Source organism: Theropithecus gelada, chromosome 13 (assembly GCF_003255815.1).
Source record: "Theropithecus gelada isolate Dixy chromosome 13, Tgel_1.0, whole genome shotgun sequence".
Taxonomy (NCBI): Eukaryota; Metazoa; Chordata; class Mammalia; order Primates; family Cercopithecidae; genus Theropithecus; species Theropithecus gelada.
The window spans coordinates 88458426-88530514 of record NC_037681.1 but is presented as its reverse complement, the minus strand read 5'-3'; the positions used below and the strand labels follow the sequence as shown (position 1 = coordinate 88530514).

Sequence of the window (72089 nt, the reverse complement as noted above, 5' to 3'; positions counted from 1 at the left end):
TGGGGTCCTTCCTTTTACTCCTATGCTCCCTCTGTTCCTATATGCTCCCTCTCTTCCCTCTTCCTTGAGCATGCACAGACTGGAGCAAATAAAAATGTACTTTTCAAATTTTACTGGCCCAGTCATTCTCTTTTAAATGAAGCTATGCCAGCAATCACACTGATTCTGAAACCCAGGCAATGTGAGGACAGAATAAAAGTAGCAGCTCTATTCTTTCTTTGATAGGATTTTTATCTCAATATTATGGATTAAATCATGTTGTATGTTTCATTAACATTTTCTCAACTATGAAAAGGGTAAATAACTTATATGTACATATGTGTGTGTGTATGTATGTGTGTGTGTATATACATGTAAGAGTGTGTGTGTGTGTGTGTATATATATATATATATATATGAAGTTTTGTGGAGACAGCCTCCTTATGTTACTCAAGCTGGTTTTGAACTCCTGGGCTCAGGCAATCCTCCTGCCTCCGTCTCCCAAAATGCTGGGATTACAGATGTGAGCCATTATGCCTGACCAATAACTATTATTTTTGAATGAGTTAGTACTAGTTATCCACTGTGTGCCTAGAATTATGCTGATCAGCCACACCTTGTGACTGGTGTGTTTTCCAAAATGTTAATGTCCCGTAAGTCATTTACTGGGAATAAGAAAAAGAATGAAAGTATTATGCAAGCATTAAATCATAAAATTGTCACATGGCTTATCTTTAATATAATAGCTTAGCTTGATCCTCATCATCTCCATGAAGATTTTCCTCAGTCATCATTGCCAGAAGATCCATACTTGAATTAATCTACTCCTTTATCCATCCATCTAGCCACCCACTCTTCCATCCATTCATTCATGCCTCCATCCATCCATCACCCCACTCACACACCCACCTGGTGCTCACTTTGCATGGTACTGTGCAAATGCTGGTCACACAAAGAATGGTAGAGTCATGTCCTAAGGGTCTCACAGTTTGGTAGGCGAAAACTTACAATAATAATAGCTGACATTTACTGAGTGCTAACTATATGCCAGGTATTGCAATAAGCATATTAAATACATTATTGCATTTAATCCTCAGAGAAATACCTGAAGTGCCATTTTACAGATTAACAAAATGATTGCTAGTCTGGAAATACCAGACAAGATGTCGTTTGACTTTAGGAAGTGCTTATCTGGACTCCATAAACCTTAAATCTGATATACTCAGCCTCATAAAATCCTAAGTACTTATGTATTTAATTCTTACACATTTGTACTCTTCTTTCTCTGCTAAGATATAGGAGAGGCCTTGGGGGACACCACTGGATGCCCAAACATGGGCAGCCTCTCTGCAGGGGCGCCTTCCGAAACCAAGGATTAACCAAAATAATTTTGCTACTCAGAGACACTCAGGGAATGAATTTAAGAATGGAAGAGAACCTGACTCCTGAATCTGGGTTTGGGAAGGAGGGACTTCTATGTTGATCTCCTTTTGTTTTGACCTCTGTGGTATTTTAATAATGTGAACTTTTTTTCCTTTTTTTTTTTTTTAATTAACATCCCGGCTTGAAGATTTTTCTTGATTATCTGCGAATGACAATGACGGTAGTTGTAAGGCGCAGCAGTTTTGGAAACCACAGAAATAGCTTGCTCAAGTTTACAGAGTTAGGAAGCACCAGAGTGATATTTAAACCCAGGTCTCCTACACTTAATCTGTTCCACTGGGTGCTTATTGGAGATATAAGCTTGTAGTACAAAAAGCAGATGCTTGGAGTCAGATTGACCTGGGTGTGAATGTGTCCTCTGGCATTTGCCAATGCTACCCTCTTGGTCAAGTTGAAATTCTATAGCTTCAGTGGCCTCATCTGCAGAGTGGATGGCAGTATCTACCTGGACAGGCTGCTTTGGGGACCAAATGAGATGATGGCTGGAAGCACCCCTGTGGTGTCTGGCACACTACCCTTGTGGTGAGCCCCTATTTATCTCAATAGGGAAGGCACGTGGTTCAAGAGGCTGGAGAAGACACCCAGAGCCAGAAAACAAGACATGGGGTTTTATTAGGGGCTCACATACAGGGGAGAGAGTCCGGTGGTGGCAGGCTGGACAAGATATCTGCCTTACCTACAGAAATGGTCCAGTGGCAGTGGGCTGGACAATGTATCCACTGTATCTACAGTCCAGTGGCTGTGGATTGGCAGGAAAAATGCAACCAACTTGCAAACAGCACATAGTTTATAAAGCTTTTTAACTTAACACCCTCCCCTTAAGGACTTCTATCTGGCAATCTTCATCCAACTCAAAACTCTCAATCCCCTGTATGGTGTGTGCTCCACAGGCCAGGCTGGGGACTCAAATGTTACTCAAAGACAAGGAATCAATCTCTGGTCACTCCCAGATTCCCTAGCTCGGAACACACATTTCAGGTGCATCTGCCATACAGGGTCATTCTAAGGGTATGCTTAAGTTATTGCTGTCAGGTGCATTTACCCTACAACCCTCCATAAATGTCTGTCCTCCTTTAAATTCCATTCTCAGCTCTCTATTCGATTTTGGGCCCCACAAGGGCAGGGGTCAAGCATATCACTGCCCATGGTGGGAGCTCAGGAACTATCTGATGAATGAATAAGGGCTTTGCTGAACCTTGTGAGACCAACCTTTGTCAGCTCTTAGTTCACCAATCAACTTTCTACTTTCCTTTTAATTTTAGGGGTCACATGGACATATTGTAGAACTCTGGACCCCTCATACCAGCTCATCATTATCACTGTCATGATTATCTTCAAAGCCTTCAATCAGCTTTCAACAAAGTCCCTGGTCACCGTCTTCAAGGGGTAGAATTTGGTCATCTGTATTCTCTTTCAGGTGATTCATAAGCTCCATTAAAAATGGATCTACTTGGGGAACTGCTATCCCCAGAGTGTTTCCTTTTCTCCAATAGCCAAATGTCCTATAGAGAGTTGGTAGATAAAATATGGAATGCCCAGTTAAATTTGATTTTCAGATAAACAGTGAATAATTTTTTTTAGCATATCTCAAATATCACACAGAATATACTTATGCTAAAAAGTAATCACCTGAATTATCAATTGAACCAGGCATCCTGTGCTTTTATGAGCTAGTGCTGACAACCCAGTCCCATGATGATCCAGGCATGTGGGGAAAAGAGACCAACATTTTCACGTACTTTCTAGCACTCTCTGAGATGCACTTTCCCCTTCATAAAAAACAGGAATTCTTAACTGGGGTTAGCTGAGGCTCCTGGGATTTAATTTCTCCTGCCACAGACATTATTTTGCATAATCCACCAATGAAGGTGGATTTAGGTGTTATGGTAGAAAAGAGTCTTTCTTTGAGAATTCCTGGCCTTTTCACATTCCAGGTGGCTGCTCTTTCGATGATGATCCTGGGGCAGCCAGCAACAAATAATACTCCCCATGACTCCTCTCCATGACTCAACACCAGTCCCCAGTTCCCTAAGTTTGTGTCACTGTGAATTCTCCATCCTGTCTTCTCTTATTTCCTTTTTTTATCTGCAAAAGGCTGAAAAGATGAAAAAATGTTCTCAGCTTAATCGAAAGTCTATCTATTAATAATGAGTCCTGCAGCAGGCTTGTAAAGAACGCAGAACAGACCCACTTAACCATAATGGTCCTACAAAGTAATGAAGACTCAAGTGGTCTTTATTAGGTATCAAGCTGTGAATCAGAACTCATCTAACATTCTGATTGCTGAAGGAAATAGGTAATTGATGCAGCAGAATGGCCATGATGATGATTATTAGTACTTATTTTTTTTTATCCAGACATAGCAGCTAGAAGAAACCTGCTCTCAGCCTCCTTGGGATATACCAGGTGTGCAAGGTGAGGGTTGCCTTTCCATTAAATCTTCAGATGGGGGCTCTAATAAATTTTTCATTGAAATAAGTAATGACCACATTTAACGACCAGTGTGTCTGAGTGTTAACAGCTTGTGAGCCAACAAACGAGTCATTAACAGGTGTTAACTTCTGCTTTCTGGTTTAAACAATTCATTCTCATCTCTCTCCTGTTTGGACTGGGGACTTATGCAAATTCCTGGCTGAGTTTTCATTTTTCTTCTGATAGGCAGGTCTTATTAATTGGTTAGATACCTCTCTGCTAATGCCCCCTCCTTTCCAGGAGTGTTTCTTATGGAGTCCATGGATGAATGACTTTTATTTTTAATCCATTTTTTTTTAATCCCTGAAGGTTGAGCGTATGCTGGAATAGTTTGGTCCTGGAATGAATTAGGTAAAAAGTCCTGGAGAAAAATCCACTTTAAATATGAAGTCTCCTCCTATGGAAAAGGAATGCAAATAGGTTGAAGATAACACACGGTTTGAGGCAGCATTTATGTCTGCAGAGGAGACATGACAAAGATGATTGTCTGTGTACTAGAAATGTATAGACCTACTATGGGTCCAACATGTGCCTGTGATGGGGCTGAACCCTCTGAGAAGTCCTCTTCTCATAGTTGCCCCCTTTGTCTTCTTCTTGCTTTTTGAAAGACTATTAGCCAGTGGAAAGGACATACTTTCCTTTCTCAACTTACCCTTGGGAGGATGGGTTTGGGATGATGGTATGAAGAGTGGGTTTGGGTCTTTGGTCCTAGAGCACCCCATTTCATTGCATGAGCTTCCTATAGACAGAAGCAAAGTCAGGAAACAAGAAGTCCAAGTTCTGTCCAGTGGGGACCATCTTGTGGGTGTGGAGGGTGCACTGGATCATATATACTTGTCTGTCTAATGCAGTGCTTCTCAAACCCTGTGTGGCAAAGGGCCGTTTAAGAAAATTCAAATCAGTTGTAGATTGATAATCAGTAAAATACAAAATCATTCAACTTGGATGTCCTGGGGATGTTGAATTGCTGTAAAGTTTCTAAATGCTTTCTGTCACTTTCATACTTATCCTATCCTGGTAACAAAACTGTGTAAATCACTATCAGTCCAGATTCAGGGCAACGCTTCTCTCACGAGCTTGGGTCCTGCCTTTTTACAGCTATGAAGGCTGATGAGCGAAAACTGCCCTCGGCTGCTTCTCACAATGGTCATTCCCCTGTGATGCCTTGGTGAGCAATGACTGGATGGGGTTTTGAACAAGGAACATGTGTCTCAGCTCCCAGTATATTTTAGCAGAATCTTCTATAATCTTTGGCTGACATGAAAGAAGCAGCTTAGTTATCAAAGCAATTTTCCCTCCTGGGTGTTCTGCAGACGAGGGTGGCCAGAGTCCTTGTTTTCATTAATCAAAGCCAGTCACAGAGATGAAGGCACCTTGCCTGGCAATGGTGTGAGTATCTGGAGAAGAAAGGTAAGACTAGGCTGGGTCCTTTTACACATGGAAGTGATTCAGAAAATGGGGTCTTTATGAAGTTCTGTATACTTTATAAATGTTAGAATTAAAAAAAATGTAGCTTGTAGTGATGATGGAAACAATCTGTAAAATAGCATTTAAAAGCAAATGAAGTTTTTTTTTTTTTTCAAATGCTGTGAAGTTAATTGTATTAGCTATAAGAAACCATTCACCGTCTTGTTTATGGTTATTTCCAGTTTGCCACAGGATCTGAAATAAAAGAGCACTGTTTAAAACTGTGAGTGGGGTCTGACACTTTAATTCATGGCTTTTAAAGGTCATTTACATATTGTTCAAATCATATTGGAAAGCAAAACTATTCAAGTTAAAAGCAAGCATATATTTTATGAAGACTTGGTGTTACTTAATGTCCTGCAATCATTATATGAACATCAACTATAATTTATATAACAGGGTTTGCTCAGTTTGAAATACAAAGTCCCCTGTGTTCGAATTCTAGCACTGTAATTCGTAGAGTTCTTTTTCTTGTCTGTTCTTTTCTCATTAATACATTGTAGGTCTCAGGAGTTGTCTGTGTTTTCTTCTAGCGTCCACTGAATACTTACTATTAATGTTATGAGCCAAGATGCTGGACACTGAGAACCCAAAGGAAACAGGAAACATGCCCTGCCATCCCTGGTGCTTAGAGTGGAGTAGGGAAGGTAACAGGGGATCTCACCGGTAGACTGACATCCAGGAGACATACAGCTAGGCACTGCGGGAATGCAGACAAAGGGAGAATCACTTCTGAGCAGCGGCCTGTGGGGAAGGTGGAAGCTTGGGGACAGCAGAGATGATATTCTAGACAGAGGTCAGTAAACTTTTTTTTTTTTTTTACATCAATATCTAGATAGTAAAGATTTTACGGACTAGGTGGTCTCAGCTGTGGCTTCTCAACCCTGGTTGCGGCATGGCTGTGTTTCAATAAAATTTTTCTTTGCAAAACAGGTGGAGGGCTGGATGCCTTCCAATCTATGGGCTGTGATCCGTCGATCCTTGTTGTAGACCTTTAAGGGAGGCTAGACAGTGGACAGGATGAATGTTGGAGTGGAGCTGTGTGTGTGCACATGGAGGGTGGGGACGGGTAGGTAATGGAGACAAGTAAGTGTCAAGAAGAATTGTGAAAGGCTAATGGCCAAGGTATGATAGGGCAGAGTATTTCTAGGGAAATAAAAGAGAGAAGAACCTGGAAAGAAATGAGGGTCAGTTCTACAGAACTTTGGATACAAAACTAAATAATCTTGACTTGAGGGTAGTAGGAAAAAATTACTATATTTGCCAGGACAGGTCAGGCTATTTGGCGGTAAAAACAGATAAAAACAAAAAAGTGAAAGTATTTTCAAATATTTTCATACTATAGCTTACTTCTAGCACACACACAGTCTAACATCAGTGAGACTACTCTCCAGGATGACAGCAGGCCATCCTCCATATGGTGATTCAGGGATCCAGGTGCTTCTATCTTTGGCTCTGCCATCTCAACACTTGGCTACTCATCACAGCAGAGAAAAGAGAGCCTGGAGAACTCATGCTTGCTTCTAAATGCCTTGGTCCAGAAGTGATATTGTTCCTTTCACTCACAGCCCAATCTGAAACTCGTTGCATGGTTCTATGCAACTGCGAGAGAGCTGGAGAATGAAGTCAGAATAGGTGAGTACTAGAAGCCTCTACCATAACAAAACCAATGAAAGCTTGACAAGTAAGGTGGCAGAAGTTATAAGATCATAGTGTTACTTTTGGAAGATTAATTTAACAGTAGGTGGAGGATGACTTGGAGCAGGGAGAAACAGGGAAACTAGTACAAAAGTTGCTTAGAAAATATGCTCAAGAGTCAATAAAGGCCTGAACTAAGATGGTGACACAGGAAATGCGAAGGAAATGAAAGATGTGAGGAAATTCAGGTCTGCTTGGGCATGAGGACAAGGAAAAGACAGGAGTGAAAGTTGTTTTCTTGGGTTATAGCTCAGGAATGTGCTCAGACAAGGAAGTTAAATTGAGGGTTAAGTCACAAAAGAAGAAATACAATTCCATTTTTGGGGCATATTGGTTTTGGAGTGCTGGGTGGACATCCAAGTAGAGAAAGTTCATTCAGAGTTGGAATTTGGGAGTGAGTGATTTTAGATGTGGTAATTAAAGCTGTAAAGCTAGATGAGTCAGTACATGACAAAAATAGAGATATGGGGGCAGCTGGGAGGGAAATGGGGACAAAGCAAAAAGAAACAGAGTTAAGAGAGGAACAGCAAGACAGGGGTGTCCTCTTTTCACAAAACCAAGGTGAAGAAATTTCAAAAGGGAGCATGTTTAACACTGTCAAACACTGCAGAAAGACGGAAAGCATGTGGTAATGGACACTGCTGGTGTACCGTGAATTTTCCTTGGATCTCCTTTAGCATATCTGGGTGTCCCTTGCCCAGCCTTGTTGTGCTTTTGGCTCCAATTGACTACACCTGCGACTCTTCTTGTGAAGCCTGCCTCCAGGCGACTGGAGTGATTTGGCTGGTGAGTACAGAGAGGAGGAAGTGCCTGGAGTTCACTTCCCCACCTCCTATCTGAGCCCTTAGCCCACGACTGCCACTGGAGGAGTGTGAAAGTCCAGCTCCCTTGCCTCAGGTTGGGACAACTCTGAGGTGTAATTTACACACTAGAGCTCCCTGGCAGGACTTTGCTTTGCTTCTTCCCCTGCACTGCCCTGCTCCCCGGCTCCCAGGGGCACTGCCTTCATAGACCACTTGCTTATGAATCCTCATCTCAGGCTCTGCTTCTGGAGAATTGGATCTATGATAGTGTGCTATTCAAAGAACAGTCCTGATGATGAAGCCACCACTGGTAAATCTTGAGAGGGTAGAGTAGTGAGAAGCAGATGTCAGTTTGCAAAGGGATGAGGAGTGAGTGGATGGTAAGGAACTGGTGGGGGATGTCAGCAGAGGATGTTCAATAAAGAAATCTGATGGTGAGAAGCTCAAGAGAATGACTGGGTAGTATGGTCAAATGAAGTCGCTTGTTTGGTTTTGGATGAGAAGAAATCTGAGCATGTGGATAGTCAGAGGGGATGAAATAAATGAGAGGGAGATACTGAAGATGGGGGTAGAGGTAACTGTGGAGGAGGCAGTTGAGAAAGACCCCAGGATGTAGGTAGGAGATGAGGGTTACAAAGGAGCAGGCACGGTGTTTCCCTTGATATAGATAGGGGGACAGAGCAAGATAATTGGCGGTGGCAAGTAACAAAATGAGTAGTGAGGATGGTCGAAGCCAGGGCTGGGAAGGACTTAGAGATGATATAGTGTAGCTCTTTCTTTTTACAGATCATAAAAAGGTCCAGACCCCAGGACTGATTTTTCTGCGAGGTTGTTCTCGTATTTGCATTATAAGAAGATGAAGAAGCAGAGAGGCAGAGTCCCTCCTCTGGGCCATAAGTGTGCCGTGTGGCCCGCAATATTGCCTCTCTGCATGGGATGATGAGAGAATGCGTAGGGAGGGGCAGACTGATGCCCTTTCTAGCTGGCCATGCATTTTAACTGGAAGTTCAGAGAGACTTTCTTAGGGGCTGCCATCCTGACAGCTGGGAAAAAGGAGATGTCCCGTTTCCAGCTCTTCATGTGTACTTGTTTGATTTGTCAGGTTACACTGGAAACTATTCAAGGGAGGGGACCATTGCTTTGTTGAATCTCTTGCACAGAGTAGGTGTGTAATATACATTGAGTGATTAATTAATTGGTTATTGGTCATTTTTTGTGATGTGTTATGTTTTTCTAGAAGCTTGTCTAGTAAATCTGTAGCCTAGGTGCAGTGAAGAAAATGTAAAGGCAGACTTTAGGACTGAGAGCGATCCCCTCAGTTCACCCTTCAGTCTTCAGAAAAAGTTTTACTATAATTAGCTGAACAATAAAAAAATTTCCTAGTGAAAAAAAAAAAAAAAATGGTCCAGAAAGCCAAAGTCACTCAGCTAGCAAGGAGTTGAACTGAAAGGCTGAAAGCAGAAGCAGCTCTCCTCATGACTTCTGCTACCATATTTTCCTTCTTGTCCTCAGCAGCCAGGTCACCTGCAGAGACAAAGACATACGAGAAGGAGGATTTCGGACAGTAGAGGGGATGCCATGAATAGCCTGTGCTAGCGACAGAACAGGGTAGAGTCTCAGCCTCTCTTAGAAGGGGACCTCCAGAGTGCCACAGGACACGGGCAGTATGAAAACATGTTGTATGGGCAAAAATGTTTCTGTGCAAACAACTGTGGACTTGGGAGAAAATACTCTAGAGAGAGGAAACTGGATTCTGGATCCCAGGATAGTTTTCAAAATGATCTGAAAATGTGTGTTTGTTTAATGCCATTAATACGGACATAAGCACCCCGTAAAGATGTTCACCAACCACCCAGAGAAAGCCTAGCAACCTTCCTGCCTCTGGAAGGGGTGGGAGTCTAGGCAGCAAAGAGGTGGAAGGGGTCTTACAAAATTTTTTGCAAAGGTCTGGAATTTAACTTAAGCCATTAACTATTGGGCATTAAAAAGGAGCCTTTATTTTTGCAATGGGATTTATGGCCTTTTATATGTTTGTTTTTCCTTCACCATTGGACATCCAAGGAAGAAAGAACATAAGGGTCAGAGACTCCTCCCGTCCAGCAGTTGGCCACATCTCCCCTGGTTCCTGAGCTTAAGGTGTTCCATGGGGATTGATGGGGGAAGGGTGTGCTTCCACTGGTCTGGGTGAAGAGTTCGCCTCACTTCATATCTGGGAGTCAATTTTCCAACCTCATTCTCACTCCGTTCAACTTGGTCCCACCTTGTCCACCCACGCCTCGTGTTGCTCATTGACTCTCTTGCTCATATTTTCATGACACTCACTGTGTTCCAGGCCTGCTGCTTGTTTGGAGCTAGAGATCCTTAAGCTGGTGTTCTGTGAAGGCTTCTTAGTGGAAGTTAGGGGACAGCTCAGCCTTGTAGGGTGGGCAGAATTTGGATAGGGAAGCCGAGAAGAGGCTAGAGGGCCTCTGCCTGGTGCAGGAGCATTTATTTTCATGCACACCATATGTATGTATCATCTGCAATGTATGCTTAAGCAAATTCAGTGCATAAAGGGGGCATCGATTTGTTTTCATTCCCAAAGCAAATGAGTTTGTGTGGACAGCACGGGAGCTCATTAACTGCTTGGTGAATTTAGTACAGGCAGTCCCTGAGAGATTGGAATGCTGAGCCTGGCACACTGAAAGATCACTCCATCAATATTTAGTGAAGGACTCTGGGTTGCAAGAATTCTATTAAGGAGATGCTATAAGAGGCACAGGGAAAAAGATGTCCCTGCCCTTGAGAAACATACAGTCAATGATGGGAGATGGACACAAGCAGAAATTTAACAGTTCAAGGCTCTAAAAGGATCAATATAAATATACGGAATTGCTAGAGGATTTTGGAGTAGCTTTGGATGGAGGAGTGTTGATTATACTGAGCATGACTTTGTTGTTGTTTGAGACAGCATCTTGTTCTGTTGCCCAGGCTGGAGTGCAGTGGCATGATCGTGGCTCACTGCAGCCTCGAACTCCTGGGCTCAAGCAATACTTCTGCTTCAGCCTTCCAATTAGCTGGGACGGGTCATCACTCCTGGCTTTTCTTTCTTTCTTTCTTTCTTTCTTTCTTTCTTTCTTTCTTTTCTTTCTTTTCTTTCTTTTCTTTCTTTTCTTTCTTTTCTTTCTTTTCTTTCTTTTCTTTCTTTTCTTTTCTTTTCTTTTTTGAGTTTTAGTAGAGGTGAGGTCTCACTATGTTACCCAGGCTGGTCTTGAACTCCTGAGCTGAAGCAATTTTCCTGCCTCAGCCTCTGAAAGTGCTGGGATTACAGGCATGAGCCACCATTCCCAGCCTACTTTTTTTTTTTTTAATCAAACTTTTGGGTCTTTTGGGGAAAAGTTAAAATAAAAAGCAATGATCGTAAAAATATCTGAAGGGAACAATGATTGCACTCAGATTCAACTGCCCTTTTGAATTTGAACATCATCTTAGTTTTTTTATTTTTTATCAACATTTTGCTTTCATCTAGTGTCATGCTAGAGTAGATGAACATGGAGCAGTAATTCCTATAGTTACCTCCTAAACCTGTGTTGAGTCAGTAATTTTCTCTTATTTCTCAGTATTCTTATGTCAGAGCCAAAACTGGTAATGTGCTCTCATAAACCGCCTGTTTGAGTTTTACCTCCTTCCTCAGCATGTGGTCATCCACCTGTGGAGGCGCTAATGAGCAATAGAGTGGTGCCAGGGTACAGCTTGCAGGGCTGGGGAGGTGGTGAAAAGAGGTAGAGGGTTTGAGGTAAATTGGAAAGATTAAATCTGTATTTCTGAAATTAACAAATGTCCATCAATGGGCAGGAAGACATTTCATTAACTGATGGATGGATCTTCTATCTCCCATGCTAGGGATCATCACTTCTTGGCCTCAGACTTAGCTCTTTGTTTCTTGACCCTAACCTGGGTATGGATAAAACTCGTTCTATGGTCGGAAAGAGAAATTTCACAGATAACCCAGATGTAACCCAGCCAGACAGCAAAGAGTTGACTGTGCCATACCTAATTGACAGTGGAAGGGTAACCTCAAATTACGTGCCTTTTGACTCAAGTTCTGTATTAGCTGTTTGCTTGGAAGGAGCAGATGTTTTGGCTCTGGTGGTCACTGCTCACCTCTGTCTGGGCGGTACATCAATCACTTTAATTATAATGGAACGTGGGGCCAGGAACTGAAGGAGAAAAATCAACCCAATCCCAAGAACAATCTTTCTTGATGAATTCTCCCCTAAATCGAAACAATTCACTGGGTATCCCAGCTGGGGTTCATATGCTTTTGATTACTCTGGGCTATTTAGCTCTACAAAATGACAGGCTGCTTAATGGACTTTTAATGGTTATAGGTTTCTCTCTCTTTTTTTAATGAGCTTCACCAGTTTGTTACTAATGCCCTGTAGAAACTTGGCGAGGGGCCAGACTTGATGTTACACATTTCTGGTTTCCAGGCGGCATACATGCAACCATCATAGCCAGTGGGGAAGAATGTTGCCAGTTGTAGGGTAATGCCATCAGGATAGGGAGAGGAGGAGAGCTAATTGAGTGCCCTGTAGTCCTAATAATTATGTCATCTTAAAGAAGATGGTTTCACTTTGTACCTAAAGTTACCCTGAGGCTTCTTGCTTCCAAGGCCTTGGGATGCCAGGTGGCAGAAGGGTTTGTGCCGTTGGGAACAGCTTTTGCCTTCCTTTGATTTCCACATTGTTGGTAAAAGTTACCCTTCACAGACTTAGTTGTATCCTGTCCATCAAAGGGTTTGTGAACTTCTCAAATCCAGGGCCAAGTTTTATTCAATCGTGTTTGTATCTGCAGTGCCTGGTGCCAGATTTGGTGGAGAGTAGGTATTCAATTCATATTTGCTGAATGAGAGACCACAAGCAAATAAGAGTTGGGTAGAAGAGCCTTTTACTGCAGGGCGTGCTCTCTGGATCTCCAGAAAGTAGCATAAGATCTGGCTTAAGAGAAGAGTGGTAAAAGTAGCAAGAAATGAAAAGACAGAGGGCATTTCTGAGTCACTAATAGCTACAATAATAATAGCTCCCATTTCTTGTCATGCACCAAATATTGTGTTAAATACTTTGTGTACATCACTTCACTTCATCCTTAACACCAGTGCTGAGAGGTAGGCAGTGGTGTGATGGTAAACGTTTAACACCCAGATCTGGAGGAGTAGCAGGGGAGATGCCTGGATTTGTAGCATTGGTTGACTTCTGTGGCAAATACTCCCAGCACAGCTTATTTCAAACCACCAATGTGGTGTCAACCAGCTGGTAAAATGCCACAGAATTTTATCATTTGCTTTTGCGAGCCAGTGTGAGTATACGACCAGAAGTCAATATCATTGTCCCATTGTACAGATGCCCAGGTGAAGGTGTAAGAAATAACAGGCCACGGTCATGGAGGATGTAAGGGACAGAACCCAGGTCTAGAACCACTCCAAAGACTTGGTTCCTAACTATTGCACTGTTCTACTTTCCTAAGCTCACTTCTCACACCACTACTGGAGTAGCCACAAAACCAGGAACCATGCAACATGGCTTGTGCTTATGTAAAGCTCACTCTGATATTCTGGGTTTCTTCTTTAGGTTCCATATTCATGAAGAACTATAAATTCCTTGGAGGGCCATCCCCTCCTCATTCACCCTGCAGCCGCCACACTCACTCTGTGCAGGTTTTGCTTCTTAACTTGCATCAATACAAGCTCTAGTCTTAGTGTGATGTATTTATTACAGTGCCACCTCCTCGTTTTATAAATGACCAACCCAGGGGCCAGAGACATTAAATGATTTATTAAATCCACACAGCTTGTCAGTGGCAGAGCTGGAAGTAAAATTGAGGTCTCCTGATTCTGAATCCAAGGCTCTTCTCTCTAAACTACATTGCCTTCCATCTCTTAAGAATAACAAACAGGACTTAGAGTTTTACAAAAAGTAGATGGGGGTGGATTTTCCTGCCCTGCCACTGATGTGCTTACCCACTGCTGGCTCCCATTTTGAAAGATTCAACTTGACTTCCCTTGATTCAGGAGCAATGAGCCGAGAATTCAAGGACAGGCACCAGGAGCACGTTGTGAAGTGAATGCAACAAACATGAAAGACATTCTTTGGAAGCTTTAGTGGATGGTTGGTGGGGGGGATAGAAAAGGTGGGGGCTCCTTGCTGAAATACCCTCATGTTTCTGAGTCCCGAGATACTACTAAATCAGACCCAGGTCATATGGTGCCTATACTTGTCTCTTGGTCCAGGGTGAAAACAGTTCATGTTGTAAAATTAACTTTCCACATTTGGCTGGCCCACGCAGGCCAGCTTTCTTTCAAAGTGAGTTTGCGAATGAATGAATGAATGTGTTGACTGGGTTACTGTTCTTAGGGGAGCCTTCTTTGCATCGGACTTGGAGAAAGATTAAAGCTGGTTTTGAAAAGTGTTGGTGCTCTCCCAAACACAGCATGCTGATAGAATTCTGGTCGCACTTTTATTTGCTATGGAACAAAATGCTCTAGTTTCATGGAAGAAATAGCCCAGCAGATGGTGTTTGGTAGATGGCATGAATGTAGCCTTGTAAATAAACATTCAAAATAGACTAGCTTCCCCCCAAATTTACCATCTGCCCCTTACCCCTTAAGGTCCACAGGTGGTAAAAGAAAGGGAATTGGTGTTTTTAGTTGTGAATGTTACTATTTCACTATCTGCAAATTATGGAATTTCCCCAAATGATGGCATTCTTAAATTTGGTTATAAAAAAGTGAGAGTGATGCTTCCAATTTAATGGATTTTCAGGGTTTAATCTGGTTTAAGAATAATTGTCTAAATGGCATTCCTGTGCTTATCCTCTCCTTTTTAGGGGTAGCTTCTGATGCGATCCTGTTTCTGCAGCTCTCATGCCTGAGAGTCGTTTTCAACATCCTCTCCTGGCTCTGGACAAGCCTCTCAGTTTCACTGTTGCCTCCCATCTGTCAGAAGGAGGAAAGTCAAATGTTTGGAGGATTTAGAATCAAACACATCTGGGTCTGAACTCTGTCTTTCAGCTCCAGAGCAATGGACAAGTTACTTCTCTAATTCTCAGTTGCCTTATCTGTGAAATGAGAAAACTAATAGGTTTAATAATACTACTGGAGAAAGTTGTCAAGATTAAATGGAAAAAATAAATCTGTAGCACTTAGGACAGTGTAGATAATGTTCAAGAATGTTCATTGTTATTGCTCATATCATCATCATTGTCATCAAGGTCATTATCATCATCTGCCACTACAATACATAGTTATCTAAAACTAGAGAAAAAGAGGGAATTCTGGGCATTGGTGATTTATTTCAAGGGTAGTGTGAGAGTGGCGGACTACTCTCATATTTTTAGTTTTCTTCTCTTTTTCCTTAAAAAGGGATTTCTGTGGGCCATCAGCCAAAACATGACTTGAAGGATGGAATGCTATGTGAAGTTTTCCTGGGTGGGGTTGATTACCAAGGCAGGAAAGACCTATCTCAAAATTTTCTCACATTTTAAATGATGGATGATTCAGTGGGATGGACTGAGAATTGGGATTTGAAATCTGAGGTCAGAATCTTTTGAAGACATGACTATTTTTAACACGGAGGCCATGAGAATTCTTGAGTTTTGATTCTTTGATTCTCCTGCATTTCTGGAGAGATAGAAAGGTTGGGTTTAACCTAAAGAATTAGTTTGCTCAGATCTGGGGCAAGGATTTACAGAGGGCTGGATTTGGAAGATCCTACCTCAAAAACATGTTCTTTCAGCATCAGTGATGGCAGAGACTTAGAGATAAAGGGTGTAGGTGGAGGTAGGAGCCTGACAGGGAGACCTCCGGAGAGTGTATTTGTAGAGCTTCTCACTAGGGTGTAGTTACCTCTCTTTTTTGGTGATTGTGCTTACATTGAGAGAATAGGGATTTGCATTGGCACAACTTATTGAGAAAAGGCAGAGCAGAGGTTTTAAGGCTTAAAGCTTTTCATAAAGAACCAGAGAAGATTTGAACCGTAGTACCTTATCTCTCTGCCATTTACATGGTTCTTTTCTCAGGAGCTTTCAAGTGGCAATTAGAATCATGGCGTTCTAATAATGAAGGGTCTCACAGAAAATTTTCCAGTCCTATCTCCTTATGTTACAAGTAAGATAACTCTGGAACACTGAGATCAAATTTTGATCACCTTCTCCCACCCAAGATCCAGACACCAAAGGTAGAGACAGTGCCCTTGGGTTCTTGGTAGACCGAGGTTAGGCTCACTTTCATTTTTTCCAGCCCCTTCTTATGCTAATAAATGTTACTGATCTCACTGCATGCTGAGTCCATACATCATTATCTTTAATAAACATTAATTGAGAGTTTCTCCTATTGTATACAAGGTTCTGTTCTGCACACAGGCAAATTCAGTGACAAAAAAGACATAACCCATTCATTTAAAGACCTTAAAATCTTCAAGAAATAACATTAGGGTTCAAATACATAAAGTAGTTTAAAAGTTATGTGTTCTGCTCGAGAGGTATAATTCAGAGTGCCAGCCTACAGGCTAGGATGGGGTTTTAGTGCTGGCTTTCTGCCTTTATCCACCGTGACAACTTGAATTAGTCACTTGCTGCTTTTGAGCTTCTATCCCATCAGTTTGAAAACACTACTATTAATAATGTCCGTCCTTCCTTCTGAGTTTTGAGGCATAGATGAGATAAAATTGCCTGAAAACTGTGAAGTGTAGTAGAAATTAAAGGGATCCATATAAATTGAAGATCCCACTCTGTGGGCATGTGCCCACGGAGTGAAGAGTTAATGTCATTTATCATCCACTTATCATCATCATGATTTGTATCTTCATTATTATCACTCAATTCCTTTTATTGAATACCTCCTTATATGTGGTACTTTATTATTCTCCAGTACCCTACAACCAAACTCCTACTTTCACTTGACATATCCAGGTGGTTGTGAAAAGTCAGGGTCGACATGATCTATTTAGATGTGGCAGTTGCCATATCACTTTTTGTATTTGTACATTGGTCACTTGTGTAGCAGTTTGTTTGATTTTAGTCACACTATGTTCAACAGAGTGAGACAGTTGAATCTTAATAATGGGACCTAATTTTTCTTTATCACTTTCATAGATGATGACTGTTGTAAATGTTGACAGTGCTGTGACCCAGGAACAATGTCGTTTCTGTGGAGGAACTGTATGGAGAGATAGCAGAAGTTTCAAATAATCTTTTTTTTTTTTTTTTTTTTTTTTTTTTTTTTTGAGACGGAGTCTCGCTCTGTCGCCCAGGCTGGAGTGCAGTGGCCGGATCTCAGCTCACTGCAGGCTCCGCCTCCCGGGTTCACGCCATTCTCCGGCCTCAGCCTCCCGAGTAGCTGGGACTACAGGCGCCCGCCATCTCGCCCGGCTATTTTTTGTATTTCTTAGTAGAGACGGGGTTTCACTGTGTTCGCCAGGATGGTCTCGATCTCCTGACCTCGTGATCCGCCCATCTCGGCCTCCCAAAGTGCTGGGATTACAGGCTTGAGCCACCGCGCCCGGCCTCAAATAATCTTAAACAAAGAATTCCTCCATCCAACCCAAGGCGGAGGTCCCGAGAGTGTACTGTGACCCAGTGGTCACGATGCTTGTTGTTAATGTGGTTGTCCAGGCTGAAATAAACATTCTAAGCTGGAAGTAACTCTCCTTTAGAGATGTCTGTGTGTGATTCTGAAGTAACCCAGGGATCAACCTGATATTCATCTTATTCTTCCTATTGTTCTTTTATAACAGGAACTGGATTTCGTTTGAGGGACAATGTGCTTAGCTTCCCTTGTAGCTAGAAGTTAGCAAATTAAATTAAGAAGTGGTTCAGGAAAGCTTGAGAAGGGAACAATAGCTGACATGTACTTCCTTTTGTTCTTACCATTTTTTTCTGCTCCATGACTGGATATAAACGTGACTATTGGAGGCCCAGCCAACAGCCATCTTAGACCATGAGGCAATGTTGCAGATGGAAACCATGTGCTCACTGTAATGGAGCATAAAGAGAGAAGGATCCTGACACTCCAGCACTGCCATGTCCTCCTGGACTGCCTCGCTCAGGGCTTCATTCACACGAGGAGGAAGCACATCTATTTAATCACTGCTATATCCAGCCCCTGCTACTAACAGTCAAATGCAATTCCTAACTGATACAGATGCCTTCCCCTCAATGAGTAGCATCCTTGTTTCTTTGGAGCCAGCTTCTGGAAACACTGTCTGTTGGTCTACGCTGATTCACAAGCCCCTACAAGAGCAAAGTTGGACTCAGCTTCTGCTAATGAGCAGAGGAATTGCTTGCGAATACAATGCTGGGATTATAAGGTGCTGGCAGCCATGCCAGAATAATAAGGTCAGATGGAAAATCATAGTAGTAAATATCTTCAGTGAATATCCTGTCCCACTCCAGTGCCCTCCAAATACCATAGCCCAGATCTACAGTTCATGTGGTGGGATTGCAGCCTCTCCTTCCCAGAGTCATCATTTCTGTCTGTGGGGAGAATGATGAGGGTCTTGGGTACTACTCCAAATTTTTCTCTGTGTAGCTATTCAGCAGGAGCCCATATTTGTTCCAACTTGTGACCAAAATCCTTGTTTGCTTGTGTTTTTTTTCCTCTAGCAGTTTCATCTGTAATCTCAAAGACGAACATTGCAATTTGCTGTGCTAATCTCATCCACCTTTGGCTTAGCAATACCCTGTACTGGAAGAGGCCTAGAGGGCACCAGGCACTTGCTGGCTCACTATGTCTTTATATTACAGGACCATCCTCTTGACCATTTGCCTGTAGGCCTTGTAGAGCTATACCCACTTTTGACATGATTTTAAGGCTAAATTTCAGGGAGAAATTTCAGAAAGATTCCTATAATGCTTGAATTGCCGTCTCTTCAAAGAGGTCGTTAATCTTTCAGTGGTATCTTGGCACATTCCTAGGACCAAAATCAGCAGGACAGATCTGAGCCAGCAGACCCAGGGAAGAGGAAAATTCTCTTCTGGTCTTCCTCTTATGGGTGGGTGGGTTTGGTGGTCGTGGGCCAGATCTGAGTATGTTTATCAAAGGCAGTTGCTGGTGCAATTTAAACTGAATTCAGAAATTAGGATGGCAACGCTGCCCACCGTTAGTGAGTTTTCAGTGGATTGTCTAAATGCTATGGTAAGTTTGGTGGTCTGACTATATTTAGGGCCACATATTACTCACATAACCCTGTTTATCTCACATATCCCAAATTTGCTTAAAACCGGGATTGAGTAGGTAGGTGAAGTTGTCAGAGGAGGGAATGAGTAAAATGTCTTCTGTCTAAGGACCTGAAAACAAATTTGCAAGATGGTTCTGGTAGAAGGGATTTTTTGCTCTTGGAATTACTTGTAGTTAAATACATAAAGAGTATAGCCAGAAGGAAGGGGTTTGAAAAGATAAAATACATCTTTCCTTTTGAAATCTTTTTTTTCCCCCAACATATGTGACCTTAACCCAAACCCTAGTCTTTAATTCCATTTTGCTGAGATTTAAATAAAACAAACTAAAAATTGCAGGGAAGGCTGCCATAGTGTGTGTGTAGTTTTTTTTTAAACTTTCCCCTTTTTTTCAGGAGATTTGGGTAAACGAATAAATGTACTTAAGAAAAAAATCAACTCAGCTGGCACAAATCACTAATACCATGGGCTAAAGATTCTGCTATTATTTTTACAAGTCTTGATAGTTATGTAACTGTCTAGACAGCACTGTACAGTAGAAATATCATTTAATGTGTATGATGCATAAGTAATTTAAAATTTTCTAGCAGCCACATTAAAAAAGGTGAAATTGACTTTAATATATTTAATTTACCCCAATTTATCCCAAATACTATCATTTCAACATGTGGTCAATGTGAAAAATCAATGAGATATTTTATACATTGTTTTACAGAATATCCCAATTTGGACTAGCCACATTTTAGTGGCCAATAGCCATTCGTGGCTGGTGATCCCTGTATTGGACAGAATAAGTCTAGAGGACAGAGATCGTATCTGATTTACTCTATTCCCTTCCCAGTTTAACAAACCAGTGCCTAAATAACTGATTATTATTTTTTAAAGGACTAATTTTTGATCATGAGCGTTTAGAGTACTAATGTCTCATTAGACATTCTGGGAATAGAGCTGGTCAACTAGAAAAAGGAAAAGTTGCTCCCCAGAGTTGCTGGAGACCTAGGCTTTTTGAATAGAAGAAGAAATGTCCCTAGAAGAATGTCAGGCTGTGGGTTCCATGTTTTCTGGAAGGAAGTTACCCCCTTACAAACAGGCAGGTTCAAGGCATCCATTTTTTTCTACCTGTAGGGGGAGCTCTTGGCCCTTCACTCTTAATAAATTCCAAGTCTGGTTCTCAGAGGCCGGCAGTTTGGAGTTCTTTCACCTGGGTCTGTGGAGAGTTTGTTTTTGGCTTCAAACCAGCAGTGCTTTCGCAATCTCCACACGTTACGGCTGCTGAAATGCGAGGACACCAGCCGGGTGGCGGCTTGAGTCTTGTGATTCCCAGGCAGTCCGGCGAAATGATAAACAAAAGTCTTTTGTGCAATATTAATAAGCTTTAAGCACTCCCCAGCCGAGCCCCTTGTCATCCAAGTAAGTCATGTGTATCAAAAGCCCTTATATGTGAAAGTTTGTTTTCATATCTGGCCAGCGTTGAATGGAGCCCCCTTTGCCATGTTGTAAAACAAACATTTGTTTATTTTGTGAACAGTGCTGGCAGTATGATACAGGAACTGGGGGCTGAATGCAGAGACCCCTTTCCAAGGAGGCGCCTTTGAAAACCTTTCTGCTGGACCATTCCAACTGTCAACTGATCTTGAGTTCTGTTTACATTAAGACAATAACAGTGTTTCCTAAATAAATAAGTTAGGGACACCCGTGGGCCTTAATGAAACCCCATAAATGGGATGGAGGGGTGGGAGTGGGGGAAGGAGGCTTTTGTGCTGTGCAGAAACAATGGCTAGTTCATCTTACGGTGTCCCCAAGGCTTGTGTTTTTAAGACAGAAGGGGGCCTTTGTGTTAATTACACTGATAAAAACTCCCCTGGCAGGGCTTCCCCTGGACCGATGGCATAAAAGATGTGACATTCGCCCGTGTGAATGCCACACTGCCAAACAGACATTTTCCTAAGCAGAGAAGGCCAGCCCCCACCCCACCTTCCCCACCAGTTGATCAGCTAACCTCTCCTGGTGTGTAGAGAAAATAAATAAAAACTGTAAGACTAAACCATCTGCTGCTGGGGGTGTCTGGCTTCTTTCTTGGTTGTGCTAGAGCTTCCAGGAATCCATCCATTTTGGTTTCTGAACGGTCCAAGTTGTCTTCAGGTAGGATGGACATAGAGGCAGGTGGTTGGTAGTGGAGGAGGAGATGCTGGCCTGGGAGTTTGGGTTTCAGTGGCTTTTCCCGGGATGCAGGAATTTCACCTTGTTTCTGGAAGTTACATTTCTGAGTAAAAGAGGTATGCTAGGTGAAGACTGAAGGCTGAAGATGAGGAACCAGCAGGGCTCACTGCTTGTAAATTAGAAAATAATTTTCTAAATACTATGTTTCTAAAATAAACTTTCACATATAAGGGCTTTTGATACACATGACTTACTTGGATGACAAGGGACTCGGCTGGGGAGTGCTTAAAGCTTATTAAAGTCTCTAAAATAGAGACTGTCATACAAATATTTTCAATTGTAAGGATTTCTTATTTGTTCCACAGAAATATATTTCATATACATTTAATGTTAACATTCATATAATTGAGACAAATCTGCAGGCTATGATTACTTATGGCTTTTTGACACGTAATAGCATCATAGTTTCCCAGAAGGATTTTCAAATAAAGTAGTTTACTTTTCAGACTATGACGGTTACCTCCTTTTACAGTGGTTTCTTCTCTTTCACTCCCTTCTAGCCCTTCTTATTTGTTCAGGACAATCTTTTCCCCTTCATGGGCTCCTCCAAATATCCCCACACAAATATTACCTGTTCCTTCTTATAAGGCTGATTCTGGGATATATTCATATGTTAAATGCAACTTGTAGTCACCATTATAAAGTTTGAATGTATAATACATTGAATAAATTCCTAATTGTCATAGTCTAGATATGGGTAAGATACACTTAGTTTTAGAGTAATTTCTCATTTATATACTATGTCCTCATCCTCCAGTAGCTTGAAATTTTTAATGTGGTCGGTATCTTTTCAGAAGTCTGCTCAGTTCAATGGTCAGAACTTCTCAATCTGTGAGAGTAATGGCCGTGTTTGACCACATGACTATGACCCCACTCTCCAGCCCATGTCTGATGGGACTGTGTGTGGACACTTGGAACAGATTGAGCCGTGTGTTGTCATGCAGATAGAGAGAGGGAGAGAGGTGGGAGAGTGGGGAGGTGGAGAAGAGGAAGAGAGAGAGGGGGGAGAGAGAGGAAAGGAGAGAGAAAGGGAGAGAAGGAGACAAAAGATGGAGAGAGGAGAGAGAGAGAAAAGGAGAGGCAAGAAAGAGAAATGAGAGAGAATGAAAGGGAGAGACGGAGGGAGGGAGGGAAAGAGAGAATGCAGCAGAAAAATTGTTTCCTGGATTTCTAATTATTTTCCTGCCCATAGTTTCAGTTATTCAGTCATTTCACAATTCTGGCTGCATATTTTTGGCTTTGAATTTGGAGAGACACCCCACCCTAAAAGAATTCTTGTAATAAATTTCTCTCCCCTCTTTCTTTCTCTCCTTTCTCCTCTCCCTCCTTCCCTTCCCTCCCCTCCCCTTCCCTTCCCTCCCCTCCCCTTCCCTTCCCTCCTTCTCGGTCTCTCTCAGTCTCTCTCAGTCTCTCTCAGTCTCTCTCAGTCTCTCTCTGTCTCTCTCTGTCTCTCTCTGTCTCTCTCTGTCTCCCTCAGTCTCCCTCCCTCCCTCCTTCTCTTTCTTTTCTTTTCTTTTCTTTACCCTTCCTTCCTTCCTTCCTTCCTTCCTTCCTTCCTTCCTTCCTCCCTCCCTCCCTCCCTCCCTCCCTCCCTCTCTCTCTCTCTCTCTCTCTCTTTCTTTCTTCCTGTATATGCTAACTTGGTTACTAATACAGCCTACAACAAATGGAACTGGGAATAGATATCCCTTGGTGATGTACAAATCCATGTAGCTTAATAATAAAATAATGAATTTGGATGTTGACAAAAGTTTTAGCTGTTCTTTCCTGCTGACATGTGGGGCTGTCAGGTTGAAACATGGTATAATTCCATTTATGATTCTGAAGCAATGGAATCTCTGTGAAAAACATTTTTTCCCCTTTAAATTATTGACACTGTAAAAAGTAGCTTATTGCAGCTGCTCCAAGTGCTGGACAGTTTGGATGATCTGACACGATGCTTTAATCTAAGACCTTGGGTGACCATATCCATCAATTGACCCAAAGGGCAAAATGAATAGAATGGCTCCTCGTGCAGCTCCGGATAAATATGTGTGGTTAACGGGAGGCAGAGCGTAAAAATTTCAGGGCTCTTTGGTCTTCTTTGACAAAATTAAAACAGAAATCCAAGAAAATCTTAAAAGGCCCCACACCTTCTCACCTGTGTCCTAGGACTTTCCCTCTTAAGGTAGCATGAATGCTGAAGAGCTGAGGCAAACTAGAATCTCCTCCTAAAACGGATGCTCTCCAGAGGATGTTTGGAAAACCTGGCTGGACACCATGGGCTATTAGTGATCTTTTATTTTTCCTTTCTTTTCTTTGCTTCTATTTGTTTATTTGCTTTTAAATCAGGGAATAGAAAGGGGAACATTGGAAGATGAGAGTGGAATGTCCTCCTTAAAATCAGAGGAAGGCTTTTGTATTGGGAAACAAAGGACACAGACTTCACTCTTTGGAATAAATTGTAAATCGTGCCCCCCTCAACCTACTGGGTGGTATTGTCCTACTAAAAGACCTGACTGAAAAAACATACTTTCTCCAATGCCTCTCGCTTGGGAACTTTGAAGAGTCTGGTAATGGGAGGTACTGACATTTTGGAAACTCCAGACTGTTTCTGCCAATGGAGTGATTGTGTGTGTGTGTTTAAATTACACACGATTGGACTAGCCTTTATGACTGTGATTGTACAATAAGGAGCAATGGGCAAAGCTATCAAATCATTTTAAATTGGCCTCTCAGTATCTTTTCCCTTTGCTGACTAGCTGGAGTTTATCAGTGGACTGACATATTTCCTAGCATATGTGACCTCAGGCAGTCACTCTCCATTTTTTTTCCTGCCAGTGTTGTGTTCATTCATTTAATTAAAGTGTACCGAGTGCCCAGAAAATGCCTGGAATCGTACTGGACATGATGATCGCTACTTAGAGCAGAACTGCGGCTGCTCCATGGAGCCCAGGCTGACCCAGCCAGTGTGAGCCAGGGAACCAAGCGGTCCGCATGTGAGGTACCCAATGCCCAGCCTCAGGCAACATGCAGTCTGCTTAGTGAGATGAAGGGCATGCCTATGAGGAGCTCCCTGAACAGTGCCATCTCCACGGAGGCAGCAAAAGGCAAACAAGGACTGCCCGCAGGCAGAACAGATCTTGCTGGAGTGGTCACCCAAATCTTCACTAAAGAGGGATTTTGGCTACATCTTGAAGGACAGGAAGGGCTGGGGAATGCACAAGTGGATGCTAGAGAAGGGAGAGGAGTCTGGGAAACAGTGTAACTGTGCTGGGGAGACCTGGGTTGGAGCTTGAAAGTGTGAGAGGATGAGACGTTGGTTTTGGACAGAGATTGAAGAGCCTTGAATACTGACAGGAGCTCTCCCTTGATCCTAAAGGCAACAGGGTGCAACTCTGGAATATTTCCCACCCTTTCATGGGCCCCTTTTGACCCCATCAATGAAGGTTGCAAACTTGGGCATTGTCTTCTTTCTTCTTCCAGGTGAAGATCTCCTCCCAACCCCCAGCAGACTCTCGTTTGTTTTTCTTCTAACTTTGTAGTTAAAAAAAAAAAAAAAAAAAAAAAGGAACTTTGGATTAAAAGCTCAGTTAAGAAAGTGCCTGACAAGCCGACATAGAATGGTGTGGAACTGGTTGTTTGCCTGGGGTTTAAAGGTGGTTTCCCAGAAAAGCTGTCTTACAGAGGGCCTTGCAGAATGCAATGCATGCATGTGCAAGGGGTGTGCGTGTGTCTGTGTCTGCGGAGGGTGGGGGTGGTATGGAGGAAAGGACATTTCTAAGAATATCTGGCAGGTTGGTGGTAAGTTTGCCAGGAAGGTTTATACTATCTTTGTGTGTGTGTGTGTGTGTGTGTGTGTGTTTGTTTTGAGATGGAGTCTCATTCTGTTGCCCAGGCTGGAGCTCAGTGGCATGATCTTGTCACTCTGCAACCTCTGGCTCCAGGGTTCAAGCGATTCTCCTGCTTCAGTCTCCCAAGTAGCTGGAATTTCAGGTGTCTGCTACCACACCGAGCTAATTTTTGTATTTTTAGTAGAGATGGGGTTTCACCCTGTTGGCTGGGCTAGTCTCAAACTCCTGACTTCAAGTGATCTGCTCTGCCTCGGCCTCCCAAAGTGCTGGGATTACCTGTGTGAACCACCACACCCGGCCTATACTACCTTTCTTGCATGTGGAAATACAATGATAGTTCTTTTCCAACCAACCTAGGAAGTTTTCTAGGAGAATATATACGTATACACACGTAAACCTACACATATACACATACATACACATGTACACATATACACAAACACAACATATACATATATACACATATGCATTTATATATACAAATATATTGAAATATATCCTAGATAAAAGGTTTTAAAACAATCTTCATGAATGTATGTATTTTGGGTTTTAGGACAGATATTTGGTCTTCTTTCAGCATATACATCTGTTAAAAATTTTTCTTCTTGGATAATAGGTTTAGTCTGCAGAGCACTGTCTTTCTTTCCTTTGGATTATTTTGCTCTTCACCCAATGTATTTTTGACTTTGATGGCACCTGCCTTCTCCTTAGGGGTTGCATACTGTGTTGTAGAAAGAAAGGAAGGGCTTCGGGGGGAGAGAGTAGGGTGAGTACATGAGACCAATCTGGGTAAATGTCTTCCTAATTTAATCTTCTTATTGGAAAAGAGTGTTATGAATGAGCCCCCAAAGGTGTGCTTTTCACACACACCAGCCCTAGAGGGACAAATCATGGCTGTAAATGCACCTGTGTAAGCACCAAGTTAAGTGGGATTTTATTTTTGGTCTCCAGAATAAAGGTAGGTAGTGGTTCTAGCTGAAGGACTGGAGGTATGTGCAGGACATCCCAAGCTGTGACAGTTGGGCAGGCTGAGGGAGCGGTGTGAAGACGGCAGCCAGGCTGCAGAGGGCAGTGTGAGACCATGGCGTTGCCAGCCCTGTGGCAGGGCCAGTGCTGTTCTTAATATAGGCCACCTGTGGTGTTTCAAGATAAATTATGTTAGATGGGGAAACTACTCTATTGGATTTGCAGTAAATGTGTGCCAGTTTGCTTTACCCCCAAAGAAAGTCTTTCTAGGATTTTCCTCTCTTCGCCAATTTCAAGACATTAAGTACTAAGACTGGCTGAGTGGCAAGCTTGTACCCTTTTCACTTTTCAAGGACATGAATGTGTTGTGACAATTGAGATGATATTTAGTGCCTTATGATGTATTAAAAATTAACTACCTTGGGTGCTAATGCAGCTCTGGGTAGGGAGAGACACTTCTTTCATAATAATAACAACAACTTTGGCACCTTTTTTCTAGAATAGTAGGAACTGTAGCAAGTTTGCTGCAGGAGGTTTTGCTCTGGAGCCGGTTCTGGGTGTTGAGCATCCTGTGAAGGTGGGATTCCAGGAGGGGAGGAGGTTGGTGGCTCTCAGAGAGAGTGGCTGGTCTGGTGTAGAGGTTAAGTGCATGCTTTAAATTCAAATGGACCTGGGTTCAAATCTGCCTCTCATTTACTAGGTATAATACCTCCTCATTTTCCTCATCTGTAAAGTTTGGATAATTGTAGGAAAAGGATTTCCTGGAGTTGCTGGATTAAGTGAGATAATATATGTGGAATGCTTAGCACAGTGGCCCATAGTAGGGGGCCTCTAGAATGTGGTATCATTACTGGCATTCAATTCCCAAATATTTATGAAACACCTGTTAGGGGATTTGATAGTGAACAATGTCAACAAGACCCTTACCCTCTGGTCTGGTGAGAAAGACATCGAGTACTTGCTGCATCGGGGCAGTTCTGAGGAAAGCATAGCACAGTGACAAGGAGTATGGACTCTGGTGCCACAGTGCCTGGGTTTGAATTCAGTCTGTTACTTCTAGCTGTGTGGCCCTTGGAAGGCCACAGACCCTACCGGCATCTACCTTCTGAGATCACTGCAAAGGTTAAATGAGTGAATACAAAATCTGAAAATGTTGCCTGGCATGTAGCAAGTGTCAGCATCACACAACTGCTTTTCATCACAGAGTGGGATGAGCTTTAAAAGGAAGAGGATCAGGATGCAGGGGAAGTGTAAAAGAGAAAGATGTGAGTGAAATTCATCTAGCGAAGTTCTACTAAGGAGGGGAATGAGTCACAAAGTCAATTAGGGGTAGAAAAGGAGAGGTAGATTTACACATGTGCTCTTATCACATAATCTCCAAGACACATTATCGGGGGTAAAAAGCAATGGGACAGGCCAGTATGCACAGCATGCCCCCATCTAGGTAAAAATAAATTTATCATCCTATCATCTATGTATGCATATATGTATGCATGTATGTGTGTAGCATCTCTCTCCATCTCTCATCTATGAATCTATTATCTATGTATCTATCTAGCGTCTATCCATCCATCTATTTAATCATGTACTATTTTAGGCAAGGTTCACTGAGGGATTGCTAATAGTATTGCTTGGGGGTGAGGGGGTGATCTGGGGAATTGTAACAGAAAGAAGAAAAAATAAATAAACTAGACAAATGATCAAGTAAGAAGATAGACACCTTTATGACCTTCAGGCTAAAAGGCAAATAGCAAAACCAGGGCTGGCTTTAGGTTTCTGGTTAAAGAGTCCATGCCACTGGTTCCTGGTAGGAATGGGCCTACTAGTCTCACTAATTTATTTAATTTTGGTAAAGGTAGTTATTTTTATAAAAATGCTATATATGCTAATATGAATGGGTCTATTATTATTTTCAAATAAATACTTAAAATATTTCTTCCTATTCATTTCTAATATGGGAAAGATGATGGATATAACCTATATAAATAAAAGTTATGTGGGGACATCGGTTATTTTTCATTTTTTGAGACAGAGTTTCACCCTGTCACCCAGGCTGGAGTGCAGTGGTGCGATCTCGGCTCACTGCAACCTTGGCCTCCCAGGTTCAAGAGATTCTCCTGCCTCAGCCTCCCCAGTAGCTGGGATTACAGGCACTCACCCCCATGCCTGGCTAATTTTTGTATTTTCAGTAGAGACGGGGTTTTGCCATGTTGTCCAGGTTGGTCTTGGGCTCCTAACCTCAAGTGATCTGCCTACCTTGGCTTCCCAAACTGCTGGGATTACAGGTGTGAGCCACCACCCCCGGCTGGGGAGTTCTGATTCTTAACTGGCTTCACATTAGACACAGGCCAGCACGGTACTTATCAGCTTTGACACTTCATGGAGCCTCAGATGCCAAGTGATTTAGTTACAGATTTAGTAAGTCCTTTGCTGTCGATACTGTGTTTCCCAGGGATTGCAGCATTTCCTACCCATATTCTCATTGTTAATAGGAGCAGGCTTGAGGGCTGCAGGGAAGCTTAGCAGTTCAATGGCTCCTTACAAATACCACTCGTGCTACTGTTACTACTGCTACATAATATTTATTGAGCACTTATGTTTTCCAAATACTGTACATGGGCCCACCCTATATTAGGCACCAGAGGTTATTAGCAGGTGGAGAAGAGCACCTGCCCTCAGAGCTGATTAGAGGTATGCTGGTTGGGTGGTATGGGGTTGGGGATGGATGGACTGGAAAAATGCTTGCCTGTGATCTGGAGAACTGAGCAGATGTGCTCACCTTTTCCTACTTACCCTTTCTTGATTTTAGAAAAGCCAAACAAAACAAAACTGAGCCCAGCCCGAAGCAACAGGAATTTTCAGTGTGGAGATATCTGGTCTGAAAAGCCTTCTAGCTTAAAGGTTGCTGTGGTGTGAATGTCTGTGTCTCTCTCAAATTCGTATGTTGAAATCTTAACCCCCAATGTAATGGTATTAGGAGGTGAGGCTGTTGGGAGATAATTAGGTCCTGAAGGTAGAGCCCACATGAATGGGATTAGTCCCCTTACAAAAGAGACCCCAGAATGCTAGCTCACTCTTTCTGCCGTGTGAGGGCACAGAGAGAACCAGGAAATGGGCCTCATAGACACCAGAACGGCTGGCGCCTTGATCTTGGACTTCCAGCCTCCAAAGCTGTGATAAATTTCTGCTGTTCAGAAGCTACTCAGTCTACGGCATTTTGCTGTAGCAGCCTGAACAGACTGAAACCAAGGCCGACGTGAAACATCCCTCTTTCTCTTCTGCTTGGAGAATGGTAGAGGACCACTTAATACATTTAAAAAAATCTCTCTTAGTTTCATTTCAGTAAAGGAGAGGGGAGGGAAGGAGGGTGTCGACCTGTAACAGCCGACCTTCTTCTCTAGGACATGCCCTGCTGAAAAATCACACCTATTTTGTTTTTTTCAGTTTCACTGGGACATGGGACAGACATTGTTTACTTGTTATTTGAAAGCTACAAAAAGGTCTGCGTGACCCCAAGTTTTTCCCTACAGGCCTTCTGCGGTGCCTGCCACGCCCACCATTAGCAGGACTCCTCAGGGACCTCTGGGAGCTGTGTTCACTTTAACTGACTGGACACATTTTCACGCTCATTTGCACGGCTTAGACTCAGGCATTGGTCTCTGTTCAGCACGCCAGCCCTCACCCAGTGGCTGGCACCCAGTGCTCTCCAGCTGCCCTGAGTCCCACGCCAAGTCCCTCACCACCTGACACATAAATGTTCCTGACCTTAATTCTCACATTAAGACTTATCTGTCCCGTGTCCCAGTTCCCCTGACTGCTTTCCTGGCCTCTAGGTTATTTGTAGGTAACAACTGGGTATTCATTAGATCTGGGGCTTTAAACTGTATTCTAAAGAACCCAAGAGAGCCCACAAAAATGCCTTTGGGGATACAGTAGAGTTGGAAGAGGAACCAGGATGAGTGGGCCCAGGCCTGCAATTGATTATACCAGCATAGCACCACTTGTGTGTTTTATATACTGCTACCTCCTTATAAGTGTCCCTTTGAAGGGTCTTGTTGCTTTAAAAAATACTTGGGAGGCACTTCATGGGACTAACTTGTGCAAATGGGCATCAGAATGCCTTTCTTTGAGTTGTCCCTGTCACTGGGAACTTGATGGGGGAAATGATCAAATATGGTTTCATACAAGAGAAGGTGCTAGTGGCTGAGATACATCTTTCCACTTTTTTAAAATGGTTTTTATTGTGAAATAAACTAACAAATGAAAAGGTGCACAAAACAAAATCTCATTATTCAAAAATGGACCACAAAATAAGTGCTCACATAACTCCCACCCAGGTCAAGAAATAGAACATGACCTGTACTTCAAAGTTCCCTTTACCTTCTCATGCTTCTACCTGTCACTATCCTCTCCAGCTCCCTGGAAAATTAACCCCTCTCCTAAGCTTTGTGGCAGTCACTTCCTAGTTTGTCACCTTAGCAGTCAGCCCTAAACATTACACTTTAGTCTTGCCTAGTTTTGAACTTGATATTAATGAAGTAATAAATTCTGGCTTTTTTTGTTGTTAAACATTATCAGCTTTCTTTCTTCCTCATTACTCTCCTTTCCCAAGAAATGCATTCTACAAATATGAGGAAGGATCGCAGTAATATTAATATTTCTACATTATAAGACTGAATAATGAGAAAAACTAGTCAAATAACAATGATTCTTAACAAATGTCTCCAGCTTGGAGGTAATTATAGTGGGCAGGTATTAAAATAAATATGGTGTCATCATAATTAGCATTTATGAAATAATGTTCACAGGAAGAACTTTCTATTTTAACTTCACAGATTCTTACAATTCTTGAGAGGCAGGTATATGGCAAACAGAAATATTTGCAGCTTCTTCATCTTTCTTTTCCAAAATATCCTTGGTAAGGGCACAAAGGGACATGCCTTATTCTAGGGTGGTCCAGAAAGACAGGGGCAACTGGAAATGTGAGTGTCCCCCTCTGACTTGGGTCTGGCCTTCTGCCCCTGTGGCCCCTGCCTCTTTCTGATGGTAAATGCAGAGAGATGGTGATGGATGGTTTGTCACAAATAGTTTTCAGTTTACCAAAGTGCACCTGGCTTTCTCTGAACTTCTTTGAAATGCTTTTAGAGCAACATGGAGAATGGAATTCAACAATTCTCCACAGCTGCGGCCAGAATACAGCGACCCCAGGAGCAGCTGGGGGCAGTTATTTTCATGTTTTGTAGTTGCTGTTTCCTTAAAAGCTTTTTCAGAATGTTCTGGAAGGTCCTGTGGTATCCATATTATAAGAGATGGTGTGTGGGGCAGACTCTTGGATTCCAGGCCCTCATCCAAAATTTGGCAAATATTTGTCTCCACTTCTCACCAGCAACATGTTGTCTCAGAAGTACTTGCCCTGTGCCCTCCCGTGTCAGCCCAATAGGCCCACATGCAGGAGTGACTCTCCTCTGGAAGCTCTGTTTAGTGAAGGGAACCCTCAAGTAGAAGCAAGGAACCCTGGGATCTGGCATCAGTCGAAGCTTAAATCACCTCTTTGACCTTTTGTCAGTATCTCTCTCTTCTGGCCTTAGTTTCCCACATCTGTAAAATGAGGATGTTGGACAGAAGATCTTAGAAGACTCTTTCTGTAGGGAATTGGCAATGATGTTTTAAGGTAAGAAACTGATTGTAGGGGATGGGCACGGTGGCTCATCCCTGTAATCCCAGCACTTTGGGAGGCCGAGGCAGGCAGATCAAGAGGTCAGGAGTTTGAGACTCAGCCTGACCAACATGGTGAAACCCCGTCTCTACTAAAAATATAAAAATTAGCTGGGCATGATGGCATGTGCCTGTAATCCCAGCTACTCAGGAGGCTGAGGCAGGAGAATCGCTTGAACCTGGGAGGCAGACGTTGCAGTGAGCTGAGATCGCACCACTGCACTCCAGCCCAGGTGACAGAGTAAGACTCCGTCTCAAAACAACAACAACAAAAAACCAAACAAACAAAAAAAGAAACTGATTATAGCAGAAATCCGAACTATTTCCTTGGGCAAGGCTGTTTTTACATAGAGACAGATTAGTAAGCAGAATAAGTAGCCTCTCTTGAGGCTTTAATGGATGACAAAGGACTGTATTATTATTATGATTTTTAGATAAGGTCTCACTCTCTCACCCAGTCTGGAGTGTTGGCTTGCCATCTTGGCTCACTGCAATCTCCGCCTCCCAGGCTCAAGTGATCCTCCCACCTCAGCCTTCTAAGTAGCTGGGACCACAGGCATGCACCATCATGCCTGGCTAATTATTTGTAGTTTGGGTAGAGATGGGGTTTAGCCATGTTGTCCAGGCTGGCAAAGGACTGTATTTTAAAACAAAACATAACACCCCCATAATCTTTTCCAAAACAAATGAACAGTTCTCACTTTTTTAACTACCCCATTAACAGTGCCTAAAATATCACCAATAGATCCTTCCCTTTTTGCAGATTTTGTGATTTTCTAGAGTTTATAAAAAAAGATATAAATGGCTCTAAAAGGAGGAGTAGACAATACTATTATCAATGGGATTAGTGGACTTGACAAGAGGCAGAGATTCTAGCACTGTTCCTGGTTCTATGCTTGTGAAGCAGCTCAGGCAGTTCCCAACTTGAAGGGACATATTCTAAACCAGCACTTTGCAAGCTTTGATGAATCTACAAATGACCTAGGGGAACTTCTAAAATGTAGTTTCTGAATCAGTAGGTTCTGCATGGGACCTGAGAATCTGCATTTCTAATAAGGTTTCAGGTGATGTGGACGCTGCTGGTCCACAAACACATCTGGAGTAGCAAGAGTTTATAGCACATGACTCTCTCTTTTGAACATAGCTAACTGGACTGCAGGGGCCGAGCCCATGACTCCAATCCAGTCAGTGTGTAAGCTGACCTCTGATCACAAAGGAATATTGGGTCGATCAGGAATTTAAACAGGAGAGGTGGGCAGTGGTTTAGGAGTAGAAGTTAAAAAATCTAAAGAAACACAGAGACACATACATAGAGAAGCTGCCTCATTTTAATGACAGAACATCAGAGAAGGACCCTGTGAAGACTGTCTTCTGCCGGTGTGAGTTATGTCTAGATCTTGAACACAGAGAGAGTGACCTTTGGCTCCTGTCTCCCCCATGCATGCCCGACCCTACTCCCTCTTTATCCATCAGGCCTGTGTGCTGAGATTATTTTCAAAGTTCCTGGGGGGCCAACCAGGTAACTGGGGCTTTAATTGAATCCTGAAAACTCTATGTTGTGAAGGAAAAGCTGGAGTTTGGGTGGGGATGTACACGTGGGTTGGGTCTCAAAGTAAAGGGGCTTTGGATTGCTTGAAAGCCTTGGATGCTTGATGGCAGAGGTTTGTGTGTGGGCCGAGAGTGGGTGCAGAAATAATGGAAGATGAGGAAGTCATATGTGACAATTTTTTCAGGGCTGCTCAAGAATTTTGCCAGTAGTGCCAATCTATTTGTAGGGATTTGGATGACTAGCTCACCTATCTTTCTAGAATGTTTTCCTTTCCCCTCGCTTTCTCATGGTTGCCAACAGAGTACACGGCCTAATTCTAACTCCTTGACATAGTTGATTGGTCCAGCAGTGGAGAGCTGACCCAAACTGGGCCAATGTCCTCTTTTCCCAGGAATTTGGAATTGGTCCTAAGAGTCAATTTTGACTCTTTCTTGGTATCAGGATTTGTATCATGCATAACTCAGGAACCATTGAAAAAACGTTTTCTGCTATAAAAAATGTTTCTGGCAAATAGGAAGAATGACTCTACAATATGGCAGAGGAAAATGGAGCAGATACACTGGAAAAAATCAAACAGATGCACAGAAAGAAGAAAAAACTGGTTCCTTGCATGATTCTAGTTCTTGTTCTAAATGGTTTCTGAGACTAAAGTGCATCTATCCTTGTATTCCCTGAGATATTCCAATATCCTTTCAACAATTGTTGTTTGTGGCTTAAGCCATTACAAGTAGGGATCTGCCATTTGCAACTGAGAAAGCCCTAATGAAAACATGCTTTAGAGAAGGTCTCCTGGAGCTGAGGCAGACCTTTCTGGTTCAACTGCAATGATAGATGGAAGGTAGCAGTGGGCCCAGATCAATAATATGCCATGGAGAGTGCCACTCCTTCTTGTTTATCAATAGTCTCATGATCACTAGCTTGAAGGATGTTCACAAGATACTCCATCCATTCATCCATGCATCCATGCATCCATGCATCCATCCATCCATCCATCCATCCATCCATCCATCCATCCTCTATCCATCTATCCTCTATCCATCTCAGAAAGATTTCCTGATTTCCTCTGTTGGCTAGACTCTATGCTAATGGCTACTCTGTGACCTCTGGCTACTTGTTTTCATGTTGTACCCATATTTAGTATGTGATATTATATTAAGTCCTAAAATTATGGTAACACAGAACAGGCCCATTCCCCCACAGTTTGATTACCCCCCATAATATTTCTTTCTATGTTGTACAAATGTGAAATGTGTAATTAATACTACCTCTTCTTGAGAAATGTCCTAAATCCAATATCCCAAATGCATTAAATACGTCATTTAGGGGTGTGTGTGTGTGTGTGTGTGTGGGTGTGTGTGTGTGTGTTTTGAGACGGAGTCTTGCTCTGTCACCTAGGCTGGAGTGCAGTGGCGCAATCTCAGCTCACTGCGACCTCTGCCTCCTGGGTTCAAGTGATTTTCATGCCTCAGACTCCTGAGTAGCTAGGACTACAGGCGCATGCCATCACGCCTGGCTAATTTTTGTATTTTTAGTAGAGACAGGGTTTTACCACGTTGGCCACACTGGTCTCAAACTCCTGACCTCAAGTGATCCGCCCGCCTTGGCCTTCCAAAGTGCTCATGTAGGTGTTTTTATTTGAAACAGAGAAGAGGCCAGGTATGGTGGCTCACCCCTATAATCCCAGCATTTTGGGAGACAGGTAGGAGGATGGCTTGAGCCAAGAAGTTTGACACCTGCCTTGGCAGCATAGTAAGACCCCATCTCTACAAAAAAGTTAAAAAATTAGCTGAGTGTGATGGTATGCATCTATACTCCCAGATGCTTGAGAGGCTGAGGTGGGAGGATCGCTTGAGTCCTGAGGTTTGAGACCAGCCCAGGCAACAGTGAGACCCCATCTCTACCAAAAACAACAACAACAAACAAAACAAAACCAAAATTAGCCTGGCATGGTGGCACACTCCTGTAATCCCAGCTACTTGGGAGGCTAAGGGTGGGAGGAGTGCTTGAGCCCAGCAGTTTGAGGGTGTAGTGAGCTATGATCACCCACTATACTCTAGCCTGGGCCACAGGTAGAGACCCTGTCTCTGAAAAATAAAATAAAATAGAGAAGGGTGTCTCAGAGTCCCTGTCCAGAGACAAGGACACCATTCCTGATGGGTGTTATGTTTGGGATCTACTGGCTCTTTGCCCAAGTTCTTCATTTTCTTTTTGAAGGCTTAGGTGCTGGTTGAGAGGGTGATGTAGGTTAGCTTGGTTTTCAGCTGTCCTAACCCCTGTTTGGACCATAGATCTTTTCCAAGTATCCTGGGACCCCAGAATCGTTCACTTTTATTTCATTTCTGCTGAAGACTCCTAAGAAGGGAAATTTTCATCTCTGAATTCAAGCCTAAGTCAGAGCTTCTCCCACAGATAAACTTTCTCAGGAGTTCTTGCCAAGAGACCTGGACTAGCAAGAATAAAGCAAAAGAGAAGGAGGGCTGGACGTAGTGTGCCTTGTGTTAGCTGGTTGTAAATGATCTCACAATCCTGAGACACCTACTGTGTTGAGAAGCTTCAGAGCTTCTCTCAATTCTGAGATTCACAGAGAGTCAGTTCACTTGAAATGTAAACGTCTTAGCCTTTGGAAGAGAAAAAGAGAAACTGTCATTGTGTGTTGGAATATGATCTAGGTAGAGCAGTGGTTCTCAACTTTGAATCACCAGGGGAGCTTTTAAGAAGCATGAATGGCTGGGCATGGTGGCTCATGCCTGTAATTCCAGCACTTTGGGAAGCCAAGGCAGGTGGATTACTTGAGGTCAGGCGTTCGAGACCAGCCTGACCAACATGGCGAAACCCCATCTCTATTAAAATACAACATTAACTGGGTGTGGTGGTGCATGCTTGTAATCCCAGCTACTTGGGAGGCTGAGGCAGGAGAACTGCTTGAACCTGGGAGGCGGAGGTTGGAGTGAGTCCAGATCGCACCATTGCTCCAGCCTGGGTAACAAGAGCAAAACTCCATCTCAAAGAAAAAAAAAGAAAAAAAAAGCATGAATGCTGGGCCTCAACAGAGTAAATGAATCAGAATCTCTGGGTAGAGTCTGGGCATGGTGCTTCTGAAAGCTTCCCAAGGTATTTTCATGTCAAAGTCAAGGATCTGGGTCTAAGAGATAAGTGAGAGATGGCCATTTAATATGGTTTGGCTGTGTCCCCACCCAAATCTCATCTTGAGTTGTAACTCCCACAATTCCCATGTGTCATGGGAGGAACCTGGTGGGAGGTAATTGAATCATAGGGGTGGGTCTTTCCTGTGCTGTTCTTATGATAGTGGATAAGTCTCATGAGATCTGATAGTTTTAAAAATGGGAGTTTCCATGCAGAAGCTCTGCTTTTCTCTTTGCCTGCTGCCCTCCATGTAAGACGTGACTTGCTCTTCCTTGCCTTCTGCCATGATTGTGAGGGCTCCCCAGGCATGTGGAATTGTAAGTCCATTAAATCTCTTTCTTTTGTAAGTTGCCTAGTCTTGGGTATGTCTTTATCAGCAGTGTGAAAATGGACTAATACAGCTGTGTTCTAGCTCTCCTTTTTTGACATTCCTGGGATCCTGGAGAAGGGTTATATTTCAGGGGTGTTGTAGAGCTCTAGGCTTTCAGGGCACATCTATCTTTTTTAATTTTAATTTTTTTTTACATTTAAATTTATTTGTTATTTTTAAAATTTCAATAGCTTTAAGGGCAAGAGTGGTTTTTAGTTACATGGATGAATTATATAGTGTTAAATTTTGAGATTTTAGTGTAGTCAGGGCACATCATGTGGTCAAGTGTTTAACCAGTGACTCTTGATAGAGAAAGAAAAGGAAGATCTGTTGGTGTTTAAGAATTTGATATTTTGTAACTAGGATGAGTGGGCTGTGCTCTCTGTTCCCGTCAGGTTCCATCATTGCTCAGGGCACTGCATCTCAGCTTCCCAGAAAGAGCTGATAGTTTCTGGCCTGGCCTTCATTGTTTGGTTTGGAAGGGCTTTTGGTTTGTCTGTTACTTTGTCCGTGCCCTGTAAGTGAGTGACTGGCCACCCAAAATGAGTGATGCTAAAGGGATAGGAACCAGAGAATTGCAGATTCAAGACCAACCCCTTTATATTAAGGAAGACTGGGCTTTGGAGAAAGAGGAGATCCAAAAAAATCAAACAAGAGAGGGGACATGTGTGGCCGTAATATTCTAGAGATATCAGGTATCACTCAAGCCATGTGGAGAGTTGAGAGTCTTCTTGTGGTAAACACACAAAAGTTAAGCTGTTCCTCACAAAAACTTGGGTGCTTGTAGAGAAGATCACATTATCTAGGTTATCATTTGTCTAGATTTTGCTAATCCCAGAGTGGCCAACTTTTGTGCTCGAATAAAGTCACTGCTGTGTGTTTGGAAAATGTCTTTACTTGCCAGAATGAACAGAACACCCTGAAAGTGCCTGGCTTCAGCATTTCAAAGTGAACTGGAACCTCAGGGTCCTTCATAACAAAACTGACTTTGGTCTTCTGGTCTTCATGAAATATTAGCGTTTCAGTGAATATTTCTCAATTTCATCCACCCCAGATAGTTCTTACTCAGCCATGCGCTAACAATTTTATTTGTAGTTGGTTCTTAAATGGAACTGGAAGTACAGCCTAGTCTATCAATTATTGATAAATTAACCAATAACATTTCCTTTGTTTCCTTGCCTGCAAAATCTCAGAATCAGAACCTTTGAAAATGGCCCCATGTTGTTTCTAAAGTCTCTGGGATGATCCACATTCTTTGTTGTTTTCATATGCCAGAGTGCATAGGACTTCTCCTACTTTGTAAAACGTTTCGACATAAATGTCTGGTTCTTCTGAACACTCTCATTCCAAGCACAGAATAATTATTAGCTTGGAGAGGCTCTGTTATTATTTTTGTTTTTCATTTTAGTTTAAGATGTTGGGATCCCTGCCTATGTAAATGAAGTTAGGAAAGACACTGAGATGTTAGGATATTTCTATTTTCTTCTTTCCTTGGTAGGTTCTCCTAAAAGATGTCAGCGTTCAATTGTTGGCTAGCAACCTGTGGCATTTAATTATTCTTGACGTTTAATCCATCATGGTGTGGAAAAAAAAGAAAATGTAGCCTGTCTACTCCTCCTACTCTTCCAAGAGAAACAATAGAATAATTAAATTGGTAACTAAAGTGCTAGGAATAATGAGAAACCACATAAAGACTAGCATGATGTTACTCTTAGAACATTAACGGGAAACAAGTTCTAAGGCTATCTCCTCCTACTTCATTTTTTTTTCTCTTCCTGTCCAGATAATCATGAGTCATCATCCTGTATAAATGAATAATAGTTTAATTTAAAGAAGCCAATATTGTTTGGAGGTCGTTTATCACTTCACGGCTCTCATTCACAGTCAAGTCATGTGGAACTACACAACTTTCTTTTTGTGCACTGGAGCTGGAAATCTTGTTGAGTTTGTGAGGCCTTACTTCTGCATATTTGAATCTGGTGACCAAATTAAACATTGTTCTAAGTAAGCGGGTGGGTGGGGATGGTGATGGGCTGGGACTGAGGTGCGGAGACGGAGAGCTGCCTTGAGAGATTTTGGGCTTTCGCACTTGTGATTTCAGGGCATGGAAGCTGGATTTGGGTTTGAATAGTAGTATGTTGATAGTGGTGTGTGTGATAGAGAACTGATCCTAAAACTTAATATTTCAATAAGAACAATCGTAAAGGACAGAAAATGGGACACTTTTTAAAGGCTAACTAAAGAAATTGGATTTATACTGTTAGGACTAATGATTGAAAGCAAAGGAAAACTCAAGCAACGGTCCTCAGCCAGCACATTCAAATGATAAATTGCATTTAAGCACTGAAAGAAACAACAGCTGCAGTTAATGAAAAGCCAAATTTATCTAAATTTCTCCAGTTGATCAGTCAAAATAATCAGTATGGCTCTCACTCCGTAATCACTTTTTGGCGGGGGAGGGGGAGGAGAGGGGAGATGGGAGACAGGGAGGACAAAGAGAGAAGATAGGTTTTTATTTTAAAAGGTATAGCTTCCAGAAAGGAACTGTAAAACTACTGAGTTGTAGAAAATTCATTTTCTTGTTATCAATATCATCAATACTCTAGATTTGTTGTTTTATTTTTAACTCTCCTAAGGATAATGCAGTTGGCTCTTGTATGGAAGGAAGCCTATAGACGTGGGCTGGAGGCGGGAAATCCAGGGGCGGGTTGTGGTAATGATACAAATCTGAAATGCTTTCCAAAACATCATATGTCCATTGAGCTGTTTCATTATTACAACACCTGTGAAATAGACAACAGGTATTGTTCGTGGCAGTTTTACACAGACAGGTACCAAAGGTTTGGGGGGGCCAAGTGACCTACCCAAAGTCAGCTAATAAGCTCCTCTACAAGCTGGGGACAGAAGAAGATGTCCACACTCCTCACCAAACGCTTTACTAGAAAACGGAAATAAATTCTCCATGCCTCATATCCTTACTTGGTGAAAGCAGGAAAATCCTGTTGCAGAAACCACTTGGAAGAGCTGCCATCAAAGGCTGCCTGGGGCCAGCTTCCCTCCAGCACAGAGCTCTGCGCAGAGCCTGCATGTGGTGTGGAATTCCATTAGAACTTACTCACCATATGTTTGTCTGCTGGTGTTCAATGGAACCTGAGGGAGGGCATAATGGATCTCCGTTACTAAACCGTGTGGAAGGCTTCCAGAGATTTAATAGTCTACCTCGAGGTGATGAATAGAGGCGCTCTTGTGTGCCTTGCATAATCAGGGAGCCTTGGTGCTCTGAATGCGCCACGCTCTCCTCTGACACCCTTCTGGAAAAGTCTGTACAGCTGGCACTCCTGGAGTCATTTCAAAAGTGGAGATGGGCGGGGAGGGTGCCTTCCTCTCATCTTCCTGGAGAAAAGATCTGCGGGATGAGATTGCACTGATAGCTGGAGATTTTGAGTAGAAGGAAATAGGCTAGAGGATTGGAGAGGAGAGGGAAGGCATTCGGTGACCTGGATTTCCCTCCTTGCAGATGTAGTGGTCTGATCATTCTACCAAGGCCATGACTGTGAAGAGCACTGTGGGTGATGGCTGGTGGCCCGTGGGAGCTGGCTTGTGCACGGCGCCCGAAGCCAAAGGTGAGGGGCCGCTGGTAGCACTGAACCATGAGGCTGCCAAATGGCCATGAAATTCTATTCCTTCCAGTTAATTTTCTCACTGATGTGCTTTTAATTCATATGGCGTAGGAGCGACAGAAATAGAACTATGGTAGAACTTTGCTGGTTTGTCTGCCAGGGAACTGAACACTTGAAAAGGTAGGAGCGCAAGGAGACTGAGCCCGTGAACTCAGGAAGGGCAGAAACCAAGCTGTTTCTCCAGTGGATTCAAAGTCTAGATAGCTGTGAGAGTGGGGTACATGGAGAGTGCAGGTTATTTGTTCTTCTTCTCATTCCTGTGGCTCTTTACCATCCCCTCTGGTCTTCCGCCATCTTGTAGGTAACATTTCTCATTGCTGCCTCTTCTCTTCTCTTCTCTTCTCTTCTCTTCTCTTCTCTTCTCTTCTCTTCTCTTCTCTGTTCTCTTCTCTTCTTTTCTCTTCCTTTTTTTTTTTTTTTTTTTTTTTTTTACAGAATTTCACTTTTGTTGCCCAGGCTGGAGTACAATGGCGCAATCTCGGCTCACTGCAACCTGCGCTTCCCGGGTTGAAGCGATTCTCCTGCCTCAGCCTCCCGAGTAGCTGGGGTCACAGGCATGCACCACCATGCCCGGCTAATTTTGTATTTTTAGTAGATACGGGGTTTCTCCATGTTGGTGAGGCTGGTCTCGAACTCCCGACCTCAGGTGATCTGCCCGCGTTGGCCTCCCAAAGTGCTGGGATTACAGGCATGAGACACCGCGCCTGGCCTTCCTTTCCTTTTTTGACAGTCTAACCCACACATTAAATCCTACCATGAAAACCATAGCCCATCCCTCCAGTATGGACTGTGCATTGCACCAAAATATGAGGGCATTTTTGGTACCTGGAGCCATGTTTGAAGTGGATGGAATGCTGAAAGCCAGACAGAGAGCCATCTTTTCATGGACTTGCCTGCAGGTCTGTGCATGAAGGAATCTTGTATAATTCTTCCAGTTTAAGCAAACTATGAGGTATTCGTTTTTCATTTATTCAGCATCTACCATGTAGCAAGTACTTGTCAGACATGCAGAGTACAACAACAAACAAGGCTTGGTGCTTGCCCTCTAGAGGCTTTCTGGGAATGCATTAAAATAAACCAGAAGTTGGTGAAGTGTTAGATGTGTGGCAGAATTTCCTTTTCCTATCTCTTTGTTTACACAGGGAACTCCAGGAACTGGGAGAGGATAATGGGGCTAATTGTAATGTCAAGGTAGAGAGAGAGTTTGTAATGTGACTTAAGGTTGGGAAGGGGCAAATTTTCTTTTAGGATTATAAAGTAAAATTATATCAGACACTAGCCAAGGGTGCAGTTGGGCATGAATCGCTTATCTAGACCTAATGGGCAGTTATTGGCAGGAGATTGATGTCCCATGCCAATGGGAGATGCATCTGAAATTGTTTTCAGATACTTGAGGAGAACAAAAGAAATAAAAGAGGAAGCTGAGCCAGAGAGTGGGCCACCTCCGCTCCCTCAACTCCTGGGGTCCAAAGCTCCCCTTGTCTTTCATCTAGAAGCAAAAGAGGGAGAGAATAGCTTAGACCACAACACATGGCAGGCTTTGAACCTTGCAAGGTCAGGGATGCACCAAAGCTAAAGGAAGAGAATTAATTTCAGGAATGGAAAAGTTTGAGACTTCTGGAGCAAAGAAACTAGGAGAAAGAACGTCAGAAAATTTGGGTAGTTCAACTAGCCTTTACTTGTTTATACTTGTAGTGCTGGTGATATTCTCAGGGTGTACTTGAAGATCAAAATAAGAGTTTCCAATCCAATTAGGGTAGGAGGGTTTAGGGGAGAGTGGAAGAAGTGTACCATCATCTGTAAATCCTGAAGCATTGTAGACATTAGCACAGGACAGTCAAACAGAGGCCAGCAGATATTAGCTCTGTTCGTTATTCTTCACAAATTCCTGTGCTTTCTCTGTATACACCTTGTCTTTTCTCCTTTGCAACATTATCTTCATGAGGATTCTTTGTTCTTTTCTACCAGACTAGTGGTTGTGGATATACTTGGGACTCTTCCTTTTCCCAGTGCTAGACTCTCTAGTTAGGAGGATCAGTAGGTCTCTGGGGAGAGAGTAGGAAATTCAAAGGTCATAGAAAGATGAGGCATGGGACAGAGAGCTGCAGGGAGAATCATTACTCTTTCTTCTCAGCCATAAAGTTTTCTGCAGTGTGACACCAAGTTGGCCTTCCAGGCCTATTTCTCAGTCCTGCTGTAGTCACCCTGGCTTCTGGGCCTTCCCTTGACGTTCCTTGGCTTCTTTGTCATGCTATTGTTTATGAAGTCTCTGGTTTCCTTTACCAGTCCTAAAGGGGGTGCTATCCATTTCCTCTCAATCCTACCTGATGCAGCTTTCGGAAACGCACAAAAGACTCTTTTTACAAACTCCTTGAGCATTTATTGGCAGAATGTTGTTCCTTAGAGGTAGCTAATTTTTTTTTTCTTTCTTCTAGATGCTTTTGGGATTTTTTTCTGTGATTTGCTGTTCCAAAAATTCATGAGAATGTGTCTGGATATGGATGTGATCCCTTTCAAAGTTAAAAACCCAAATTCTTCTCTCTAGGCCTTTTCCATTTTTTATCTGCAAAGTGGAAATAACTACTTACCTTCAGATTGTTGGGAGAGTTTAATAAGATGAAAGACATAAAAGCACAGTATCACCTGCAAGTTTACCCCCTCCCTACGTCAGCAAATCCATACCTGGCCAATTAGCAAGAGTAGAAGATTTCTAAAGGTTCCCCAGTAGCCTTACATAGGGAAAGGTGGTGCTTTCAGCTACAGACTATCTTCTCAGCATTTGTAAGCTTCTTTAATTGGTAACAGATCCAATGATCCAATCCAGCAGCTGCAGCAGGTAGAAGGGTTGAAAGATTCTAGAAGCTGCCTACTCCTGCTGCATTAGACATTTACATTATAATCATTGGCCTCATTTTCCTGTTTATCTCCTTAAACTTTTTTTTTAATCAGCTTTTCCCCCCAGGTGTGATTTACATACAGTTATATTCACCCTTTTAAGTGTTCAGTTCATTAAGTTTTGGCAAATATTTATCATCACTGCCTCATTATACTCACGATAAAGAATATTCCCATCACCCCAGAATCTACTTCATGCTTCTTTCCCTTTAATCACCTCTGCCTCCTTCCAGTCCCTGGCAATCACCGTTGGGCTTTCTATCATTTTAGTTTTGCCTTTCCCTGTATTTCTTATAAATTGAATCATACAGTTAGGTAGTTGTATGTCTTGGGTTTCTTTCATTTAGCAAACTGCTTTTAAGATTCATCCATGTTGTTTTATGTAGCATGAACTATTTCCTTTATATTGCTGAGTAGTATCCCAATGTGTAGATATACCAGAATATGCTTGTTTATTCATAGTTGATAGACATTTGGGTTATTTGCAGTTGTTGACTATTATTAATAAAGTGACTATGAACATTTGCACACAAAACATTGTGTAGAAATATGCTTCCATTTCTAGGGTAAATACTATGAGTAGAATTGCTGAGTGATATGATAAGCGTATGCCAAAATGGTTTCCAAAATGGCTGTATAATTGTATATTCCCACCAGCAATGTATGAGTTTCAGTTGCTCCATATTCTCATCAATCCTAGGTATTGTCAGTCTTTTTAATTCTAGCTATTTCAGAGAGAGTATAGTGGTATTTCATTGTGGTTTTAATTTGCATTTCTCTAATGACTAATGACGTTGAACATCTTTTTACGTGCTTATTTGCCATTCATATTTTCTTTGTTCAAATCTTTTACTCATCTAAAAAATCAAGTTGTCTTATTATTATTGAATTGTGTTTTTTAGTATGTTCTGGATTCAAGTCTTTCATCAGATACAAATTTTGCAAACATTTTCTCCCACCCATTTTGTGGCTTGTATTCTTATTAATAGTCAATTTTAAAGATCAAAAGTTTTTAATCTGACAAAGTCTAATTTGTCATGTTTCTGTTTGTATTTTCTGTGTCCTATTTTTGAAATATTTTCCTAACCCAAGATCACAAATATTTTTTTCTTATGGATTGTTTTTGAAGTTTTATAGTTTTAGCTCTTATATTTAGACGTGTGATGCTTCTTGAGTTAATTTTTATGTATTGTGAAAGGTTAGTGTCTAGGCTTGTTATTTCTCCAAATGGATATCCAATTGTTCCAGCACTATTTGTTGGAGAAAACTATCTTTCCCCATTGAATAACCTTGACATCTTTGAGTAGATCTATTATTGGACTCCTTTTTGTTCCACTGATCTGTATGTCTATCCTCATATAAATACTATACTGACTTAATTATTATAGCTTTACAGTAAGTCTTGAATCAGGTAGTGAACACTTTCTAACTTTTTCTTTTTCAAATTTATTTTAGCAATTTCAGGTCATTTCATTTCCCTATAAAATTTAGAATCAGCTTACCAGTTTCTGCAAAAAGACTGCTGTGATTTTGATTGGGATTGTATTAAACCCTTAGATCAATATGGAAAAGTTGGTACATTAATAATTTTGAGTCTTTCATTCATGAACATAGTATGTCTATTTATTCAGATCTTCTTTAATTTCTTTTAGCAATACTTTATTTTGTAGTTTTTAGTATGTCAGTATTACACATATTTAGACAAATCTCTAACTCTTCATATTTTTGACACGATTGTAAATGGTATATTTATATTTTAAAAGTAAACGTCCAATTATTTGTTGCTAGTATATATAAATGCAATTGATTTTTATATATTCATCTTGTATTCTGTGATCTTGCTAACCTCACTCTTTAGTTCTGGTAGCTATTTGTATATTCCTTGGCATTTTTCATGTGGACAATTGGGCCATCTGCAAATAGAGACAGTTTTACTTCATTATTTTAACTCTCTATGATTTTAATTGTTTTTTCTTCCCTTATTGCACTGGTGGAAGATCAGTACGATGTTAAATAGAAGTGGTGTGAGCAGAGATCCTGACTTTGTTCCTGATTTTAGGGAGAAAGCATTCAGTCTTATCTCCACATATGTTAAAATTCCAGAATACCATTTTCTTATTGTTTTAGATAGTCAACTATCTTTTAAAGACATTAAAAAATCAGATTAAAGTCTTTTATACTCGCCATTTCCATTGCTCTTCATCCCTTTGTGAAGATCTAAATTTCCATCTGATATTTTCCTTCTGCCCGAGGAATTTTAACCTTTTTTTGTAATGCATATTTGCTGACAAAGAATTATTTAGGCATTTGTTTTTTGCAAAACATCTTTATCTTGTCTTCAGTTTTGAAAGGTAAGTATGCTGAGTGTAAAACTCTACATTGACAGTGTTTTCTTTTAGTATTTTAAACATGTCTCTCCATTGTCTTCTGTCATGCATATTTTTGGAGAAGTCTGCTGACATTCTTATTTTTGTTTATTTGTATTAAGTGTGTCATTTTTTATTTGACTGCTTTTAAGATGTTCTTTTTTTGGCACTTTTATGATATGCCTTGGTGTGATTTTCTATGTCTATTTTGCCTGAAGTTTGTTGAGTTTCTTGGATTTGTGGATTTACAGTTTTCATCAAATTTAAAGTTTTTTGGCCATCATTTCTTCAAATTTTTTTTTCTTTCTGTCTCAATTCCTAGTCCTTTTTTCCTTTCAAAACTTTAATTAAATGTATGTTAGACTGGCTGATATTTCCCCAAATTCACTGAAGTTTTGTTTTGCTCTGTTCATTTTTTAAATTCTTTTTTTCTCTCTGTGCTTTACATAGAATATTTTTTTATTGCTACGCTTTCAAATTCACTTTTTGTTTTTGCAATGTTTAATATGCTGTTAATCTTATCCAGTGTATTTATCAATATATATCCCTAGAAATTCATATAGTTCTTTTTTATATTTTCCACGTTTTTTCTCATCACATTTATGTTTTGAAAAATATCCTTGAATATATGGAATATATTTTTGATAGTGTTTTTAAGTCTTCTCTAATAATTTAATTATTTCTGTTGTTTCTGGGTCAGTTTTGACTGGTTGAATTTTCCCCTAGTTATAGGTCATATTTTTCTGCTTTTTAAAACATGCTTATAACTTTTTATTGGACTCTAGTCATTATGAATTTTATGTTCATTCATGCTGGGTTTTGCCGTATTCTTTAAAGCATGTCGAATTTGTTCTGCATATAGTTATGGTACTTTCATATCAGTCTTATCATTTCCAGGCATGCTTTTAAGTTTCGTTAGGGCATGTCCAGAGCAGCCTTTATTCTACTGATCATTTAGCTTCACTGTGAAACCACCCCCATTCTGAGGACTCTATTCAGTTTCCTGTGTATCATGAGATCCCTCTTCTGTGGTGGTTTGGAATTTGAACATAAACTCTTCCTAGCCATATGTGAACTATGAAAATTATTTGATCTATTACTTTCCAAAGTTTCACCCCATATTATGTACAGATTATTTCTCAAAGACTTGAGGGCATCCCTCTGTAGTTCTCCGGAACCCTCTATGCAGCCCTACTTACTCTTGTCTGCAAATTCTAGACACGTTGGCCTCCCTATCTTTGTTTCCTAAACTTAGTGAGAAAAAGTCGACTGAATTCTCTTCCTGTTTGAGTTCTCCCTCCTGTACTGAGGCCTGGAAACTCTCTCTAGGCGGTGATTTGGGTTAATTTTACTGCTCATCTCATTTGTTTCCTTTCTCTCACAGATCATAGTCCTGTGCTATCTGCTACACATGTCTGAATACTATTTCATATTTTTTGTCTGATTTTCAGTTGTTTACAGAGACATTTCCCATAGCAGTTAATTCTTCATTGGCAGAAGTGAAAGTCCTAGACTTTTAACAAAGGAAGCAATTGATGCACAAATACGTTCCTTATATTTTTTTAAAAAGGGCAAATAATACTGGTTAAATGCAATTCCCTCTAGACTTCTTCACCTGTCCCCATCCAATGTCACCTCTACCCTACATCAGTCCTTTCTGTAGAGGTAACTACCATTACCAGTTTGGTGTTTATTTTTTCTATTTTTTCTGAGCTCATTCAATACATTTACAAATTTATATTTGTTTAAATGGGAATATGCTATGGTTTTATATTTTTTGAGATTTGACCATTTTTGTATAAGTGAAATTTGTACAACTTGTCATTTTCACTTAGTGTACGTCTGTGATATATTGCCATATGAGTTTAAATAAATATACCTTATTCTTTTAAACTGCTGCATAGTATATTAATATGAATATGGACATATGATATACTATATAGTATCTAGTTTATCCATATGAATATGTTTTAATTCATTTAACAACTTCCTGTCTTTAGACTTCTTAACTTTCTGACCAATAAGTAGTTATGGACTACTGAATATTTGATTAAAAAAAACAAATTGTAACCAATATTAATCATTCAGAATGGTGGTTAATATGTCAATTGAAATAACATAAGATTAAAGCAAATAATCCCTGCCCCCAGGTTATAAAATGGAACATTGCTAGCTTTTTAGAAATTTTCTTTGTTTCTTTCTGACATAATTCCCTCTACCCTTCAAACATAACTACATACTACTCTTCTGTGGTAATCATTTCTCTTGTTTACTTTATACTGTTACCACTAATGCATGTCAGTAAATTGCATTGCATTTCCTTCTCTTTTTGAACTTAATACAAATGGAATGACACTGTAAATATTGTTTTGTCACTTGCTTCTTTTTCTCATTTCTGTTTGTGAAATTCATTGACATGTATTATTGATGTGTACTTAATTTTATTGTGGTATATTATTCTACTTTAAATATGCTACACTTTATTTTTTCCATTCTACTGTTGATGTACATTTGGGATGTGTCCAATTTTAGGCAATGTTCCTATGAACAACTGGTACAAACCTTCCAAGGCATGAGTTTCTCTGGTGTATATATCTAGAATTGCTTGGTCCTAATGCATGCATGGGTGCTACATTTTTAGGCATGGTCAAATTTTTTCCAAAGGAGTTTTGCAAATATATACCTCCACAAACAGTGTTTGAACTTTGACATTGCATCCACATCCTCACCAGCACTTGGTATTGTAAAACGTAAAATTTTCTTTTTTTCTTTTTTTTTTTTTTTGAAACGGAGTCTCGCTTTGTCATCCAGGCTGGAGTGCAGTGGTGCGATCTCAGCTCATTGCAAGTTCCACCTCCCGGATTCACCCCATTCTCCTGCCTCAGCCTCCCGAGTAGCTGGGATTACAGGCGTCTGCCACCATGCCCGGCTAATTTTTTGTTTTTTTTTTTAGTAGAGACGGGGTTTTCCCATGTTGGCCAGGATGGTCTTGATCTCCTGACCTCGTGATCCACCCGCCTTGGGCTTTCAAAGTGCTGAGACTACAGGCGTGAGCCACCGCGCCCAGCCAACATAATTTTTTCAAATCTCATACCAGTATAGTAATTACTAAGTGTTCTTTTAATTTGCATTTCTTTGATTATTAGTAAGGTCAAGAACCTTTTTATGTTTATTGACTATTCAAATTTCCTTTTTATAATTAATTAATTAATTAATTTTTATTTTTTTGAGACGGAGTGTCGCTCTGTTGCCCAGGCTGGAGTGCTGGAGTGCAGTGGCGTTATCTGGGCTCACTGCAACCTCTGCCTCCCAGGTTCAAGCGATTATCCTGCCTCAGCCTCTCAAGTAGCTGGGACTACAGGTACACGCCACCATGCCCAGCTAACTTTTGTATTTTTAGTAGAAATGGGATTTCACTTTGGTGGCCAGGCTTGTCTTGAACTCCTGACCTTGTGATCCGCCCGCTCTTTGGCTTTCCAAAATTCTGGGATAACAGGTGTGAGCCACTGTGCTGGGCCTCAAATATTGTTTTTTAAAGTCTAGCCTTTTGTTCATTTCTTTTTCTTGCTTCTCCTTCTTCTTTCTTCCTCTTTTTTTTTTCTTCCTCCTTTTTTTTTTTTTTTTTTCATTTATTTTTTTTAGCAATTTGCAGAAATTATACTATAACTGGATTGTCATTCTTCTTTAATTACTTGAGTTGCAAATATTTTCTACCAGTTGGAGGTTATCTTCCCACTATCTTTGTGGTGTCTTTTGATGAACAAAACTTCCTAATTTTAGTATAGTCTAATTTTTCATTTTATTTATTACAAAGTTTACTTTTGGTGTCTTATTTAAAAACTCTTATACACCAAGAAGATATTAACTAAAATATTTTATCTTTACTTTTCATATATAGGTGTTTAGGATTAAATAACTGGATTGATTACCTGTATATGTATATGTAGATAAAGGTAAATTTTAATTTTTCTCTAAAGAGTACCTGATTCTGATAGCACAATTTTCTTTTGAAATTTTGTTATTTTTTCCACTGAACTACAATGCAACTCAATTATATATCAGTTGTCCTGGTATGTATTGTTGAGGTTCTGGGTTCTCTGTTTTGTTTGATTTTCTCTGTTTCTACCTTTTAGCCTATACCAGGCTGTTTTAATAATAGTAGCTTTATAATAATTTTTAATAATTAGTAGAACAAGGTCCCCTCCCCCCAGTTTTCTTCTTCATGCTTATCTTGGTCAAGAATAGCCAACACTTTAATAGTTTCACATGAATTTTAGAATCAACTTTCAATTTCAAAGCACTCAAACATACACGTACATGCACATTTCTTTCCTCACTTCTCTCTTCACCCTCCCTGTGCCATTCACACACAACAAACTTGAGATTTTGGTATTTATTCTATTGAATATATAGATCAATTTAGGGAGAATGGACATCTTTATTACTGGAGTCTTTTAATCCCGTATAGTCTACTTTGTATTTATTTACATTAAAAATCTTTAAAAGCAGTGTTATTTTTTCCGTAGAGTTTTTTTATTATTTTAGTAAATTTTTTCCTAGATAATCCATATTTTATAAATGGTGTTTTAAAAATGTCACCTTCTAGGTAACTGTTGCTAGTATATAAAAATGTAATGGTTTTTATATGTAATTTTATATCAAATATTCTTGGTAAACTTGATTCCTGTTATGTATCTGAACAACAGTTTTATTTTTTCCAAATCTTTATCCTTTTTATTTCTTTGCAGTATTGTCTAGGATCTCCAGTATATTGTTGAATAAAATTAGTGATAGTGGATATTTTTGTCTTATTTGTAATCACAAAGGGGATACTTTTAGTATTTTACTCTTAAAAATGGGACTTAATATATATTATATATATGATTATGTATTTTTTTAAAAATTATTTATTTTCCCCATAAGTTATTGGGGTACAGGTGGTATTTGGTTACATGAATAAATGCTTTGTGGTAATTTGTGAGATTTTGGTGCACCCATCACCTGAGCAGTATGCACTGCACCACATTTGTAGTCTTTTATCCCTCATCCCCCTCTCACGCTTCCCCCCAAGTCCCCAAAGCCCATCGTATCATTCTTATGCCTTCGCGTCCTCATAGCTTAGCTCCCACATATCAGTGAGAACATATGATGTTTGGTTTTTCATTCGTGAGTTACTTCACTTAGAATAATGGTCTGCAGTTTCATCCAGGTCACTGCAAATGCTGTTAATACATTCCTTTTTATGGCCGCATAGTATTCCATTATGTATCTATGTGTGTATATATATATAAATATGTAAATCACAGTTTATCCACTTGTTGGGCATTTGGGTTGGTTCCACGATTTTGCTATTGTGAATTGTGCCACTACAAACATAAATATCCAAGTATCTTTTTCGAATAATGACTTCTTTTCCTTTGGGTAGATACCAGGTAGTGGGATTGCTGGATCAAATGGTAGTTCTACTTTTAATTCTTTAAGGAATCTCCACACTGTTTTCTATAGTGGCTGTACTAGTTTATATTCCCACCAGCAGTGTAGAAGTGTTCCCTGTTCACCACATTCATGCCAACATCTACTGTTTTTTTTTTTTTTATTTTTTGATTGTGGCCATTCTTGCAGGAGTAAGGTGGTTTTGATTTGCATTTCCCAGATCATTAGTGATGTTGGGCATTTTTTCATGTTTGTTGGGCATTTGTATAACCTCCTTTGAGAACTGTCTATTCATGTCCTTAGCCCACTTTTTGATGGGTTTTTTTTTTTTTTTTTTTTTTTTTTTGCTGATTTGTTTGAGTTTGTTGTAGATTCTGGGTATTAGTCCTTGGTCAGATGTGTAGATTGTGAAGATTTTCTCCCACTCTGTGGGTTGTCTGTTTACTCTGTTGACTGTTCCTTTTGCTGTTTAAAAGCTCTTTAGTTTAATTAGGTCTCAACTATTTTTCTTGGTTTTTGTTTCATTTGCTTTTGTGTTATTGGTCATGAAATCCTTGCCTAAAACAATATTTAGAAAGGTTTTTCCAATGTTATCTTCCAGAATTTTTATAGTTTCAGGTCTTAAGTTTAAGTGCTTAATCCATCTGGAGCTGATTTTTGTATAAGATAAGAGACAAGGATCCAGTTTCATTCTCCTACATGTGGCTAGCCAATTATCCCAGCACCATCTGTTGAAAAGGGTTTCCTTTCCCCACTTTATGTTTTTGTTTGATTTATTGAAGATCAGTTGGCTTTGGTTTATTTGGTTTATTTCTGGGTTCTGTATTCTGTTTCCTTAGTCTATATGCCTGTTTCTATACCAGTACCATGCTGTTTTGGTGGCTATGGCCTTATAGTATAGTTTGAAATCAGGTAGTGTGATGCCACCAGATTTGTTCTTTTTGCTTAGTCTTGCTTTGGCTATACAGGCTCTTTTATGGTTCCATATGAATTTTAGAATTGTTTTTTTCTAATTCTGTGAAGAATGATGATGGTATTTTGATGGGTATTGCCTTGAATTTGTAGGTAGCTTTTGGCAGTATGGTCATTTTCACAGTATTGATTCTACCCATCCATGAGCATGGGATGTGTTTCCATTTGCTTGTGTCATCTATGATTTCTTTCAGCTGTGTTTTATAGTTTTCCTTGTAGAGGTCTTTTGACTCCTTAGTTAGGTATATTCCTAAGTATTTTTGTTTGTTTGTTTTTTGCAGCTATTGTAAAAGGGGTTGAGTTCTTGATTTGATTCTCCGCTTGGTTGCTGCTGGTGTATAGAAGATGGGAAATTTGCTGAATTGTTTTATCAGTTTTAGGAGGTTTCTGGAGGATTTCTTAGGGTTATCAAGGTAAACGATCATATCATCAGCAAACAGTGACAGTTTGACTTCCTCTTGGCTGATTTGGATGCCCTTTATTTCTTTTTCTTGTCTGATTGCTCTGGCTAGGACTTCTAGTACTATATTGAAGAGGAGTGGTGAGAGGGGGCATCCTTCTCTTGTTCCAGTTCTCAGAGAGAATGTTTTCAACTTTTCCTCATTCGGTATTATGTTGGCTGTGGGTTTGTCTTAGATGACTTTTATTACATTAAGATATGTCCCTTGTATGCTGATTTTGCTGAGAGTTTTAATCATAAAAGGATGCTGTATTTTGTTGAATGTTTCTTCTGCATCTATTGAGATGATCATGTGATTTTTGTTTTTAGTTGTGTTTATGTGGTGTATCACATTTACTGACTTGTGTATGTTAAACCATCCCTGTATCCCTGATATGAAACCTACTTGATCATGGTGGATTATCTTTTTGATATGTTGTTAGATTCAGTTAGCAAGTATTTTGTTAAGGATTTTAGCATCAATGTTCATCAAGGATATTGAGCTATATAGTTTTCTTTTTTGGTTATGCTCTTTCCTGGTTTTGTTATTAGGGTGATGCTGGCTTCATAAAATGAATTAGGGAGGGTTCCTTCTTTCTTTATCTTATGGAATAGTGTCAAAAGGATTAGTACCAATTCTTCTTTGCATGTCTGGTAGAATTCTGCTGTGAATCTGTCTGGTCCTGGACTTTTTTTTGTTGGTAATTTTTAAATTACCATTTCAATCTCTCTGCTTGGTATTGGTCTGCAGGGGGTGTCTAATTCTTCCTGTTTTAAGCTAGGAGGGTTGTATTTTTCCACCTCTTCTAGGTTTTCTAGTTTATGTGTGTAAAGTTGTTCATAGTAGCTATGAATGATCTTTTGTATTTCAGTGTTGTCAGTTGTAATAACTCCTGTTTCGTTTCTTAGTGAGGTTATTTGGATTTTCTCTCTTCTTTTCTTGGTTATTCTTGCTAGTTTTTTTTCTTTTATTTATCTTTTCAAAGAACCAGCTTTTTGTTTCATTTATCTTTGTTTAAATATGGTTTTTTTTGTTTTTATTTCATTTAGTTCTGCCCTGATCTTAGTAATTTCCTTCCTTCTGCTGGACTTGGGTTTGGTTTGTTCTTGTTTCTCCGGTTCCTTGAGGTATGACCTTAGAATGTCAATTTGTGATGTCTTTTTGATGTAGGTACTTAGGGCTGTGAACTTTCCTCTTAGCATCACCTTTGCTGTATCAAAGAGGTTTTGATAGGTTGTGTCATTATCATCATTCAGTTCAAAGAATTTTTAAATTTCTATCTTGATTTTGTTTTTGATCCATTGCTAATTCAAGAGCAGGTTATTTAATTTCCATGTATTTGAAGAGTCTTTTTTTTGTCATATTACTAGGCTTGGCTTCCTTCTCATTTGGGTAGGCTCCGTCAGAGGGAAGGTCTAGGGTGAAGGCTGCTGTTCAGATTCTTTTGTCCCACGGGGTATTCCCTTGATGTATTACTCTCCCCCTTTTCCTGTGGATGTGACTTCCTGTGAGCTGAACTGCGGTGATTGTTGTCTGTCTTCTGGGTCTAACCACCTAGCGTGTCTACCCAGCTCTGGCCTGGTACTGCGGGTTGTTTGCACAGAGTCCTGTGATGTGAACCGTCTATGGGTCTCTTAGCTGTGGATACTAGTGCCTGTTCTGGTGGAGGTGGCGGGGGGCGTGCAATGGACTCAATGAGTGTTCTTAGCTTTGGTGGTTTAATGCTCTATTTTTATGCTGGTTGGCCTCCTGCCAGTAGGTGGAGCTTTCCAGAAAGCATCAGCTTTAGTAGTATAGAGAGGGACTGATGGTGGTTGGGGTCCTAGAACTCTGAAGATTATATGCCCTTTGTCTTCCGCTACCAGGGTAGATAGGGAAGGACCATCAGGTTGGGGCAGGGCTAGGCATTGAACTCAGATTCTCCTTGGACTTTGGGTGGATCTTGCTGTGGCTGCTGTGGGGGATGGGAGTGATGTTCCCAGGTCACTGGAGTTGTGTACATAGGAGGGTTATGGCTGTCTGCTGAGTCATGCAGTTTGTCAGGAAAATGGGGGAAAGCTGGCAGTCACAGGCCTCACCCAGCTCACATGCAAAATGAAGGGGTGGTCTCACTCCCACTGTGCTCCCCCCAACAGTCCCTGTCTGTTTCCAGGCAGAGGGCATGATGGAGTGCCTGACGGGGTTGAAAACCTACCCTAGGCTTTCCACCTCCCAGCTACCAGAGAAAAGGGCTTGGTTCTTCCCCTGCCTGTGGAGTCCGCATGCCAGATTTGCGCCCTCCCCTGAGTTCTGGCCAGGAGGCTTCTTGCCCCATTCAAATTGTTAGAGAGTTCAGTTAGAGATTTCCTTCTCCCTGTGGAGTTGTAACCCCTGCTCCTCTTTCAATGGAACCCTGCGGTGTTAGGCAGGAATAGCCAGCTAGGCGACCCAGAGAGCGCCCACAGCCTTTCTGCTGCTTCCTCTATCCCTGTATTTCACTCGACTCTAAATTGGCTCAGCTTCAGGTAAGGTCGGAAACTTCTCCCACAAACAGACCTTCAACTTCTCCAGTGTGTGTTTGGGAGAGGAGGGTCTCCTTTTCCCACCTCTGCAGTTGGGGCACTCACAGTATTTGGGGTGTTTCCTGGGTCCTGCAGGGGCAGTCTGCTTCCTTCAGAGGGTCTGTGGGTCCTCTCAGGATTGCTGGTTTGTTCTTGCAGTCGATCTGGAGTTAAAATTCACACTGCGAGCTTCCGTAAACTGTTCTGTCTGGAGCTGCAATGTAGTCCTGCCTCCCATCTGCCATGATGATCTCTCTCTCTGTTTATGTATTTTTGAAATTATTACTTTAAAAATTAGTTAAGAATGTTCCCTTTTCCTATTTTTCCTAATAGTTTTTACTTTAAATTATTAAAGGATTAAAACACTATCAAATGCTTTTTAATGCAGTTACTGTGATAATCACATGATTTTTCTCTTTTGCTGTCTTAATGTGTTGGATTATGTTAACTAATATTTTTAGTGTTAAACCAAACTTAATCATGATGTATTATTCTTTTTATACACTGTTTTATTTTGTTTTCCAAAACTATGCTTAGTAATGCATGCAGTACTCTTTCCTTGAATGCTCCTTTTATATTTTGATATCAAAGTTAAGTTAGATTCATGCTCAGGATGTAGAAAAAGTTAGGAAACATATGAAAAAGCAAGAAAAAAAATACAGCTTCAAAGACAAAGCAATCATCAGATCAGAATAAAATATGGCACAAATGTTGGAATTACCTGACAGGGATTTAAAATAAGTATAACTAATACTTTAAAGGATCTAATGGAAAAAGCAAACAACATGCAAGAGCAGACAGATAATCTCAGTAGGGAAATGAAAATGACAAAAATCATCACATGGAAATACTAGAAATAAAAAACACAATAAAAGAGATGAAGAATGCCTTTGTCAGGCTCATCAATAGACTTGACACATCTGAGGAAAAAAAACAGTGAATTTAAAACTAGATCTACAGAAATTATTCAGACTAAAATACGAAAAGAGAAAAATGAAAATGAAACAAAAGCATCAGAACAGACTATTCAAGAATTCTGTGACAATATCAAACATTTAAACATATGTATATCTGGAATTCTAGAATGGGGGAGAGGAGGAGGAAAAAGAAGAAGAAGGAGGAGAAAGAGGAAAAAGAAAAATTGGAAGAGGAGGAAGAAGAAGGAGGAGGAGGAAGAGCAGGAAGAGGAGAAGTGAAAAAAATGGGGAAGGGGAAGAATAAGAGAGGAGGAAGAAGGGGAAGAAGAGGAAGAAGAAGAAGAAGAAGGAGGAGGAAGAGGAGGAGGAAAAAGGAGAAAAAGGAAGAAGGAAGACGAGGAGGAGAAGAAGGAAAAGGAAGAAGAAGGAGGAGGAAGAAGAAAGGGAAGAGGAGGAGGAGGAGGAAAAAAAAAAACAAACCCAAAGCCGAATAACTTGAAGTCTGATGTTCGAGGGCAGGAAGCATCCAACATGGAAGAAAGATGTAGGTCAGAAGACCAAGCCAGTCTAGTCTTTCCGTGTTCTTCTGTCTGCTTTTATTCTGACCATGCTGGCAGCTGATTAGATGGTGCCCACCCAGACTGAGGGTGGGTCTGTCTTTCCTGGTCCTGACTCAAATGTTAATCTCCTTTGGCAACACCCTCACAGACACACCCGGGAACAATGCTTTGCATCCTTCAAGCCAATCAAATTGACACTCAATATTCACCATCACATGGAAAGTCTTGATTTTTCAGAAAATTTTTGATGACTTGGAGTTCCTTTTTATTCTTCCTATGTATAGTGTCATCTTGATTACACTTATTACATGAACAAACCTCGACAAACCCTAGTTTGTAGCTGGCTGGCACCTCTTAACTTTCAGAGTGAATGACTATTTCATCACTGTTATATAGGGCATAGGTTTCAAACCAAAATGTTTAAATGATGGGTCAGTGAATGTACATGATGGAAGCATGCAGTGAGTATAACAGACTTGATATTCTCTTGGTGTATATCCCCACTTTTCATAGTGACACAAATAACAGAGGAATAGTTCTCTATTACAAGAAAAACAGCAGCAGAAGCATGATGGTAAATGGCAGCTGGCATTGGGTCTCAGTGCCAGGGAATCAATATGGAATGGTGGCAACTGGCAAACTGGAAAGCACATGCCTTGTCTAAAGGGAGCAATTGTTATTAGGCAAGCTGATTGTTGCCAGGTGAATGGATAAGCCTGTTTAATAGATCTAGTTTTCAGGAGATGTCTGGAAATCAGGGTATATATGTGAAATCTCTCATTTTGAATATGCTATCAACTAACTTTTTTTTTTTTTTTTTTTTTGAAAGAACAGTTGAGGCAGGAGAACATAGGTGGACCAAATAAGAACTTTGTGTTTGCTAGTTTTCCTGCAAGCAGAGTTATTCTCATGCAGAACTTTTGAAATGGAATCATATAATCAACATACAACTGAAAAGATCAAGGCTTAGTTTAGCAGAAAGTTGAATGACACATTATTAATCATATGATATTTGTTGTTTGAATTAAAAATGCTTATATGCTCTCCTCCCAGCATTTATTTCAATTAGTGACTGATTTGGTTCAGAAAGTTGAATTTGAGTTTCTTCTTCAGGAAAAAGTGAAAATTATTAGAAGTAATAGGTTTAGGGAAGAGACTAAGTCCCATTTGGACATCATAAGGTGGAAACAACCTTATTTTCATTTAGGTAAGCAAAACTTTGGTTTTCTTTAAGCAACATAACAAGAGAGGTTGTCATTTTCCAAGTGTGAAATATTAACCTGACAGGGCTAGGGGACAAATATCAAAGTTAACATATGGGTTACATTTACATGTTTTCTTTCATCACTGTCCTGAGAAACTGTAAGTGATTTTCAGCTATATGTTAAAGCCTGTCTGTGTATATAAGAGCAAGACTTCAGCAAGTTTGTTAAGTGCCTCCTTCAGTTTTGTTCCAGAATAGTGGGAACTGTTTGTAGAAGGTATGAAACCATGAGAACTCTGAATCCTTTTGTGTCAATGTTTTGATTAATACGTTGTACAGGATCTAGTATACTGAGAATAGGAAGTAACTCATTCTTAGCTCTATAATTTTTTTTTTTTAGATGGAGTCTTGCTCTGTTGCCCAGGCTGGAGTGCAGTGGCATGATCTTGGCCCACTGCAACCTCTGCCTCCTGGGTTCAAGTAATTCTCCTGCCTCAGCCTCCCAAGTAGCTGGGATTACAGGTGCATGCCACCGCACCCAGCTAATTTTTATATTTTTAGTAGAGACGGGGTTTCACCATATTGGCCAGGCTGGTCTCGAAAACCTGACCTTGTGATCCACCTGCCTTGCCCTCCCAAAGTGCTGGGATTACAGGTGTGAGCCACTGCACTCGGCCAAATTTTTTTTTTAACTAAAAGTATGTGTGTGCGTGTGTGCGCGCACAGGCATGTGCGCATGAGGGTAGAGATAGGAGAAAAGGAAGACTGTGATGTAGTATTTAATGTATTTTTATATTTAAAATGGGTTTTTGTAGACAACATATAGTTGTGTCTTATTGTGTATCCATCTGACAATCTCTGACTTTTCATTATGTTTAGATCATTTATATTTAAAGTGATTAGTGACACAATTGGATTAATATCTACTTTATTTATAACTTTTCTTTTCATCACTTTTTCTTTTCCCCCATTTTTTGCTTTCTTTCATTTTAGTTGAAAATTTTATATAATTTTTTTCCTCTTTTTGCATACCAAGGATACTTTTAAAAGTGTGTTTTTACACTTGCCCTATATTTGCAATATAAACTTATTTACTAATTTAATTCCATTTTCAAATAACACTACCTCACTTCATGTGTAGTGCAGATATCTAATCATAACAGAGTATTTCCAATTCCTGGGATGTAGACTTTTTTATTTCATTTGTTCAACAAAATTAATGTAGGATAGATTCTATGTCAGGCACTGTGCTAGTTTTGAAGAGTACATTGGTACGTTGTAACACTGTCACAGTCTGCCCTTGTGGAAACTGTTTTTCAACGGGGAGACTGACATGAATGAATCTATCACACAGATACAGATTGATACATGCTGATCAGCTTTATTTAGTCCTAATGCAGGCTTGCGACTGAGGGCAGTTTGGAATCTCTTCTTCTGGGAAACTTCTCATTTCACTGGCCTCATGTCTCTGTAGCCATTGGTTTTCCTGAAGATGACAGAGAAAAGCTAGATGATTTCTTGATCAAGAATTCTGAGAATCCTTATTTCTGGACTGAATCAGTTTTTGAAGGGCACAGGGAAGTATAAACTGTCTTGTCTTTTTTTTTTTTTGAGACAGAGTCTTGCTCTGTTGCCTAGGCTGGAGAGCAGTGGCGCCATCTCGGCTCACTGCAACCTCTGCCTCCAGGATTCAAGCGATTCTCCTGCCTCAGCCTCCTGAGTAGCTGGGACTATAGGCACCTGCCACCAAGCCCGGCTAATTTTTTGTATTTTTAGTAGAGGTGGAGTTTCACCATGTTAGCCAGAATGGTCTCGATCTCCTGACCTCATGATCCGTCCGCCTTGGCCTCCCAAAAGTGCTGGGATTACAGTTGTGAGCCACCACACCCGGTCTATAATCTATCTTTTCTTTTGACAGTTTTATTCTCACTACCCGCCCCACTACCCCAATTCCCCCCAAATTGGATTACTCTAGAACGTTTCTTTCTCTTCTCTTCTCTCTCTTCTACTTTTCCTCAAATCTGTAATAACAAGTAGTGGCAGGAGGGTTGATGAGTTTCACATGGGAAATGGGTACATGGTTTGGGTCCTTCTTTTTTCCTTTCCCTAAAATGGACTTAAAGCTTATTTCAAATGAAATAATTTGCATAATTTTTATGGGGCATTTCTGAATTGGTAGCATGATAGAATAACCAGTTTCATGCAAATGGTAACTGTGAAACTGATTATTGCTGTGAAAAAAGTAATCTTTATTTTTCTATAACTCACTTTACCCTGACTTTGGGCTTCTATATATTACGCCTGATGCAGAAAGCTTAATCTTGTTGCCTTTTTCCTTCATCACCGAACTTGGATTGTCATTCTTTTATTGCCTTCTTTCCTCAGCATTGATGGTAAGTTGTATGTGGGCAGCTGATACTCTGAGATTGTTAGAAAAAAAATGTTTTTATTTATTTATTTATATATTTTTAACTCATCCATTTTGTTACTATTCTGTTACCTTTGAAATGTCACGTATCCCTTTTGACCCTTGGGCATGTCATCCATCCACTCTGGCACATATCCCATCCAAGATGGCACTTTCTTGGATCTGGTCTTTGCTGTCTGTCACCACGGCACCCATCAGAGGGGTCTCCTTTTTGTATCCATCACCATGTCTGCTGTTCATTCTCCAGACTGTGAGGGAGAGGTGAAAGGAGTGCAGGGGAACCTAAACACCCTGACCAGCACTTCACAGGAGCATCATCAGGGTAACTTCTGGCTCATCTCTAATGGTCTATAGAGTTTTTCGAAAAAGGCATTGGCTTTATGGGTTAGGGTATTTATGTTCAAATGATTTTTTTTTTGACCATGGTGAATTATTTATCTTCTTGAACATTAGTTTCTCCGTCTATAAAATGAGTGTAATAAGATCTACTTCAGTGAATAACTGTAAGTTTAAATGAGATGCTATTTGTAAATTACGTGATATACTTCCTGGTCCATAATAGACTTATGTTCAACTTCTACCCTCTAACAATGATCTGTAGGGTCTTAAGCAACTTCTTTTCTCTGGTTTTGAATTTCTTCCTTGACAAAATAAGGTCTATGGTAAAGGTGGGAAGGAAGGGTGGGAGTGATGAAAAAGAGGAAGCCATTAAACCAAGTAATATTTGAGGTTCTTTCCATTTTTAAAGTTCTATGATTCTTAGTTGAGGGGACAGAGGGAGTCTGTTTTATTAAGAGAAGTAGCCAGCCCCCTGGAACATAGAGCCAGCCTTGCCATGCACTTCTGTGTGATTCCCTGGCTCTGGGATTTCAGCAAAGGCCTTGGCCATGTTCTGGAGCTACAGAGTTTCCCTGGCTGTAGCTGGTCACTCACAGCATTGGGTGCACAGAGAAATGATGACTCTGCAAATGAATAAAAACAAAGATGCTATTTTTTTTTTAGAGGTTCCTAGGCTATCTTCCTTCTTACTTCCTCCCTCAAACAGAACTTTGAGAGCATCAGGCATTAAGACATTACTACCAGCCAGGCATGGTGGCTCACACCTGTAATCCCAGCACATTGGGAGGACAATGCAGGATTGCTTGACACCAAGAGTTCAAGACTAGTCTGGGCAACATAATGAGACTCCCTCTCTACAAAAAATTGAAAAAATTAACCAGGCATGGTGGCCCATGCCTATAGTCTCAGCTACTTGGGATGCTGAGGCAGGAGGATTGCCTGAGCCCAGGAAGTGGAGGCTGCAGGGAGTCATGATCATGCCACTGCACTCTACCCTGGGGGACAGTGAAATCCTGTCTCAAAAAAAAAATCTACTGCTATTCAGCTACCACTTGCTGCTAATTTTCCGTGAGTCTCCTTTGTGCCACTTGTGTTCAACTTATGGCAATGTTTTCTGAGAAACACAACCCTGTGACTGAGCTGAGCATGGGGGCTTGCCAGGTAATAGTTAGCCTGACTTGGGTGGAACAGAGCCAGGCAGAGCCTGAATCATGCCCCTGACATTTGCTGGCTCTGTGACTTTGGAAAAACTTCTTATCCTCCCTGATACTTAGTTTCCTCATCTACAAAATGGAGATGTTGGGTACCATGTACGATCAAGCTCAGTAGTAGCACAGAGAGTTGTAGTGAGGACCAGTGAGATAATGCCTGGGGCATTGTAAACCTGAGTCCTAATTCTCATCCAGGAGAAGACTGCCCTGGTGGCGGTTGCAGCTCTGTCACTTGTAGATGGGCTCTGGAGCAGGGAGTGGTTTCTGAGCTGTGCCCCCTTTCCTGTGGTCCTCACCGCTGTCCTGAGGCTTGCTGTTCCTGGGTTGCACTGAAGGATTACAGCTTTGGGTTCCCTTCTTCCTGACTCACAGGGCCTGGGCAGGCCCCTTCATTACGTGATTTGTAGTCATCATGATCATCTTACTCGTGAAAAAGAAGCATGCTTTAAAATCATCTGGGGCCCTGTTGAATGGGTAAATACTTTCCTCACCAAGGATTTCTAACCTGGCATCCAAGGACTTTGGGCTGCAAGTCTGTGACTCCATGAAGTGGTCAGTCAAATTTTGATGTGAAAGACCATTTTTCTGAGGAGAGGTCAATGTTTCCCACAGTTTCTCAAAGGCAGCTGTGTCTCCGAAAAGGCTGCAGGCCACTGTTTTCCCAGCACAGTACGCTTTGTTGATAGTAAAAGTGCATTTGACATGTTAAAAATCACACCTTGTGGGATGAGCAGAACTCTAAGAGGATCCTGGTGGTGAGGCCTAGAAACCAGGAGATGTGAGAGGAAGGCTATGCAATGGCCCAAGTGTGAGTGACTGGCCTCTGTCATCCTCCAGAGTGACTGGAAGGCCGTTCTTTCACTGAAGATCAATTGAAGTCTACATGCTCCAAATGCAAATTATTTGGTGGTGACCTCCTAGGACAGCATGGAAAAGATAATTATTTTTTGGACTTAAAACTACAAGGGAGCTTAAAAATTACCTAGTGTGTGACACAAAGGAGGCCTCAAGAGGTTAAGTGACTTGCCAACAAGCCAATGGCAACCTATGGCTTGACTTGTACTCTCCTGACCTCCCTTTCCGTCTTCCTTTTCTGGGAAAATTCTTGTAATTATTAGCTCCTGCAGACTCACAGATCATAAGTAGTTGGCTATTAGGGAAAATGCACAGAAGTCTTCAAGAAACCATAGGAAAACTGTAGAGATCATCTGGTAGCAGAAGGCTGAAGCAGGGGGACTGCCTGAGCCCAGAATGGGGAGGCTGCAGTGAGCCATGATTGTACCGCTACACTCCAGTTTGGGTGACAGAGTGAGACCCTGTCTAAAAAAACAAACAACAACAACAACAACAACAACCGCACAGAAAACTTATGGCAATTGAATTCTGGCAATTGAAGCTGCCAGAATTTAGAATATCTCCTGTTTTCCCTATGATTAGACTTCCTAACCTGGTTTAAACAGTTAACAATTCTGTGACAAAAAATTTATTTTTTTCTGACTATAAAAACAAGGTGGGAATATATAATAACAGGAAATTTTAAAAAGATGAAAGAAATCATTTGTAACCTCATAACCTTCATAACCAAGGGGTAACCCCTCATCGTGACTTGGAATGTTAACTTTTGATTTTCTCTTTATGTGTGTGTCTCTCTCTCTTCCTGTAGCTCTTTCTCTGATGTAGATTTTGATCATCCTGTGTCAAGTGCACTGCATCCTGCTTTTTTTCATTTATCATTATATCATCAAATATCTTCCATGGCATTAAAGAAACTTTAAAAAATATCACATGTAATGGTCACTGGGAGGCCATTGCATGACTTGACTTTGATCCCAGCTTAATTTAAACTTGACCCTGTGCCTGGGCATGTGTATCCATGGATATTGATATTCTAAATAGTGCTGTGATGAACATCTCCACCATAAATCCTTGTTCATACCTCTTATGACTTCCTTGGGGGCAGATAACTGGAAGTTGAGCTACTTGGGCAAGAGGCATGACCTTTTCCAAATCTCTTGATATCTACTGTCAAATTCAGAGACACTTTAAATGTGGAGAAAAGGTCAATGGAAAATGCTCTCCTCACACTTCTTTTACGAGACCGATTTACTGAACTTGCTGACCCAAACCAAATTTTCTTTCCCTAACTTTAACATATCTGGAACTTGATAATTATTAAAAAGAATCCTATGTATATGGTAGATGCTCAATGAGGTGATTTCCTATACATTCATAAGGCAATTACTGAGCACTTACTGTGCTGAACAATGAGGGCAGTTGAGGATAAACAGATGATGAGAAAAAGCAACTCCCTAAATGATGATGTGTTTGAATGCTATTGCTGACTGGGTGGAAACTTTGGCTTCTAGGCACCATCTATGCCTTAAGTGAGGTTTCAGAGGCTGTTAGGATTATTTATTGTATTTATTTACACAGTTTATTTCTTTGAGTATTTTCCTGACCCTCCCTCAAGTCTGAAGAAGTTATGTATGATCTCTCTCTCCCTCCTTCCATATGCTTTTCCCTGCTTGCTGGGAACAGTATGGAAATACTTAGTTTACTGAGTGGTATTTGGAAAAAAAAAAATATATATATATATATATACACACACACACATATATATATATAAAATAATTTGCCCTTTTTTCCAGAAAGACAAAATGCTTACCCTTTCTCCTGTCTCTGTCTGCTTTTACCAAGGGCACTGAAGTTTTAGAAGGGTGCAGTAATTCATTTGTTCCCTACAGTAAGTCAGGGAGCATTTAGGAAATAGTCCTTTCCTCCCATTATGCACTCTACTCTCCTTCCCATTTCGTTTTCCTTCCTGCCTAATGGTACTTATATTATTTGGATGGAAAGGGGGCAATTACCCACATAAACATGACCACTATAGCGATAAAAGTCATCTATAATGTGATAATGGGTGAATAACAAACTAAACTTCTTTCCAATAACACCAGCCACAATCTATGTTTAATAAGGTTAATGTCTTCATACTGCTATTGGCTGAGGCTAAGAATGCCAAGGACAAAAGAAAGACCAGCCGGAACCATGATTTTCAGAAATGACTGAACCTGTTTAGCATGCAAGCCCAGGGAAATGGCAAAGCAGGTGATGTTTGGATGAAGCCAACCTCATTTTTTGAGCTTAGGCGTCCAGTCCAATCTGGGAAGCCCCATGTCTGCTGAAGAAAGGTGTAGGCTTTGTTTATTTTTTTTTGTATTTTTAGTTTGCTTGTCTAAGAAGAAAGCGAGCATGTGCCTTTAATTACTTTATCTTTAGGTGTATCCCTTTGCTAGAATCCAGTTTTACTGAACATTTAGAATGTCTTTGCTCTAAAAGCAAAAACTTGTTTGAATAAGGACTAATTTTTCAACATGTAGACAAATATTTGAATAACTGGTGGAAATAATAAATTACTAGCAGAAAGTGACTTCATTGCTCTTTAAAGCAAAAAAGCACCCTTGGGAATTTCAAAGAAATGACTCCATTTTCATATCACTCCCTGTGGTAGCCATTTGATCTTGCTCTGGGGTAGACTGGGATGCAAGTTTATTTTTAATAAGAGGGCACCTACACATTTTCTCTGGGAAAACAAGCAGAGGAATGGATATTGGGTGAAATCAACCAAGATCTCTAAAAGTAATGATTATGTTTTAGTTATTTTCTTCAAGCAAAACTTGCTTGTAGGCACTGCCTTGAAGCAGTGTTGTTCTTTCCAAGAAGTTTAACGAGTGCTCATTATTTTGGCCATTTGCACTTTCCTGTTTCTCAGATTCCAACTGCATAATCCAATTACAGTTTGTGGATCTGGTTGGAAACTGGGTCAACAGGGGAATTCAGATTTTGAGCCATGTCAGTTTTGGGGAGAGAGAACTATTGTTGGATCCAGAATGGTGTTAAGAAGCAAGCCTTTGACAGAGTCAGGCCATCTGGTTTAATCTTGGTCTAGTTCATCCCAGTTTCGGGTTCTAGGACAGCAACTTAGCCATTCTTTGCATAAGCTCTCTGGGTCTCAGCCCTTCATTTATATGAGTGTCTGCCTCATAGGGTAAAGAAGGGATCTGAATGAAACCATGCACATGAGGTGCTTGGCATATGGCAACCGATGAATCTGTGTTACCTGATACTATTACACTGAAAACACAAAAATGGTAATTTTCTTGTTTCAGGATCGGCAGAATAGCACTCAGTAGATAAAACCAATACATCTGCAATCCACGTGTGGCTTTTTCTCTAACCTCACACACATGCAAACCACTCCTCACACATATCACTGAATTTTCTTTCTCTGGTGCACAGACGTTTTTACATGTTGCCTCTAGAGTAGGTTAAAAAGTTTATATTCTCTTTTAAGATGTTTTCCTTTTATCTGCCCAGTGATAATCATTTCCTGTACTCTATCTACGACATCATTTTCAAAATATGTTAGTGGCTGGTTTTTCTGGCATCAAGCCGATATTGCTGGCCTGAAGTTTCTAGAATCAAAACGTGGATTTCACAAAGTCTTTTCATATCACTCCCTGTGGTAGCCAGGGAAGGTTCGGCATGAGATGTGTACACAAAATATAAAGTACACGAAGTTGAGCATCCTAAAACACATACCACCTTGCCACTTGGATGAAGTCCAAGTTTTGTTGCATTTTCTGGCATTGAAGCCTTTTGGACTGGCGCCCAAACCCCGCATGTTTCTCTACCTGAGGTCTCTGGACGTCATCCCCTTTAGGCTTCATGAGTTCTTCCACGTGCCAGAAATAAATGCAAACTTTTGCTTGTTTGGGCATTTTTCTATGAGGACTTGTTAGATTTCGTTAGATTTTCAACATGGGCTTTGACCTAAAAAGGATAAACATCTTTGTCTTACCTGAACCTTCCTTCCACCCTTCTCATGCTGGCATCCCACTGCTGTCTGTAGCTACATGCTCATCTCTACCCCAGGGTCTTTTCTCACAATATTTAACATATTCTGCTTTCCGACGTGCCCACCACCCCCTGCTGCATCAGCATTTGATACCATCATTTGTTCTGTGACCACATCCACATTTTTTGGTTCATCCTCTTATTACCTGAACAATTTTTTTATCTAATATTTTTTCCTTCAAATCAACTATTCACTTCAATATGTTTAAAAAAGAAACTAGTGGATAGGTAACAAAAGATAAGTATGAAAGTTGGAGAAGACTATGGCCTCAGAGAAAAAATATTTCTATTGAAGCAGAAATAAAAGCCAAAGACTGGTGATGTCAGAGGAGAGGAGAGGATGTCAGAGGAGGGGAGACCCAGAGAGGATTGCGTGTGGCGCTGGTCATCTCTATTCTAGGGGATGAGAGCAAAAATCATCAAGAAAAAAGTGGGAACTGGGGATGGGCAGCAAATGAGGGAGTCTGGCTGACGTGTGGGAAAGGAGCTGGCACTCGTGTGGGAGAGAAAATGTATGTAGGGCAGGAGTGGGAAGGAGGGGAGCTGGGAGACAGGATTCCAGAAATGGACACAAAGTGTTGGGTGAAAGATAGTGCCTAGGGTGAGGCTGTAAATGCAAAAGTTTTGGAAGCTGCAAAAAGATAGAGGCTGAAGAGGGCTAATGGGGGATGGGTGAATATGGAGGCGAAGGTGGTACAGACTGGAGGCTAAGATTTTAAAAAGTGCATTTTATAGAGGAGGGTGTGGGGAGGGAGTGCAGAATGTCCCAGAATAGGGGTCTGGGGAGCTGGGAGAGACACTGTGAAATGGGCAGGGGCAGCGTGTATGTATGTATGTATGTATGTGTGTGTGTGTGTGTGCGCGCACGTGCGTGTGATGGGGAGAGGATATGAAGAAAAAATGGGAACCATTTTCTTAATGTTGAAAACTACTGCGTTACAGTCTGTTCTTAAATCTGGTACAGAAATCTGAAGACCCGACTTTACTATTGGCAAAGACAGATAAACACTCTACAAATAGTGCTTGAAAAATGCCACTGTTTGGTTCAGATGGTGAAGAGGAACTCAGGAAGCCCTGGCAGTCTCTAGGAGGCTAGGGCAGTGGTTCTCAAATGATAGGGTGTACAGAAATTCCCTGGAGGACTTGTGACAAAAAAGATTGCTAGGCCTACCCCCAGGGTTTCTGATTCAGCAGGTCTGGGGATGGAGCTCCAGTATCTGCATCTCTAGCAAGTCCTCGGTGGTGCTGATGCTGCCGGCATGGACCAGTTTTGAGAACCATACTTGGAGAAGCACTTGGTTAGGAAAACTATATCTGTTACAGATTGATCAAAAGGCTCTTAAGTTCCTTTTGTACAATAAATCACTGCAATATAAAATGAGGTAAATGAACATGCTCTTTGAACTCTAAACTTCTAGACCAATATAAAACATTCTAAATGTGAAATGGAAACATTTACAGTTGTTATTGATTCTCATCAATGCAATGGTCAATAAAGATAAGAATCATGTTTTCAGTCTCCACTCTTGATTTTCTGCTTTGGTATGGATTTTTAGTTTGTTTTCTTCTGATATGCTGTGATTTCAGATTTAGTTTATGGTGGTGGCCCCTTTATGGCATGAAGGAAGGGGGAATGCAGGGGAAGGCCAGGGAGATTTATATCCCCGAGCCTTGGATTCAGTACAATTTTATAAGGATGTGATATCCTTATATCCGTGATCCTCCCTTCTAGCCAGTCAAGGGCAGGATAGCCAGTGGTGAGGGAGAAGTCTGCAGATGTGAGCCAGGATGCTCTTTTGGCCTGATAGCCATACTGTGGGTGTCTGTAGAGCTCTCCTCTCTGCCTTCTGCTCACCGTGGTGGCTCCGGCCCTTCCTCTTGGTCTAGGCCTGAGCTTGGTATGCTGGGAAGACACTTTGGGGGAAGGATAGGGCCCATTCCCAGAGCTTAACCAGAAAAGATTTGACTGTGTCAGAAACTACTGCATCTCCTTGTGCACGTCTCATGATAAATTCACACAATGTGCTTACCTTGATAGATGCTGGCAGGGTAAACAAGAAGCTTTTAAATATTAGCATATATTTCACATTTTTCCTTGTTCAGCCCAGACAGAGTTGTCCTTGCTCTTGATAAAGGATTCCAGGAATTGAGGCGATGATTAAGAGAGTTGTTTAATCATGAAAAGGGAAATGGTCCAATCAGTAACTAATAAAAATAAACAACAGGCAGGATGATGGATATTGACTTCTTAGTGCTCCTTGTTTTCAGCCATCAGTGACCTGAGTATGTTGTTTGCTATAGCTGTCTGTATTTGATGTATCTTCTGTAGAAAAGAGAAAAATACAGATAATTAGGGCACATCAGACTCAGAGATTGACTGCTCCGGGGTAGAGCTGCCAGATAAAATACAGGATGCCCAGTTAAATTTGATTTTCAGATAATGAATAATTTGCTGTATGGGACATACTTATCCTTTTGAAATTCAAATTGAACTGGGCATCCTGTATTTTTTATTTGCTAAATTTGGCAGCTCGACTTAAGGGGGAACTTTTGTTTCGGAAGCAGCCTCGATCGACACTCAAGACTCAGTTACCACTTGTCCTGCTTTGCTTCATCCAGAATGGTGACATTCTGTAAGTAGAAAGATGCAAATCTGCAGGTGATATTTATGAATTTAGGTTGACCTTAAGAATTCAGATTCATGATCTTAGAGGAGGAAAAAAAAATCAAGGCTGGTATTGACAGGAAGCCAAAAGTGACCCTTTCTGCCCTTTTTATGGCCGTCAGCTAATATCATCAGTTGGACACAAGCCGTAACCGTTGAGTAACAGACGGGCCACCTATGGATTAGCTGTGCTGCATTCAACACCTCTTTGAACAATAATTATAATCTGTTGGGTGGAAATATCAATTTAAAGGTCAAGTGCTTTCATAAAAAATGTGATTATTCAGTATTTTATACTTTGAACCAAAGCACACACCAGAATTCACTGTATCACTGTCTTCTGTACAGCGCATATATGCTGAGAAATGGATTGCTTAATTATATGATTATCTGTCTTTAGGGAGGATATGTGAATGTGAATGGAAGCCGCCAGGAGAGGTACATTGCTTTACTTGTGATCCTTAATCTATATCTATAGCCATTACAGGTTACAAGTTGACTTTTAAAACAAATATCTAAAATATAAATTACTTTTACAATGCAAAGTAGGTGTTTTGGTGTAAAAGAGCTCCTTTGGCTGAAAAATGGACACATTACATGAGTGGGGCTCCAGGCTAACATCATTCTTTTCCCTTCCTCTGGTTTTTAGCAATAAGCCAGTCAAGAAGTGGGGATTAGGGGAAGACCCATCCTCCTAATTAACCAGGGCCAGGAAAAAGGCCATGCAGTTAACCTTTGCAAGTGAATCACCAAGTAAAATAATAGAAAGACTGTCTTGTAGTGCATGAGAGTCCCAGGAAAATCGATGGATATCCCAGGAGTCATAAGAGCCAAAAGACTGGAGATGTTAGGGACGTGTAGCAGCCAAATGCCATTAGTCTGTGTGTTTCCCCCATCCTCTGGGGTTTATTGTTGAGAGGGGGTTCAGTGTGCGGGAGAAAATTAAGACTGTAATGTAGGTGTAAGCTAAAAATACAGCAGGGAAGCTGGGTCCAGCTACAGTGGCACATGAGGTAGGTGGTGAACGGGCAACCAGGTACCAACAGTTCTTCCTTCCCAAATCCAGCTCCAAATGATACCTTTGGCAAACTATTCCAATGGCCTTCTGATTTTTGGGCTAGTTTGGCTTTAACTTTGTATTTCATAACAAAAAATAGGAAGTAGTTGCAAAGAGTAGAAAAAAGAAACAAAACACTTGACAATTATGTTGCATTATGTCTCTTGACCAAAGGGTTCCATTGGCTGTTCAATCTTGAAGATAAATGCATTGCTTCTGCCCCCAAGGGCATCGAGTGACTTTGAACATCCTGTGCAGGGTCATTTCCTAATATGTGACATTGACTCCCCCTCTCCCATCCTGTTCTTCATGGAATGCAAATAATATATGCATGTGTATCTATAAATCAAATTCATCTAATTAATTCCTTATCTCCATGAACTTATTTACAAAATACAATTTGCCAAGGAGCAGGAAGATCTCACAAAGCTGAAAATATTTTATGATCCAAAGATGAGCACCAGAGACAGGAGAGTAATTCATTCTGTGAAGATTGCCAAGAAAAGCTTGTTTTGAAATCCCTGTGCCCGTGATGACATCATGCCAGGTGAGGCATCCACCTTTGGAAACAATAGATAGACATTTGCTCTTCTCAAACTCTGCTGCCTGGTTTCAAAGGGCTTTTTATTTTATTTTTTGCCTCTTTTGGCTCTGAGTGGTGGTAACACATGGTAAATCTTTAACTTCAAGTGTCCTTCTGTGGTGACCAACTAAAATATTAGCAAAATAAATGTTTTATGGGAAAATGTTGGCAGGAACCCCAACAGAAACAGGTGGTATTGGGTTATTTCAATATAATGTAATGATACAGCCAGGTTTCCATCTGGACAGCATGTGGTTGGGTCTGCTCAGAGAGTATCAAAGAGTGTGAGTATGCACTGGGGAAGGCAGCGGTGCACAAGTGTGCAGCTAGATGGCTACTTTACAAAATAATAGTCTGGGTTTCGGGTCCTCTGGGTTAAATATTTTTACTGTCAAAATCTGAATTTCTTCATAAAATATTAAAGGCGAAGCAAACCTCTGACATGCAATACTGAGCGGTGTAATTATAAGGCAGTTCCTGGAAACCAAAGAGAGCGTGCATTAAAGTGAGGCGTTTATTATAAAAGAGTTCATTACCCTTGGAAGCAAAGACGTGTTTTAGAGGGAGCCTCGGAACAGAGAAGCTTTTTTTTTTTTTTTTTTCTTTTTTTCTTTTTTTCTTTTTTAGCAAGGCTTACTCTACTGTGAAAAAAGCTGAGCTGTGTTGGTAAGAATACAATTAGAAAATAAAGACAGAATGGGATTAGTTGACTGCTAAAGACCTGATCGTGATCCAGAGCTAAAAAGAAGTATCCTTAATTTACCACCAGGGAAGACTCTCCCTCTTCCATAAAATTCCTGCTTCAGGCACTTCAAAACACATGGAATTAGGAACACTTGGAACATTTGGTTTTGCACTCAGCTCTCCTCACTGTATATTCATGCTAAGCTCGATAATAAACTCTTGGCTCAGTAACTCCCTGTATGAATCCCAGAGAGGGGAATCAAATTATGGCTATGTGCAGAGGTAGATCCTCTTCACAGGTAGAGACCTTACTCCCTGGCTCTCTCAA

At 40.9% G+C, this 72089-nt stretch overlaps 1 long non-coding RNA gene across 1 annotated transcript; it reads left to right on the top strand.

Moving 5' to 3' along the window:
* Positions 1 to 38800: 38800 nt before the first annotated feature.
* LOC112605408 lies at positions 38801 to 68280 on the top strand. Its single transcript, XR_003115409.1, has 3 exons — positions 38801 to 38874; positions 40388 to 40493; positions 67737 to 68280. It is a non-coding gene; the product is annotated as an uncharacterized LOC112605408 (long non-coding RNA).
* The last annotated feature ends 3809 nt before the right edge of the window (positions 68281 to 72089 follow it).